Source organism: Varanus komodoensis, unplaced genomic scaffold (genome assembly GCF_004798865.1).
Source record: "Varanus komodoensis strain SLA01 unplaced genomic scaffold, ASM479886v1 scaffold21, whole genome shotgun sequence".
Classification (NCBI taxonomy): Eukaryota; Metazoa; Chordata; class Lepidosauria; order Squamata; family Varanidae; genus Varanus; species Varanus komodoensis.
The window spans coordinates 21,458,156-21,530,244 of NW_025335589.1; positions in this window are offsets into that span (position 1 = coordinate 21,458,156).

The following is a 72,089-nucleotide window of genomic DNA, read 5'->3' on the forward strand; positions in this document are numbered from 1 at the left end:
TGATGAAGACATCAAAAAGCTGTCTAACCCAGAAATGGGCAGAAAGTAGATCTTTAATTGTTTTGGAATGCAGCATCCTGGCGGATGATTCTGGAGTTGAAGTCCAAAACATCTGGAAATCTACTTTCTACCCATTCCTACTCTAAACAAAAAACAAGCAACTTATACAGCTGAAAGTGCTACTCGTTTCAGGGGTCATACTCCAGGGCTATACTTTCACATGTATTAGCAAAGAATTTCACATGCATTATTTACCTGTACCTGTTAAAACAATTTGATAAGTCAATATTAGCATTCCTCTTATTGAAGATAGAAAGATTTGAGGGGGGTAGGGTGGAACAGTGGGTCAATGGCTTGCCTAAGACCACCTACTGATCTTTTAGCTGATGGTCTTCTTGATTCATATTGAGGATATCCTTATTCATGACTCAATAGCTTTAACAACTGTACTACAGATCCACAATTTAAAATACAAGATTATTCAATCAATAGAGAACTGCCTGTTCTATTCATGGTCTTGCCTTTAAATTCATCAAGACTTATTCATAAATGATTGTTATCCTAAATTCGTTATTCATACCAGTACCTCATCTGAACATATCATCAGTACATGCCTTTCTACTAAAATTGCATTGGATTTATACAGTACTGTTTATATACTGTCCTAACTATTTACAGTAGAATTGGTCTTTTCATAATGTTTATTATATGGCTTAGACTTTCCTCTATTTACTTGCAATGTATAATGCCAGCAGAGCAATTGACCACAGCCTTTAGTTGAAGAAAGTCATCAAGCAGTGTTCACCCAAGGGAATACTCCACTGCAAATACTGTATCTCAGATGGGGGAGGGGGGACATGACAGACAGATAGGCAGACCAAGGAACAAAGGTATTTATGTTTTTATGGATGTCTGCAATTTGTTAAAAGTTGATATGCACATATCAGTGCAGTCATTGCTAAATGCAATTTGCAAGTGCCTGAAAGGTTAGAGATTCACCAGTGAATTTTGATAATCCTCTCAATGCCCTCCCACCCCTTGAGATCGGCAGCAGAGGCCCTTCTCCGGGAGCCCTCTGTGAAAGATATTAGGAGGGTGAGTACCCGGAGGAGGGCTTTCTCTGCTGTGGCACTCAACTTATGGAACGCACTCCCCAGAGAGGTCCACCTGGTGCCATAGTTATTTGCTTTTCGACGCCAGGCCAAGACCTTTTTATTTAAACGTTATTTTAATTGTTGATTTTATTTATTGATGTTAACAATTTTTTGCCAGGATGTCTCCAATATTTTATGTAATTGTATAGACTGTATTTATTTATAGTTTGGAAGCTGCCCCGAGGCTTATGCGAATGGGGCAGCATATAAGTTCTCCAAATAAATAAATGAAAAATAAATAAATGCTAGCATTCAAACATGTTGTATTCAAAAAGTGGGGAAATACATTTCTCCCTTCAAGTACTCACACAAGTTGCCTGGGATTCAATGAATTAACATTCATAGTGACATTTATACACTATTTTTTGCCATGTTTAAATTAGGCTAACTACTTTTATTACAAAAGGAGTCATATGTCAGAAGCTGCATTGGTGGTACAAAACATTTTATCACCAGGAAGATTGTACTTACCTGTAGATTACAAGTTCCAAAAGCACGAAGAAGAGAGTTATAATCTCTTTCTTGTGTTCAGCCCCTTGGGGACCACTGCTGTTGCTCAGTAGGTCAAGATTTAAGCAATCAGTGCATCCGTGACCCCTGTTAATGGTGGCTACCACTTACAAGTTAATTTAGCATCATAGCATTGTTTAAGTGGTAGAGGTCCTGGGCATTGTAATGCAAGAAAAATATTTTAGCTAACACAGGGATGGGTATATTAGGCACTCTTTGGGGTTATGCTATGCCTTTTGATTCTGCTAATCTTTGATCTGCTGTTTAAAATAAGAAATGTGCATAAGATCATAATCTCTTTTTGCATCAGAAGTACTCAACAGATATTTGCCTGGAAGCTTCCAACATTACAAATCACATGGGTTTTCTTGCACACACTTTAATCTCCATACCTGCAATGGACATCAGTCCTGACATGTTCTTCCAAGAACGTATTGTGAGTATACACAAGGCAAATTTGTTCCAATCCCGCATGCCTTGATCATGTTTCCTAGCTCCTGTCTTCCTTTTCCTGCTATGCAATTTGCCCTACAAATATTCCTCTTGTAAAAAATTAGTTCATTTGACCTATAGGTCATACATGCATAGCTCTGAGTCGGCTGAACACTCAAGTAGATCTCTGCTTAATGGCCATGTCTTTGATATTCCCACACAACAGACAAAACAAAGATTTGAAAGCTATATTTCTTATTACATTTTATTTCCCCCTATGTTATAGCAAATTGGTTCACCTTAGACTTCAGCTTGCTTTGATCTAGAAGGCAAGGTCAAGAGACTCTGGCAGGGCCAAACCCCCGTAGCCCAAAGAGCCCCCTAAATGGGGCCCACATGGCTAGCACTCGCTCTTGCTCTCTTCTTTCCCTTGCCCTTAGCAAACAGTGACTTGTTTAATGGCTGAAAGAGGTCAGTCATACTACAGAAGAGGCTGCAACTGCAATAGCACAGTTCCTACTGCATCTTGGAGCAAACATCTATTCCTTCAGCTCAGTACAAGGATCCTAAATTCTCTATTGTAGAAGTCTCATTTAAAAAAACTTCCTAGTCAGCAGCAGTGTGCAAGAACTTACTTATTCCCTGAGAACACAAATTCTGTCTCCACAGTTTTAGCTTTGTGTTCCTACTGAACCCGCTCAGTTTCGTTGTGTTGCCAGCACAGATCCGAGTGGCAACACAGATTTTGCATGGAGGAGTCCCTTTTCACACAAAGGAAATTAGCTTCCTCCACAGTAAGCCCAACTCTTTCTAACAATAAGGTAGTTATAAAAGAGGCAGACCATGGTATTGCTGTCTGATGGTAAGGTGAGGAGAATGCACCCCACGGGAAAGAAAAAGTGAATACAGGAAGGAAGAGTATCAGGAGAGAAGAAAGCAGTAGGGGGAGCAGCAAGCAAGAGAGAACTTTATTATTTGAAAACTGCCCTGGAAACTGATGTTGAAATAAGAGTACAATCCTATGCATATTTAGACAGAAAAATGTCCTGCAACTCTCAACATTCCCCATTCACCACGGCTTAGGAATACTGGATGCTTTAGGACTATACAGTTACAAAATTGCACCCTAAATTAGATAGATAAAATAATGATAGATCATCACCACCACCATCTGCATCACCATCTTACATTTATATCCCTCTGTTCTTCCACTTCTAAGGAACCCGGGACAAAGCTAACAAAGTTATCTTTTCCATTGTATGTATTATTTGATAATAGATTATAATATGATAAAATAGATTAGAGCCTCTTTTTAAACTCTTGGTAAGCCCCATTGTAAGAATGTATATTAAGAGGCAGGGTATAAATATATACCATTTAAAATCCCCATCTCACAGCTCTCACCTGAGTCTTCCTATGCAGGGAGTGAGGCATGGGTCATTCATCTAACCCTCTTCTTGACCTAGCCCATGGTTGATGACACTCAAGCATAGACAAGATACTCTGGTCTTTTACATATATGGAAGGTTCAATATTTGTGGCTAGAACCAAAGTTTTATTTTAAATAGTGTGCATGGTTTTCTTTATCCAAAACATATGGTATGCTCTTTTTGCAAAGTATGTTTGACTTAAGGCTTAGGTCATATCAAGATCTATCAGGCACAATTTTCTAGCCTATTATTGCTAAAAGGAATATTATATAATGATTCTTGGATTATGACATATGATGCCCCTAAATATATTATGTTTTAGACAATTGGTTTATGTTCTATGAGAGAATTATTTTGACCATTGTTTTGTTAACAGTATACACAAGGAAGCTGAATTAAGTTTCAGTTCCTAGAACGTGTAAATAACAAAAGTATTTGAAACTTCATCAGCGTGTTCCTCATTTCACCAGAACTAGTTGTATCTTGCCTTTCTAGTTGAGCCTATATTGGAAATAAAAGTTAATCAGATTTTGCCTTCTTTTACAGGAAATATATGAATGCCTAAAAAAATTACTTTTGCACCAATAAAAAACTCCACAAATCAGATTTCCTGCAGGGGCAAACTTTTTCAAAATAGATCCACATTTTCTGCAGAGACCAATCCCACATTTTTAGTCCTTCCTTTGATTGGCTTTTTTCCTGATAACAACATGATGTTCTCTAGAGTAAGAAGAAAAACAGATACTTGTCATTATGGGAATAAAATTCCTGCCAGTAAAAATCAGATTTTGAAAGCAGAAACATTAGTAGTTCAATGTTCAGTGGGGGTTTTTGTCACTGCAATCCACAAGGGGAAAGGGAAAAGGCCAATCTGCCTCTTCTAATAGCTGGTGTTGGTTTTGGATGTAATGTGTTGCTCTTTTGATAGCTCTCACATGCATATAACCTGCTATCAGTCTGTTGTAATTATGATGTATCATCTCCATGATTTGCCTCTTTGCAGCCTAATATATTATGATAGCTAAGGGAGTTGCTCTGTTTATAATTGGATGGCTGCTATTGATATGGGTAATGGATCTCTCCTGTGAAATGCAAACAGCAACTAGATGCTCAGCATGGAGGTTTATTAAGTACCTGTGCTACCTGGGAATCAGCAGGTAGGCCTCATGACTTAGTACAGGGTTGTATTTTTTCTGGAACCTCAGCATATCTCTAATTGCAATTATATTTCATGCTCACCTTGTCAGAGTTCTTAGAGGAAGGCTGTATGTATAAATCTTTAAGTACAAATATAAGCAGGTAAGCATATAGGAGTTTGTTGTTGTTGTTTCATTAAAGATTTAGTTGTAGTTTTATAAAACATAATCCATATAGCATAATACCCTTATTAAGGCAACTTGAAGTTCATGAAAAATGTGCACACCCTTGAGTTCCCCAGATCTGTACAAAAGGCAACGTTTTACAAAAATTGGGTTAGGGGAAAACTAGGAGCATGGGAGGGTGATTGGATGTTGTAATCAGGATGTTTACGTAGTCAGAAGCCTGTTCAATTATCCCAGGGAGGAGGGAGGAGGAACGTACTAGCTTGACTCCCTTTTGTTGTGACATTCATCCTCCTCTATCCATAGATGGTGACTTTGCAAAGACAAAAGTCTCCTGTGTCTGCAGGGATCCTCCACATGATCTGGAACATTAGAAAATCAGTGTTCAAAATCATGTAGACATTCTCCTCTTCAGAAAGTTGTCCTCACATATAGAGAACAACAAATTCGGTGACAGTGAGGGCAGGGCTAGCACAGTTTCCCTCACATGTTTACTGTTGTCACTTAAAAAATACCTGAGTAGGGCAGAGTCTTAAGATGAAATGGAGGAGTAAGGTCAGACTGCGCAGAATAGTTTGATGAAAATGGCTGAATCCACAAAGTAAAACACTGCCAGTGAACATGTGAAATGTATCACCATGCAGAATATTACTTATATAGATCTTGAGGCAGAACTAGTGCTTACATTTCATATACCATGCTAGCATAACTTAAGTCCCATTTATTTCAGAGGGTCTACCTTAAGTTGGACTAACATTGATACAACCCAATAGAAAGCACTCTCTTGCTCTCTAAAGAATTGCATATTATTCAAATATTTTCAAAACTACAAGGTGGTACTGTATAAATGACATCTCCTGCCTCAGATCATGTGAACTTAGCTCTTTGTAATCAATAGTGTTAATACATAGACATAGAATACTGAAAGCAGGTTTTTACACCTCACATTGATTTTTGTTTTCTTTGTGTAAACACTGAAACACAGTAGCAATATGCAAAGCCAGTAAGTTATTGATTCTGCTTCCCTGGTTTTTTTAGTTTATGTAAGGTTCAAGGTTGACAAGGACAATTATCTTCTGTAATTGTTTATCAGTCACCATACTTTTCTAGAGCACTGATTTCCAACAAAATATTTATTGGATTTTGCAGGCATACCTCTGTTTCATTGCCCTGCCCACCCCACCTTTCACAATAAGCAAGAACAAAAATGCCCTTAAGATTGCTTTGAAAGAAAGAAAGAAAGAAAGAAAGAAAGAAAGAAAGAAAGAAAGAAAGTCCTTCCAGCGTATGTTTGCTTATCAGCATAAGCTTTTAAAACATTTTGTTTGGTGTCTTTTAACTAATCCAGTCATGGATATAGACGAGCAACCCATCAAAACCTTTCAGGGCTTATCCCCTCCTTTTTCACTCTAGTTCTTTTAGCCCTCTCTGAAAAGACCTCTCTTTCTGTGAAAACAGGGAATAAAAATCTAAAACCAAACAGTCTTTTCACCCTGTGATGATAACCTTTAGTTTAGTTTGGGTGAGCCAGATCTAGTAACACGATTAGACTGAGTGTCTACAAAATAAAATTGTGCTCAGTATGTGCTTAGATTTTACGAAAGTGTTACTACTGGCAAATAACAAAAGTAAATTGGTAACTGTACAACTGAGCTAAGTTTTATGGTAGCTCTTCTTCTAATATGGGATAAGCTGCAATTTTTACCAGGAAATCTATTGTACTTTGGTACTGAAGGTTATCTTAGTGCTGAACTTTCATTTAGAAATAATCACTTGAAATAACTTGCTATGACGATAGAGAGACACAGTTCACTAATTACAATTAAACCATCTGAACAATATATTTGGTGAGTTTCAAAAGGTATTACATTAAATTAGATTCTCATTTAATTTGGCTTAGGTTGTTTTTTTTTTTTTTTTTCATTTTAGAAAGTTAAAAGCTTTCCACAAGGACACTTTTCCAAGTCTATTTATTTATTTTTAAAAAATTGTACCCAACAAGCCCAAAGTAGGAAACAGCATAAGATAAAACAAATCAAGATGCAATAAGACTGTTGGTTGACTTTCCTTTTTAGGAAGGCGTTTGGCCTGTAAATTGTTGCTCCCTTTTTGAAGTGATTTTAACTGATCTCATTAAATTATGTTTGATGATTGGCTTTTTCTCTGGTATTTTAGTGTTTTATTAATGTAAATTGTAAATCATAATTGTCCAATCTAAACCATTACCATGAAAGGGGGGGTTATTCTAGTATAGAAGACTATTGGAGAAGGTGTAAGAAGGTTCCTTCAGAAGGTCATTTCAGATTGAAGTTCAGTCACTGAAAGGCATTCCCCCTAATCCCCCAGTAGGCGGGATAAACAAAGAGGCTTCTAAAAAGCATAATGAGCACTGTCAAATGGGAGAAGACATCCTTCAAATATCCTGTTCCGAGATCACAGAACCTTATCACCAGTACTTTCATAAACAAACTGGAAACTGGTGTAGTTGTTTCAGTAAAGGAGCCTGTCTGCTGCCTGTATGGTTCCTCTGTTAGCCTGGCTGCAGGTGCTAGACAATGATACTTTCTATGTGGAGTGCATTGCAGTAACTCAGTTAACTGAAGCATGAGTCACCTTGACCAAATGAATATTATCCTGGGCAAATGTATTCCTTGGCATAGTCATGAACTATATTTTTTCAGTTTCAAGACGTGTGTAGGCCCCATAGAAAGAGATGGAAAGTAGAGCTAAAGTTCATCATTATCTGCATATTGATGGCATCAAACTTCACATCCCCCCATCCCACCTACTGTCCTGCTCTGTCTGTGCTAAAAGCTAGGACACATTTCATACACTGAAGTACTATATTTTCCTTTCAGTGGTCAGTGAAAAAGCAGTTAGATCTGGATTAAGGCATGTGTTACTGGGTTGGCAGAATCAGGGTTCCCTGCTACTTCTTCCCTACAAAACCCCCTCCAGTTCCCTTCCCTCTACATATGAGACACAGATAGTAAGAAGGCTCTTCTGAATAGGATGGGCTGTGGTACAAGAGAAAGGGGCAGTTGAAGGAACAGGGGAAGAATCTCTGAAAATTAGATGAAGCCACCTTCCCTGAGTTTCCCTTGCCTGATTTTTGAGGATCGGACTCCTACAGCATAGTCTGCCCCCTTCAGCAGAGTCTATTGGAATTCTGTGTTTCCTTTAAGGAAGCTGGAGGGGCTGCTGTAGGGAGGAGCAGCAGAGAAATTTGATTCAGTCAGGCCAATTGTGCATGCCTAAGTATATATCTAACTCACTGTTATTTGTGAAGGCTGTGGGGCAAGCTTTATATTATGCAGGTGCAACACATAGATAATTCTAATGTAGTGTATTCATTTTCTGAAGCTGCTTAAACATTTTTGTAAGTTTCAGTGATTCTTTTACATTATCATTGTTGTTTTTGAAAAATTTGAAAGCCACCTTGGTGCACTTTGGGTATGAGGTGTTGTTAAATAAATAAATGAATAAATAAGCAAGCTGTAAAATAAATAAATACACTGAAACAGTTCAAATATTTTCAATATTAATTTTAGTTCTGATTTCATTTAATAAATTGCCTAAAGTCATTTTGATCATTTAATAAATTGCCTAAAGGCATTTTGATCATTCAGTTTTGGTGGTAGATTTGCAACATTGCATATCTCTTTACAATATATTCCATATCATTTAAGTATTAGCAAACTATCAAACGATGCAGTACCATCTAGATTTTAAGGGTTGTCACAGTGCTGATTTAAACATACTTTTATCAAGCGACTGCATTGTTAACATAATGTGGTCAGTGCTTTTGTTTTTGCATGTAATAATAGATATTTGGTGAGTGTGTGGGAAGGCATTTATTAATCATATGTTCAAAGATGCATTCATATAGCTTGTCATTTATAGGTGTTTATTTTGCAACTGTGAGTGAGAGAAAACATATGGAAGCACTATGGATGATGATGATGATGATGATGATTATGCAATTTGCACAATTTTGCATGATTTTGTAGAGAAGAGTTGTACCTTTGCGATAGAATAGAAACTTTGACAGGAGAAATTTCCAGGTACAACTGGGAAAGACCCTTGTCTGAAACCTCCCAAGAGTCACTGCCAGTCAGTGTAGGCCAGGTTTTATTTGTGAAATCCCTGTGAAGCTACAGTGTTTATCAGTAGGCCTATAGCCTTATTTTGTTATAGTGCAAGTTGTTGCTTGGCAACTTTCTGAAGAGCAAAAAGAATATCACTTTGAATATTGTTAGATGGGACTGCATTTAAGTCTGATCGATTGAGAAATTACAGTTAAGGTTTGTGTGGGAGCTTGAGAAGGACTAAGAGAAAACTGAGAAGTATAGCTGTTCTTCTTTGTGGAATGAACTTAGGTGACTGGTCAAGATCTGGAGTAGGAAGCAGGCAGCTGTGTTAACACCAATGAGGCTGCCCTAGGATTTTGCCAGAGGACAGTTAAACAGACAGATAAATCATCCAGTCAGCCAGTAATACAACAGAAGCAGCTTGGATTTCAGAGAAGGATTTACCTGAAAGCTGGACCTGTTTATAAGGTGGAAGGTTAAGAAATTTGGCCTGAAGTAAAAAGTCCTTAGGGGCTTTTAACATCAGTTGTGTTTCTTGAGTCCTAAATAATTGTCACTAAGTAATGATTTGAAAGCCACAAAGTATATATTAGTAATCCCATATGTACAGAATATCCCTTTAATTGCTTATTTAATTGATCAACTTGTCTGTAGGGATGGTATGCATCTCACACTCTCAGGCCTCTTATACAAACTGCTAGGAGGTATTAATGTATTCTAACTGAATTGTTGGAAGCAAGAGACAGCTTCTGGAACTATGAATTATACTTCCAGAGAACTCCTCAAGCCTAGAACATAAGCATCTGCTATAAATGAGAAATCCCTTAAGTAGGAGTAGTTCCCCTATTGGTGGTGGCAGTAGCTTCTTTATTATGTTAAAACTGGCCAGCTAGTCTGGTTATTGATACAAAAGATGAGTATAGCAGAAGCCATTAACAAAAGGCGCCAGCAAAGTTAGAATGCCTGCTAGTGATCAAATATGACTTAATACTAAGAAGTTGATTCCAAATGGAATCCTTCTCCTCCCCCTGCATCCCAACCAAAAGGAAATGGTTCTACCCTCAGGGATTTTTTTGTGGGCCAGACAGTGGGAAAGTTGGACACTACTCAATAACTATGGGACTGATCATTTCAGATCTTACTCTTCCAGTTCAGTGGAGTTTACCAAATCAGACATGGTCTGGTTCTTCTCAGCCTCTCTGGTGATCTCTGGTTCTTTTAGCCTTGTAATTTCAGCTGAGAGTTCAACTCCACTTCTTCTAATTCTGATCCAGATTCTGACGTAGCAACATTGGAATGCTGTATTTTGGAAGAAGTGTCCCTAGTCCCTACAAAAGACTTATTAAGAATGCAGGAAAAGTATAGGATGGAGAAAAAATTGGGTCAGGTTCTGAGCACACAACAATAAGCAGTTTAAAGTAGCAAGTCAGCAGCAAAAGGCAAACAAAAAGGGAAAATACAGTCTCACTAGCACAGCCCTACACAAGCTGTCTACTTGGTTCTATATCCGAGATGAAGTTCTTTTGGTGCTTGTGTCAGGTCTTCCCACTTCCCACTGAGGAAAAAACTACACCTGGGTACCTGTGCCAGGAAACTCTTGGAGCAGTATCTCCTGGTGTTGGAAGAAAAAGATCCTCAGCTCCCTTTTACAGTGGAGCATATCTGCTCTGGTCCTTTCTTTTTTTTTTTGTCTGAGTGGAGTTTCCAGAAGAATTTTATGCTTTTCATCTGCTGACTGTCTGGCAATTACTCTGGACTGTATTCTAGGGAATTCTTATTGTTCAGGCACTTGGGCAGTATGGTAATCCATAGTTTTACTGAGTGGTCATGCTTGGTTTACAGATGACCTCAGCCAGGTAATCTACATTGGAATGCCAGAGTCAGGTCATCTGCCTTTTGCTTAAGCAGCGGCCTCCATCTGATTGGCAAAGGAACATTTCTGTCTCTTGGATCTGGGTAAAATGGAATCAGAATTGTCTGGCTGAGTGTGCCTCTCCATGCTGACTGTTACAGCTTCAGTTTTTTACTCACATATCCTTGTGTATATAAACCTGTAAACTCTTTCATACATAAAAATGCGACTGTTTCCACTGCAGATGATTTAACATAGGAGATATTTAAATAACACAGATGTCCTTTCTTGAGCAAGCACAATCTCTTTATATGATCAACAGCACCAAATGTAATGGATCTCTTTTAAATTAAACCAGATAACTTACATACTTTTTAAAAAGTATTAATCTTTTTCATTAGGACAGATTTGGCTCTCTGGTTTAGCATATATTGTGCTTTATTGAAATGCTACTAAAAAGAATAGTAAAGACTTTAGTTTTGTTTCAGATTAATTTAAACAATAAAATGTTTGAGTTCCTATTTAAATTTTCATTTCATCCCCAGGATTTTGTTGTTATATGTTCTTAGCGTAAAGCAGATACTAAATGCTATATAAATGATCTATTTGTGTTTTTCCATTCTTACATCTTGCTTATTTTCTTCTGTTGTACTATTTAGAAACCTGTATTTTACAGTTCAGGATGTAAGTGTAGATACCTACAAGGTAATCATTGGAAGTAGTACACACTGCACAACATTTTGACTTCAATCAATTTAATTAATGCCAAGTTGTGTTGGAAAGGGAAAAGGCACAGAACCTTGATTATCATGTATATATTTTGAACAGGTGCCCATAGATTATATCACAGGGAGGACAGTTCTTTAATGTTACCCTGTCATATGATACCAATTATTTTAAGTGTGTATGACAGATCGTTGACACACTGTAAATGGGAGGTTGCATCTCAGCAGGTTTTATCCCTAATCCTGCTGAACTAAAGAAAAAAAAACCCCGTATAACAAAGAACAATATGCCATGAAAATATAATCATTCAGTAAGGATATAGCCTATTAAAATCAGTGGAAGAGCTGCCATTAACTGCAGTGGAATATGAATTACATCCATCCTTAGAGTTTAATCTTATACATGTTTACTTAGATGAAAGTGCCTGTATATTTAATGTGCCTTATTCTTGGTAAATGTGCATAGGATTGCAGCCTTAAGATAAAAAGCACATCATTTTTATATGAAACCATATTTGCTGGTTAAAATGTTTGAGTTTTCCATAATCTGTTTTAATACCACTACTTACTGACATTTGTTAGTTCTTGGCTGCTTTAGTGGACGTGTCCTGTTCTTAATTTTTTTTAAAAGAGGAAAGAATATGCTTCAAATGGGGTTCACTGAAATACTGTACACACTTAAACAGGAACTGCAATAAAGTAAAAATAAGAACACCTGTCCAAAGTAATTATAAATCAGCTACAGGTTAGTTCCCGTATTTGATATTCCAACAATGTCTCATTAAATAATGCAGTAGATCAGGATCCCCTCTGATGGAGGTTAATCTCCTGTCCCTTCCACTCAGTTTGCAAACCAAACCAGTTATTTGCCTTGTATGTTTTTTCAATGTGAAGATTAAGTAACCTGGTACATAACATTTATATTGGGAAAATGGCATTAGGGAAGGGATTGTGGCCCTACTCCAATTTTATTTTATTTTTTAAAGGAGATCATTAGAAAGGTTGGAAAATGTAATCCCTGGTGCCTTGCTTTGGTTCTTGGTTTGCAGTTAGTACAAGGTTCTAGTATAGAATATAGAGGACTGGGCCAGATGTATCTTGGTTCCTGAAGCAAATCAGAAGGCATGCTTTATCCATAGCATGTACAGATGCCAACTGATGGTTTGTAAAGTCTTCCTTCACACTGGTCATGGGGCAGCATCTCTATTACAGGTGTAGACAACATGCTTATCTGTGTGCACCATCATGGTATCCCTGTATGGACCATCCTTTCTTGATGTCCACCAAAATATCTCACCCCCATTTAAAAAAGAAAACAGTCTTACCAGTAGCAGGGATTGCTGTGCAATGAGGCTCAACTGGTACTGAAAACTGTGAGTCCAAGGGAGTTACGTTACAGAGCTCATATCCCATTTTAGTCTTTGGGTAGGTTACTTATCCTTTTCTGCACTTCCCATGGCAGCCAGTTTATGGTAGTGTCCATGACAGCTTTTCATTTGGTACATGTGCCCACCTTCCAACCTACTTCTGCTTTGTTATTACACCTGGATGCAGCAGATTATCTTAGGGGCACAGGATAGACTGTATGGCACACATGGCTCTGTCCTCCAGCATCATTACCATTCCTAGCCCCAGTGTCTGCTACCTAAGGCAGGCGTTTACTGTGTGGTGTAGTGGTTAAGAGCATGGGACTGGGACTCAGACGATCTGGTTTCGAGTCCCCGCTCAGCCATGGAGCCAACTGGGTGGCTTTGGGCCAGTCACAGACTCTCAGCCCAACCTACCTCACAGGGTTGTTGTTGTGAGAATAAGATGGAGGAGATGTAAGCTGCCTTGAGCCCTTTGTAGGAAAAAGACAGGATATAAATAGAAAAATAAATAAATAAATAAATAAATAAAGAAAGAAAGAAAGAAAGAAAGAAAGAAAGAAAGGTAAGGCCAGTCCTGATAAGAGAGAAAAGAGTATGACTGGCTTAAGGATGTGTGAGAATCTATCCAGGGATAGGAATCCATTGGATTTCCTGGGCTTGGCTCCCAAGATTGAAGTCTGCTTTCAGCAGCCCAAATTCTGGGTTCCTGGTGAGTGAACCCTCCTTTTGTAAGGCACTTTCCAGCAATCAAGCCCCATGCACTGTGCAAACAGCATCCTTCTCATGCACCAAGTATGGCAAGAATTTGAATGGTTGCAACTGACATTGAAGAAGGCTGGTTGCAAGAGGTTCACCAGGAAAGGAGCCCACCATGATCTCTGCTGCACCTGATATGGAAGAAGGTTGCCGATTGTGCATCTGGGGTTTACAAGCATTCATGGTCTTTTTCTTGACTTGACTTGCTTTGGAAGACCAGGCCGAGCAAAGAGGAAGCCTACAAATGTGTGAAGAGATTTCATTAGGGCCATCCCAATCCTAAACTGATTTTACATGACACGTTAAACCACAGTGGCTTAGTTAGGTGAATCTGGCACGATGCCTGTGTGGCTTATAAAGATACCCAATGAGCCATGGTTTGTTCTGTGGTTTGCTTGACTCTATATGGCTATTGCTGTGTTGTTTGAACCCAGACAGTGCAAAAACTATGTTCAAGCAAAACATCCAACAGCCAGGTGGCTAGAGTATCAAAAGGTTGATAGTTCTGGTTAAGCAGCTAATGGACAACTACAATTGTCACCCACCACAGAAGTGCCATAATGACAGCTGGCAGAGTTTTTCTCATTCCTTGTCACAATTGCAAGCCTTTATGAGTCCACTGCAGCATGTCATGGAGAAAAAAGGTCGGGATTGAGAAACCAGGCTGTAAACCAATACCAGTGTTAGCATCCTCAAGGTGCCTTTTGCAGGAATTCCAGCAGTATCAAGGGTGCAACTAGAGACAGCAAATCTTTCTGAAGAAACAAGCGATCACACTGTAAAGAGGATAGAAAGGGTGGGTCCAGTTTAGCAAGGAGTTGCCTAGTCTTGAGCTGAGGTCCCTGTATAATGGGAGGAGGGAATTACTCACCTGCAAGCTGTGCTAGGCACTAGAGAGGATAAGAGATGCTGTTTCTGGTCAACAGCCCTCACTCTGACCAGCATGTATTCCATGGTCCTCTGATCTTCATTCTACTTGCCCCATTGTTGAAATTGTTCATAGTTCAGGAGAAACTAGCTAGCTAGCTTGAAGGATGAATAAAGCACAACTTTTTGTTCACCGAGTCTGAATAATAGAGGGGGAGACCACAACAAGACCATCCAAGGTACTCTTGGGGATCCTTAGCGTGGCACCTTGTGAAATCACAAAAGTGGTTTGATAGGCTGCTTTTGGATCTTCAAAAAAAAAAAAAAAGCAGATTTTTTTTTTTTTTAAGTCAAGCTGTGGCAAGGCAAAATTAGCTGATGATAATGGCATGGAAGGGTTACAGGATGGGGAATACGTGGCTCAATAGAACTGAAAAATAAAAAGATATTGGAGTAGTTGTGGATAATAACTAAACATGAGCCAACAATGTGATGCAGCTGCCAAAAGGGAAAATGCTATTTTGGGATGCATTAACAGAAGTATTACTTGCAAATCATGAGAAATAATAGTTCCTCTATGCTCCTCATTTGTCAGACCTCACCTGGACTACTGTGTCCAGTTCTGTGCACCAAGATGTAAGAAAGATGCAGGTAAATTAGAAAGGGTCCAGCGGAGGGCAACAAAAATCTCCTATAAGGAGAGACTGAGAGAACTGGGCATGTTCAGCCTTGAGAAGAGAAGACTGAGAGGGGACATGATATCCCTCTATAAGTATCTCAAAGGCTCTCACAAAGTGAAAGGTCAAGATCTCTTCTTGCTGATACCAGAGTGTAGGACACGGAATAATCAATACAAGTTGTGACAACCCAGATTCAGGCTGGACATTAGGAAAAGCTTCCTCACTGTCAGAACAATACAACACTGGAACTAGCCAACTAGAGGTGGTGGGCTCTCCCACACTAGAGACATTCAAAAAGAAACTGGACAGCCATCTTAGTGGGATGGTATAACGTGGTGTCCTGCACCAGCAGAGGGTTGGACCCAATGGCCTTCATGGCCCCTTCCAAACCTACTATTCTATGATTCTATTTTTTTTTTTTTTAGAAGACATAGTCGTGTATAGCATTACATTAGCAGGAATTACAGAATATTTCTTTGATATGTGTCAAAATAAATATCAGTTGAATTTCCAACAATCCTTGTTAACATCCTGTTTTATAATATGTATTTACAGATTTCAAGATCATTTATGCCTACTGGACCAACTTTTGTCATAAGCAGAAAACAAAGTGCTTGTAAGGGGAAACGGTAAGACACTATATTAATAATGATACATTCTTTCAAGTCCCAGAATTTTCAGTGACTGTGAACAAATTATAAAGATTTGAAACCTCAGTTCATTTCTGCTTTTTACCCTTTATGATGTAAAGTAATAAATACTTTATTAGCATTTGATCTTGATCTTGATTTTGATAATAACAGACTATCATTTGTGGAATCTCTTTCGTCAAATTATTTTAAAGAAAGGTTGAATGAACTGTTATGAGTGCTTCCAGACTTTTATTTTGTAATTGCCCTGCACAATTCTTGGATATTTATGGGGTTCCAGACATTGTTATGTTCCATTTGTAACCCTCCAATTCCCCCACTATTTGTACCAGAAACAAATCTGTTAAGGAAAAGGAACAGTCCTTTTTAGTCCTAAGGGTTCCCCACATCAAAGAACCTCTGCCTTAGAGATAAATGGCTTGTTGAGATGTAACACTAGATCACAGTCTGGCCCTAACAAATAAGTTCTGTGCTAACCACTAGTCCCTCTTCTCCTTTTCACCTCTAATAGTATAGCACACCATACTTCCAAATTGGTAAACTATGGCTTGCACAAATCATAGTTTGCCCATTTGGATAAAACAGCAAATTATAAGTCAAAAATGGGTACACCTGGATGAAATTCAAGAGCGTGAATTCAATAGCACTTTGGAGACCAGCTAAGGAGAAACTAAAAGAGGTAGAAATAAAAATATTGTGAACCAATTGTACTACAGACCACCCTACCAAAGACAGAATATGAATTGTGTTGTCCTGAAACCAATTATAGGTGTTTCACAGAATCAAGAATTAGTGGTAGTGAGAGATTATTTTCAACTAACTAATTAACCAGATAACTACTGGGAAACAAACTCCAGTAAGCATGGCATCTCCAATAAATTCCTACGTTCTTTCAGTACATCCTTTTCTTTCAGAGGGTAGGGGAACATATACTTGGCTTCATAACTTTCCACTTTTTGTTTACTATTAAAAATCAGTTATGGAAGTAATAACTGCACAATACCTTTTGAATGGTAGTGCTAGGGGTCGTCTATCTGAGATTCAGAAAGTTGTAATTAGTCACAATTAGTCAGCTACCTGAAAATGGTAAATTAGGGACTAAATCCTTTCTTCTGTTATCAATATAATATTCTCCTGGGGTAAATTGCCTATGGTGTGCAGAAGAATTAGGTGAAGAATTTGGACCATCCTGTGCTAGGAAAATAATAATCAATATGGACTTTCTGCTATAAAAATGTAACTCCATATGGGATACAAAAGCAGTACTCTCTTCCACTGAGGTGCATTGTTGATAATATTCTTTCAATTCCCTAACATTTGGTCTGCTCTCTATTTGTTTCTTCAGAAAAATAGCAAGCTGTGTGAATACCACTATAATAAAGCATGTCACCCTTTAAGTATCCTCTGTTCAAACTTGCCTCTTGTCAGTTATTTGAAAATTGTTCTTCTCTTACAGTGAATTTTTCCAGGGTTGGCATTTAGACTTTAATGGCTAATGTATAGACTTGAATGCTTTAATACACCTATGAGAGGCACATTGAAAGATAAGTATTCATAACTGTCTACCTTTTGGGAAAGAGAGGAGGTAACTTGGATATGCTGTTTCCTAACAAAGCTAATACAATCATTTCTTTTTATAAACTGAGGCGTAGAAAGTTAGCTTAGGTCTACCAGGCATAAAGGCATAGTATTTTCCTTTGTTACTGTTGTGTGTTGTATGCTTTCTTACATATGCTCGCACACATTCACTTTTTCCTGTTCCAATGTCGGCTATTGTTCATGCATGGCTAGTGAGCTAGGTCACAATTACTGTACTGGATTTCTTCTTGGAAACAATAAGAATAAGTCTTAGTTTGGTGATAAAGGTATTTAGCCAAAAAGGCTTTGTGGTAGTGTCCTTAAACTTATAATGTACAAAATATTTCCTATGAAGAAAAAATTAGGTGGCTCTAATCTTTGGTTTCATAGGCTTGACACAGTGGGCACCCTTGACAGTACTATAGTCACACTAGTTTGGGAAACATTGTTTACTTGTCATTCATATGTCAAGTATTGAAGTATTCTTTTTCTGTAATTATTTGTTCATGGAAACAAGAAGGAAATTGTTAACAGGCCCATAGCTAGACAAACTCAAATAACGATGTAGAAGATGTTCCAGCTATTCTACTAGGGGAGGGGGCAGAAATTTAAATTGTTTGAAACGCTTAAATGTCTCGAAGTTAGGACAATTACAGAATGGTATCCCCCCCCCACTTGCACCCCCTGTTAGGCAAAATACTTTCCCCCTAACCCTTTTAAAAACTTAAATTTAATTCAGATAGTCAGTTCATAGTTTGCAAAACAATACTTGATAGCTGGGAATAAAACTAGGGATGGGACTAGTTTAATTCATCATTAAGATGTGTCTAATTGTGTAATATCTTACTAAAACATAATCACAAAGCATACATTTTGTAATTTATTGACTTGCTTAGTTACTGTACAGCTGTTTCCGTAGATAATGGGATCGATTCAGAATAAGCTGCATTCAGTAGGCTGGCAAAAGCAGGCTTTTATGTCCTTCCTACCCAGAGCAGCACTTGCAACCCTCTGCAAGTATACAGATAGGGGACTGCTGAAAAGGGTGAACTTTGATGTGAGAGATGGCAGGGAATTTCCCAAAACTGGGCAGAGGTGTATTTCATGAGCAGAGCTCTCCAGTCAATGTAATGCATACCCTGGATTTAAAATAAGTTGCCTGGGCAGCACACAAAAATATTAAAATGCAGTAATAAGGATAAAATGATAAAACCATTAGAAAATATAACACAAATAAAATATGATTGTATCAACTTGTACCTTGGTATCTCCTTACTATGTTACTTTGTGTCTGCACTATCACTTCTAAAAGGTTTCTTTAATTTATTCATATTTATTCAGAAGTAAGTTATATGAATTTCAGTAAGATTTGCATCAACACTAGTATGTTAATTCTAGTGTAAGATGTATTCTCTGTATTACTATTATTTCTTTTTATTCTATGTATGTGACTAAAAGCAGTTTTGTGAAAATATAACAATGAAGCAATACCTTTCTGGTTTGTCAAATAGATGTAGACCTTGTGTAGGGTGAAAAAGTTTGCCTTTGATGGATCCAGGAGAGAAATTTATCAAGAAAAGCTTTTCTACTACAGAAATGAAATGGAAAGCTTTGCCTGATATGTCTTCTGTTGGAGGTGTAGGATGGCAGAGAAAAGGTGGCAACAATAGAGGCTGATGTTTCAGAAGTGTCTTGAGAAAACATTCAGTAAAAGAGATACTTTTTCAACTGCCAGTCAGTAGAATTTGAAATTGCTAAATCTCTGTCAAAATCAACCTTGACTCTGTTATGAGAACAAGAAATCTACAGTCAGGGTGGGCCTTAGCCTATTTGCCATCTGAATTAAAATGTGCAAGGCCAAAACCAGATGATGTGAAATGCATGATTGCCTCTCCCTCCCTCCTTCTCACTCTCTCTCATTCTTTCGGGAAGAAATTTAATCCCCATCTTGACAACAGTTGTAGAACTTCCAAAGCTCTATTTACCCAGATATATGACTTCTTGTGACTATTTCTGAAGGTACCTTTTTAAACTACTTGATTTTAGGTCACTAATATCCTTCAAAATGATCTTCTAAAACTCAGATATGCCTAAATGTTATAATGAAAGCCTAGATTTATTGCTGAAATGAAACATTTGAACAAAAAAGGAAATACCTTGTGTTGAAAGCAGATGACTAGATAAGTATAAAGGGAAATTTGTTTCATTTTTTAAAAAGATGGTGTGGCATATAAAGCATTACAGATACCTGGGCCAGCTCAAGCTTTTTGCAGGGAAGGGACTCAACTTGAGCAGATTGCCTCTCTATGTTGATGGCCCTCCTCATGTTTTCCTGGCACTTTTGTGCCAGCAGCATTTCAGGTATGTCTGGGAACTGCTGTCCCACACAGCTCCAGAGTATCCAACATAGCGTCATTTTGAGGTATTGTGGGAAATTAAAACAAGTTCAAAGTTCTACCTACTCAATATGGTGGTGCAGGAACTGATATCAAGCATGAGAAATACAGTTGAATCAGCTAAAATGTGGATATATGCACTAAATGAGTTTTCATTCAAGCTCTCCTCAAATGCCCATCTAAATATTTGCAGCACAGCACCTCTCTCTCTATCTCTGTTGTGAGCTAGGTGTCCTCCCTTTGCACATTCAAAGCCATAGACCTTTCTTTGCAAAAATTTATTTATTTACCAAAGTATTTTCCAGGAGCACAATCACGCAGAATGAATCTCTGAGCATGCACAGAGCAGTTGGTTGAACCCACTCAGGTATTTACTTCTAGGAACTTTCCTTTTGCATATGTTTGGGACCCAACCTTTTGAGACGGGCCTTTTGGAAACAAGCCCACCTAACTGACTAGTCCTCCTCTTCCAAAGCCATTTCACAGGGTCAGGAGCCATATCCATTTCATTTGTATGAGAAACTTGCCTGTTCCAAGTCACCTCCCAATAGCTGTACATCTTGGTTATTCTCAGAGGCCACTGGAGCACCTAGGGTGTCTGGCCTTGAGATAAATGCTGTTTGGCATTGGCCCACATGCTGAGCCCCACCCCCACCCACCACTCCTTCTCTAAGTCCAGATAAGCATGCTTTGGAAATGCACACCAAGAGCAACTTCCTTTCTCAGTCCCAAGAGTGTGGTGTGTAATACAAAGAATATAAAGAAAGCCATCCTTTTTCTTCCAGCATGGTAGCAATATTTCTTTTGTAAAAGAAATATTTCTTTTCTTTTCTTTTGCCTAGTTAATGCTTTTGACAATTAGATTATTTTAAAATACATTTCTAAAGATAAATTCCAGCTTTCTAATCTGCAGTGTTTGCTCGAGTGCTATTTACATGAAGGCAAGTAGTGTCACACTTTCAAGAATAATTTGCCAACTATTTTGGGTTATGAATTTTAAAATTTGTTTTCATTAGTTCTTTTAACCTTCAGAGCCTCAGGAAAGTAAGTGAAGCCACAGAGAAATGAAGAGATCGTGCAAGTTGGTGTTCATCCTCAAGTTACATTATGAATATTAATACTGCAAGCATAGATGATGGGGCATTTTTTGTGCGTTCTGTGATTTTTTTTTAAATAGTGCACTGATCAAAGTTGTTTTGTTAAAATGCCAAGCTGTGGTACATTTGAACTTACTGTAGTGCCTTTTTATATTGGGGTGGAGTCCATGAGAAAGGGTGGCTAAGTTGAAAGACTGAGGCAGTTCTTCCTCTATGCTAGTGCGGTTTAGAACAGGCTTAAAATATTTATCTTCTAGTTAATGAAAGGTATTTTAAGTCATTTTCTGAATTGTGACTGATAGCAAGCTGTTATCATGTTGAGTCATCATCCATTCCTTACTCCAGTATTAAAATTTGAACCAGAAATGCTGGTGCATTTTCTTGGCATTCTGGGGTTAGTGTGCAAGGCACATGATTATAACATTATTTCTAGACTAAGAAATAGGACCATAGAAAGCACAAAGCTGGAAGCCAGTGGACAAGGTAGTCACTTGCTGGTCTGATTGCTTCTAAATTGAAATTTAAGAATAGGAATATAACACCCAACAGATGAAGGCAGGTAGAAAATTACAAGTCTTTTACAACTAGGTATCATTAGGGTTCAGTGATGCACCAACAAAAGTGTAGCAAAATAATATATTCAGAATGAACATTTCGAATTAAACAACAGATTTCCTGATTTGGTTAATGTCAAAGGAAGAGATTGTACAATGGAAGTTGGGATAATGAAAACAGACTTCTAGTGCCTTTTTATAAGCTTAGAGACCTTTACTGGAGCAAATTCTTAATTTGTTCAGTTGTTTTTCAGGAGCTTAGATTGCTTTCCTATTTGCTGAGGTCCCAGCAAGATCTCACTGGGTTTGGGTAATGTTCCAAAACTGCACCACTGCTGGATCCTAAGCTTTGTATGTGAGAGCCCTTTAATGTATGAAACTGATTGCAAAATGTTAGCTGTACTATATGCAACTTGATTCCAATTTGTTTTTAAATGAAGCATTTGACATGTTGCATTATGTCATATCCCAGTTTAATATAAAGTGACTTCCTGTGTCCAATAAGAAACACATTTTAAGGGGAAAGCCAAGTAATCTGTTATTTTCTTTTCTACTAAACTGAAGGTAAATGGAACTTTTTCTGTCTTGTAAAAATTATTTGCCAATAATAGTTCGTTAGCTCTGCTGGTTAAACAGGCATATTCTAGAATGTCTTTTTAGCTGTCTTGCACATGGCATTGTAATTAAATAACTGAACTTGATGTAAACAAACGTGTAAGTACATCTCTCAGGAAGACATAAGGTATAAATGCTATGAAATATGTGCAGTTTCTCAAGGAAGAGATATTTCATTGTATATCTAGATTTTGCTAACTGTTTTTGCACAGGTAATTCTTCACTATGTCATTATAATATCAAACCTTAATCAGTCAGCTGGCAGTAAATGAAGGGGAAAAACCAGAAATCCACAGACAAGATTAGTAATATCTAAAAGTGGTTTAGAGCTCCTAGTGGGATTCCTCCCTCTTTCAATAACAAAGTGCACAGGGAAGAATATGCACAGCTTACTTTGTTTTCCTATTTCTTTTGATCTGAAAGAACAATCAGATAAGGGTGATTTCTGAAGAGAGTTCAGAATGAACAGATTTCAGTTGCCCCCAGTGATAACCATCATTGTCAACAGGAGGCATTCCAGGTACTGTCACTAGAGCCTTCCGCGTTCAGAGTCTGAGTATTTTATCTTTTTATTTCTAAAAACTACTGCTGGGAACTCTCTTTATTGCATGCATTCAATGATGAGTATTTAGTGGGAGAATGAACCTTGAAGGGGAATAAAGCCTGAGCTTCAGAGACTATCAAAGGGAAAGAAAAATTTAAGGCTAAGTTGGGAAATCTCATACACAGACAAAATGGCAAAGCCTGTGTCAAGTAACAGAATAAATAATCTGGTGTTATGCAGGACACAAAATATCTTATTCAGGGTTTGCTTGGCATTTTTTAAAACCCATGTTTGACATTCTTTAAACCTCTTACATCAAATGTGAAAAAGATGAGTACTCATTGATAGGTGTTTATTCACATCATACCAAATGTAGGTTGTCAAGGGTCAGTATAAAGCAGAGCTGAGAAAACTGAATAGAGATATCTGTTGCCCTTAGATGAGAACACTATAATTTATGTTGTAGATTTTTCTCATGATATTTAAACTTTAAAATATTGGGTACATAAAAAGGTCTTAACCTTGCGCCAAAAAGCATATAATGTTGGTGCCAGGCGAACCTCTCTAGGGAGTACATTCCACAGCTGGGACGCCACTGCAGAGAAAGCCATCCTCTGAGTGTTCTCTCACCTAACCTCCTTCAAGGAAGGTTCCCGGAGCAGGGCCTTTGCTGCAGATCTTAAGGGGCAGGAGGGCATATAGGGAAAATGATATTCCTTCAGGTATCTTGGTCCCAAGCTGTTTAGGGCTTTATAGGTCAATACCAGTACTTTAAATTGGGCCCAGACTTCAATGGGGAGCCAGTGTAGCTGATAGAGGACTGGTATTATATGAGAATAGCAACCAGTTCCCAACAGCAATCTGGAAGGTCTGTTTTGAACTAATTGAGTATCCAGACCTTCTTTAAGGGCAGCCCCATGTAGAGCACATTGCAGTAGTCCAACCAAGAGGTTCCCAGAGCATGTGTCACTGTTGCTAGGCAGTGCTTGCCCAGGTAAGGATGCAGCTGATAGATCATGAAAGTGCTCCTCACCACTGCCACCACCTGAGCCTCCAGGGACAGCTCTGGGTCGAGGAGCACTCCGAAGCTGTGGACCCTGTCCTTTAGAGGGAGTGCAGTCCTGTCCACGACAAGGCCAAAATCATGTACCTGAAAACCTGAACCACCTTCCAAAAGGACCTCCATCTAATCTGGATTGAGTTTCAGTTTATTGGCCCTCATCCATTCCCTTACCTCGGCCAAGCACCGGTTCAGCACAGCCACTGCCTCACCTGGATTAGTGGAGAACGAGAGGTAAAGCTGGGTATCATCAGCATATTGATGATTCCACAGCCCACACCTCCTGATGACCTCTCCCAGCAGTTTCATATAGATGTTAAATAGCAGAGGGGATAGAATGGAGCCCTGTGGTACCCCATGGCATAGCTGCCATGACGTAGAGACATGGTCCCCCAGCACTACCTTCTGGAATCAACCGTCGAGATAGGAGCGGAACCACTGCAAAGCAGTGCCTCCAACCCCCAATCCCGCAAGTCTATCCAGAAGGATACCATGGTCGATGGTATCGAAAGCCGCCGAGAGATCCAGAAGAACCAACAGGGATGTACTCCCCCTGTCCTTCTCCCTGCACAGGTCGTCGTACAGGGCGACCAAGGCAGATTCAGTACTGTACCCGGGTCTGAAGCCAGACTGAAAAGGATCCAGATAATCAGTTTCATCCAAGAGTGCTTGGAGTTGTCCCGCCACCACTCGCTCCAACACCTTGCCCAGAAACGGGATGTTGGCCACAGGTCTATAATTAGTGGCCATCTCTGGATCCAGTGACGCTTTCTTCAGGACCAGTCATATTACCGCCTCCTTTAAAGGGGCAGGCACTCGACCCTCCCTCAGAGAAGCGTTAACCACTTCCAAGATCCAGGTCCCAATCCCGTGCTTGGAGTTATTTATTAACCAAGACGGGCAAGGGTCCAATAGGCAAGTGGTGGGACGTACTCTTCCAAGCACCTTGTCCACATCATTGGGCCGCAATAATTGAAATTCCTCCAATAATTTTGGACCAGATGGTGGCATTGGCGACTCCTCAGAGACCTCTGATTCATTAGTGGAGTCCAGCTCGTGACGAATCTGAGCGATTTTCTCCCTGAAATGCCCGGCAAAGTCGTCACAGCGGGCCTTTGAGGGTGGCATCGGATCTTCCTTAGGACCCGGGCGAACCAGGCCTTGCACCACTCGAAAAAGCTCCGCTTTATTATGTTCTTCCAGATGCTTCTGATGAAGATCTGAACATGCTACTGTAGAATACCTGTTATGCAACATAAAATAGAGCATGGTTCAAAAATAATTTTAGAGGATGAGATTTATCTTAATCATCTCCCCTGGAGACTAATAATCATTAAAAATTGGATTAGTTCATGAACAAATATGTATTTCTGTTGACTGATCAGTAGTACTGATACAACTTTTTAATGTTGCTTGCCCACAGGTATTTAGTCTGGAACTTATTAAAACATCTCACTGTAGCTCACTGAATCATAGCTCATTATAGCAGTCTGTAACTCCCTGCTGTTCAGTATATTAGGTGTTGAAAGTGAAGGAAGTGTCCAGAGTTGTAGAAAAGAGCTGTGGCTCAGAGAGGTGTATAGATGTTTTCAGAACTACCAGAGTCACTCTTTCCACTTATCTCTTGCTACCAGCACCACTCCTAAGTTGACAAATGTAAGTGCAGTAAAGGCAGGTTTTGTTATACTTGTGAGACCTAATGATTTTGCTCCACTGAAAAAGCTAGGACAATGTGTAGAGAGAGAAAACAATTTAAAGATATACACATGCACTTCAGTGTTATTTTTAAAAGAGAGGGCCCACTGTCCCACATATACAATTGTATATGTATGATGCGTATATATTTATATTTATATTTACACAAATGAAAAACACACATGTCCTTCAATTGTTGGGGTAATATGGTCAAAACCATATTGATAACTTTTTCAAAAAAACAATGTTCAAGCCATATTGCACTAGTTAGCCCTGTATTTTAACCTCTTCTTGAAATGGCAAGTATTTATAAGTGTATGAGTATTGCTTCTCATTCCCACCCAGTTCTTCTAGCCAAGCTGTCTGTCCATCATCTAATCCATCTCTTGCTCTACCTGGAACATGACAGAACACACATGGTTACCTGTGGCTATGCCATGCAGTTTTTGTTAAAGGTGTAGAATAATGTTATTTCTTGTGAGGATGAGAATTGTGATGCCTCATGGGAACATGCAGGTGTTGGATTGTGTGTACTATATACAGTCTGTTGTCAACACCCAGCAATATCCCACATTTAATTGCTTATACTTCTCATATATCACACCTCTGCTCTCAGCTTCATTTATAAATCATTGCAATGCTCTCTGAAGGGGTTTCATGTGAGTGTGTGTGTATGTTTTCTGATTTGCCAGTTCAGAGCCTGCTGTGACATAATATCTTTGTGTGAATTTCTTATACTGGTGTCAGATGCAGTCTAGAAACATTGTATTACATAAACAGATACCTGAAACAGGAACAACAATGAACATGCATACTACTCAGAATCATTTGAGAAGTCTGCATGTATTTATGTGCTTCTTTACCAAAAAGTGCTAATAAGAAAAAGGATTTTCCTTAGGAAAACAGCAGGGTAGTCCTCATAATTATCAGCCTCACTGCCAGCTGATGCTATTTGTATTTGTTTGTGGGGGTGGGGAGAGGGAGGAGAAGCACAATCACATTTACAGTGCAATCTGTACATGTCTACTCAGAAAGTTCTTTTGAATTCAGAGGGATTTACTTTCTGGTGAGAGAGTATAGGATTGTAAATTACACTATAGTCCTATACATACTTGGGAGGAAATCCCATTGAACTCAGTGAAACTTATATCTGAGCAGAAATTCAGATTTCATTTCTAAAGTCACACCTAGTTTGGACATGATCTACACACCAAGCTACAGCTCAGAATTAGCATCTGAACCATGACAGTTTCTTCGGTGTTGTAGTGTAAACTGCATATTTAGAATTAAATTAATGGATGGAAAACTTTTGCCAGAAACACAGACACATACTTTTTTTCATTGAAAACCTTTCCTTGTATTCTGCTTTTCTTTTCTGCAAGACCAAAAGTTTGCAACAGTTGGAATAGGTGGTAAAGTACAAAAGGGTTCCCTATCCATAATTTTAATATGGATGGAGGACAGGAGTGGAAAAATGACTAGAGCTCTCTTCTATTATTACCTCCTTCCAACCAGTGTAAAACTTCCAACCACTGTTTTCTAGAGATAGGATTGGACCAAATGTTTGATACAAAAACAAAAGGAAACACTTCTGTTAACTCATCTTGCTTTTTAAATGAACCTAACGTTCGTTATTTCTGGGGTAGTTTGGTATCCCAGACACAAAACTGCCTCTGGCAATGCTTGATCTTCCTATGAAAGGCCATTGTGTGACTGAATGCTTCCCCTAAGCGGTTACAAGCAGTTTAAGAATGGATTCAGGTTTCAGTTACAGCAAGTAATCTAAGACTTAATTTTGCTTGCCTCACGGCACAATCTGTCTTTGGCCTGTTGACTCCCATTCAACATAACTAACTCCAAGGATGTAGGATGAGGGTATAAGTACAATGTATAACAGTTTAGAATTGTTCAAATTGGCTTTATATTAGTGAGGACAAAGAAAGTATATGCTGAGGACACTTAAGGACAAAATGGACAGGTGCTACTATGCTCTGCCTGGATTCTGAGACTTGTGATCCATTTCTTAGTTGGCCTGCTACCTCAGGGAATAGGGCTTCCTTGATCTTTTGCAGCTTGATACCTTTAACACTTGTACAATTTATCTTTAATAACTGTTTTGTAATGTTGGTCCTACTGTTACTAGGTTTTTCTTGTATGTTTCCTGAAGGTGTTCTAATCTGATAGAAACTGATAATTGGATTTTCCTGCTTATTTAGAAACAGCACATGCAAGGAATGGACATCATATTCCTGATATTATTAATCATATTACGTGTCAAGTGCTTAGTCATCAAGTAAATTAAGGGGTATGTCAGAAACAATACCTTCGGGTCCAAGGGTGTCCTTGGACTGGTACAACGGCATTCACAAAGAACACCAAAGGATCAGAGCCTGGTAATTCATAAGGAGAATTCCAGGAGTGAATTATCATCTGCTCTGAAATAAATAAATAAGTAGAATAGAGTATTCTGAGCACTTAATAGTTCTGACAAGATTTACCTACATTTGACAAATATACAGTGTTACGGTGTATACTGCTGCTGTGAGATATGTGTCAGATGCCTTAAGACAGTAAATGTGCACTTGTAAAGGAGGAGAGTGCCCTTCCATTTAAGGTGCAGAGAACAAAATCCTGCCATACACTTGAGATATTAGCCTCAGGTACTTTCCATCTGTTTTCCAATGCTAAATGTGTGTCAGTGCACTGATCAAAACCCCCTTCTTGTTGATATCTTTCATGATGACTGAAATACCTATGCATAGTATTACTTCTGTATGTAAAGTTATACTGTGTTGACAGATTCTATAGCTCTTCTGTGACATGGCACTAAGAAAAACCTTTCTTTTCATAACTACCAAAGAAATAACTGGGGTTAAATGACAGTACTACAACAGCTATTTCTTTGTCACACAGAACTGTAAATTGCAGCCTGTCTCTAGGATGGTGTTTAGGCACATTCTGAGATTAATGGTTTTGCATAGATACTTTGGGCTCTAAGAGATTTTCAGATGAGATCCATCAAGAAGACCCATCCAATTGGAACTGAACCAAAGGGATTGGGGGGGGGGGTTGCATTATTGACCCTAGTTTGAGTACCAGTGTATGAGTATAGACCACCCAGTATTTGCTATGAAAATAGAGCAATGAGATGATTTTCTCCTCATTCCCATCTCAAAACTCCTCACCAATCACCCTAAATCAGTATTGTTACCAATTTCTTAGTAATTCATATGTGATCACTCATAGTCATAACTAAAATATGGAGGGAAAACAAATAGCCTAGTACAGACAATGAAATCTAATCTTAATAAGCTGAGACACATTTATTTGTTAGTTACATCTGTATCCTGATTTTTATTTCAAAGAGTCCAAGGTAGCATGAATAGAGATCTTCCTTTCTTCTTAGTGCACTATAGTAAACCAGGAAACCATCAATTAACTATAGCTTCCTGTAAATGGTTCAGAACAGGCTAGGATTCTAAACAATGATTCGAAGTTGGTTTAAGATCCTGTCTTTTTCTGGTAATCATGGTTTCCGAGTTTCAACATAACAGGAAACTTTGCGTAAATAAAAATTTCTGGGGCTTATTCTGGTGCTCCAGGAAGGGAAGAGAGAAATAACCTCCGAGATAAGGTATTGTGAGGGATTGGTAGGCTTGCAAACTCTTATTGAGCAGCCATGATATTGCTGGTTTTCTCTGCATGCAGATAGACTCCCAGTCGGCCAGCCCTCATTGCTTGCAGTTTGCTTTGTCAGCCAAAATGACATCACCTGAGGTGTAGTGGTAGTGAAGGGAAGCAAGGGAAAATGGAGATAGATAAAAGGAAGGTGAGAAAAAAGAAGGTGATGGCAGAGGGAGGAGAGAGGACACCTAGGGGAAAAAAAGATAATGAAGGAAGAAAGTGGAGAGACACAGGGAGAAAAAGCAAGAAAGAAAATAGAGGAGGAAAGAACTTCAAAAATACCTATAATAGCTATACTTCCAGGTGAAATCCAGATTCCACCTGATTGTATTGAAGAGTCAAGTTAAAGTCTATTTGGAAGATGCTTGCTGGAGACCCTGCTTCTGTATGAGACAGAAATACATTTGCTCATTAACCCTAACTTGGCAGAACTGACTGAGCAACCTAATGGTTAAACTCTTGCAAGCAGGGGGAAGGTAGAGGCATGGAGAGAATTGCATATTAGAGGTAAAGTAACACATGGAACTATCTTCAGATACTGCTGTGAACAAGACCTGTTTCCCAGGAAGGATAACGTCTATTTCTTGAATGTCAGAAATTATTATATTACAGTTCGTGGAGAGCTAAGCCCTTTTGTATTTTGGTCTAAATGGACTTCCAGTAAATATAACTAGGATTGTGCACCTCAAAAAAAGAAAAAGAAAAAAAGCTATTTTAAAGTACTTGTTGGTTGTGGCAAAGCTGATTGAAGCAGTGGATAAAGAGAGTTTTGATGTGCCCCCTTTTAAAAAACCACTAACATTTATACTCCCCTAAGAAAATATATGATGATTCAAACCAGGCCATTGTCCCCAGTGCACATCAGTGAGTATAAGGTGGCAGGGTTGAAGTCTGTAAACTCCACTATAGATTGCCATCCGAGTGTGGGTATTTCCACTTGCCCTGTGGCACCCTTGCTGCTAGAAACATCCAGAAGGATGGTGCTGCTATTCTGATATATATGAAGAAGTTGTTGTTTTTGTGGCTTATTAAGTCTTGCCTCTTTCAATGTTCTGTTGTCAAGAGTCAGCCAGAACAGGAGTTGCTATGGGAATGAGGATTTCCTTTCTTGGCATACAACATGGGACCATGAGGACAGGAGGCTCTCTTTCTTACCCCCTTTTTTGCTGTGAGTTTCCCCTGGATGAGATTCACCCTTGAATAAATTAGATTAATGTCAGTATAATGTTGATATTACTGGTACTGGATATTGTTAACTGGCCTATTGATATTCTTTGTGGCCATTTAAATTTAGCATGTTTTAAATGACCTGTAATTGAGTTAATGTGGTATTGTAATGTATTTTAATTATGGCTAGTTTTTGTGAACAGAATGTATTGTGAGAAAAGCCGTGTATAAATAAATTAGTCATGACTGCGACTACTGCTTAAGAATATTTACTTTCCTGGACCTATAAAGCGATATTAAACTTGTAGATTCACCTTACATAAATAATATCCTAAAAATCCTAACTCTTCACTTAACACCTAGCTTAAAACTACCTCTACTTCTGTATATATCTGTCTAAAAGTTTTAATTATACTCTACTTTGAACTTTGTGTAATGGCTTCTGTTTACTTGAAATGTAACATAGATAAGGACCCTAAGGTTGAAACAGAAACCAAACATGATTTACAATGTGATTTTGATATAAAGGCATTCATTTTTTCATTCAGGCATAATCTGTTGTCCAATTCAGCTACATCAGAATTATTTCTTACAGCTAGCTTATAAAATTCTGCTGCTGTGTAGCTGATTTCCTGCCATACTGTACATGTTTTCTCCAAGACAGAAGCCCATTCTTAAATGTATTCTAATGGTCACATGGATCTGTACATGATAAAGAAGTTCCCATTCAGTTCAAAGAATGGTGCTTCTTGTATGGATCAGTGTTCCAGAGCTTTAGAATAAGTCCTTTACTAGTCATTCTGCTTTTGCATACTTACAGCTTCTTTGGGTGGATTACAAACAGGAACTTGTGTAACTTGTTCCAACTGGCCCATTTTCAGTATCAGTGCTTTGAGGGGCACCAATTCTTCCAATACTTTTTATGCAGTACATATTTGCCAAAAGGCTTTTGGTAGATGTTTTCACAAATGATGTTATCTAATTCATAGCAAATTTGCAGTTTTTGTTGCACCCAAAATACTGCTATAACAAATGACCACTACAGAAGAAATCCAGTGCATAAAGATTTTTCACATAAAGTGTCGAAACTGAATGGTCAAGAGGAAAACATCTTTTAACAGTTCTTTACCTGTGGATTGGTAACTTGCAGAATTGAGTTTTACTGTTGTAATGTACTTTATGTTGGACTACTGTTGATGATGACGACGATGACGATAGTGAGGACTTGAAACCCAGTTGTACAAAATGCTGTAACCTTTCTTCTATTAATTGTCAGAAGCCAGGTGTAGGTGGAGCCTTTCTTCAATGAGCTTCCAATGAACCTTTTAGAGGTTCTAGCTTTAGCCTATTTAACCTACACAGTTTCACACCTGCTTACCTAAAAGACCATTTCTGCTCTTATCAACCTTTCCTTCATTATCATTTGTCAAACCAAGCCCTACTTCAGCTTAGTGTAATACCAAGATCTTCTGCTAAAAGAAGAACCTTTATTGTTCTTGCCCCAGTGATATCGAATTACCTTACCTTGTATATAAGGAGTTAGAGATCATTGCTTACATTCAAGATAGACTGTAAAATAATTCTTTTTTGAAGGACCTTTGGGAAATATCAGTAGAACATGGGTGCACAACTTGGATCCCTTCAGAAATTTTGGCCTACGCTCATTCTGCTGGTTCAAGCTGATGAGAGTTCTCAGTCAAATCTAGAAGGCCACAAGCTTTCTGGAAAAAGTTGCATGTATTTCTGTTATAGTTATAATTTTTATACAACCCAGTAACCAAGGCTTTCTAGGCAGTATATTAATTATTTTATTTTATACAGTTTTTATTATGGTATTCTTTTTATTTTAAGCCATGATAGAATATTGTAATATATACTAGAATAGCAGCACATAAATATTTAAAGTAACTAAATTTATTCTTCTATTTTGACTTTCAGTGGTCCAATTTTCCAGTGTGATCTTGAAAGTTCATCCACCAGTATAGTGAATAAACATCTTTGTTCAAATTGAAGATCTTTTTTCAAATCAGATTATCTATATTTAATTACTTATTGAACATTATGTGCTTCTCCTATAAGAGTGTCTAAAAATATAAAAATCACCTTCGGGGCTAAAGTTCAGCTGAACTAAGGAGCATGGAAAGATCTTAAGGATAAAACTGGGGAACATTGTCCAACTTTGTTAAACCATCCTTTGCTATAAAACTTCACTTTTATCTCTTTATGTGTGCTGTGAGGAGAAAAAAATCCTCAAGCTCCTCAAAATGAAGACTCTGTGCCCAGATAAAATCTTGGCTAGATGCATGACTTACATCCTTTTTCAGGAACTACTGGCATATATACATGTGCATCATTCCAGTCATCCTTTTCATCTTCTTCTCTTCATTTTTGTAAGCAATCACCTTTGAGAATTTACAAATGTAAAAGTGCTCAGAAAATAAATGTTTGCAGTGTATTATTGAAACTGAATGAGAGATAAAATTAAATGATTGCATGGTTTATTTTAATACTAAAGACTACAAATGAATTACCTTCCTATTGTAAGTTTGTGTTGCAAACTTAATGGGATAAACTCAGAGCTCTTAATTTTGATTTAATTATTTTGAGAGAGTAAGCAATTTAAGAGAAGCATTTTTGTGGAGTATAGGTTAGCTCTTTAAAACGTACAAAGAATAACAAGCTATGTAAACAAATAGATGAATGCAGTGATTATAGAGTCTCATTTTACTAGAATTCCAGTACATTTTTCCTATCCAATATCCAGGCCACTCAAGGGATTTGCCTTTATTTGCTATAAAAGGTACTCATAACATAGGGTAAAACAGAATACATAATTGTAATGAACGTTTCAGGAAATAAAACAGCCAAAGTAAATTGTGTATGTATAGAATTGTTAATTTGACTTCAGTGGCATATAGAGCAGTAGTTCAAAAAATAAATAAGTGCACAGAAGAAAAGAATACATAGAAAATAGGCAGCAGAAGTTCACTAAAGGTAGGCTGTATTAGCTTAGTCTTTCTATTTTTTACTGATTTTTACTGATAAGCAAAGAACAAAAAGTGCTTTTTTGATAGCAGTTTTTTGGGGTTGGAAAGAAATAATTGGGGAAAATCCCTGAGGATCGCCTTTCTTTTCAATATTTTCAATTGTTCACTTCTGGAGAACTCTAATTTTGAAATTCATTATAACTGGTATGCAAATGTTTATTGTTAAAGGCATTAGCATGCTTACCTGTGGCCTCATAAATTGGTATAATAGGGAATTACATTCAACAGCTTAAGTTGTAAAATGAGATTGATAAATTGTGGTGGTGTTGCTGGTGGTGGTGGTGCTGCTGCTGATGAAATAGATTAGTATGGACTGCAAAGGGAACATGTATGCTTTATAAAGCCTGATGTCCTCAAAATAGGTAGGTATATAGGAAAATGTTCTGTTGGAGAGGCTTCATCTTACTCGTATATTGTTCAGAAAGGCAGTGATCAAGTGCAAAGGAGAGCTACAAGATGCTGGACATCCAGAATAGCATCTGAAAACAGGATTTATATAGTAAAACTGGGATTCTGAAAGGATAAGATTGTACTGTAGAAATTAATAAGAATCATTAGAAAAAAGGAGACTGAGCTTAACAACATTAAGAAGGCTGCAACAAAGCTGAGTTGAACGGAGGTACAGTTACAAGTTGCAATGAAATAGCTGCATCAGGCTTACCTAATATGAAGTTCTGCAGATGTGTTAGACTACAGCTCCTATCTTCCTCAGACAACATGACCTAAAGTCTAGTGTATATATGCTAGAAGATACAGGCCCTAGAGTAAAGTTATCTACCCAGTTATGACGGTTATGATCATACATATCAAATTAAGTTCTAGTTTACTGCATTTGTCAATTATGCTACCCCCCACCCCATCAGCCAAAAAGGAAAAAAAATCATTCTTCATCTGTTGACATCTTCATAATATAGAGACAGTTATGTTTAGACGCTCAAAGGTTGCATATCTTTATCACTTTCTGAATGGTCTAGGAATCAGGTCATACAAATTTGCTTTTGCATATTGATAAATGTGTATACTTTGTAGAGTGCATGATATTTGTAATTATCACAATTGCCCTATCTTAGGTAATTTGAGATGGCCTACTTCATGTTGCAGATATTTGAAATAAAAGTTTCAGACATGAGAGTGATATTATAAAAATGGCTGAAATGTAACATTGATCCTCAAAAACAAGAATACTTTCATTGAGTTAGATAATAATTAACATAATTTAGAGAAGTTTTACAATAAAGTAAACATGGAACTCCAGAATTTTGGATTCTGTGATTTACCATTTAAGATTTGAACTGAGATGTGTTGAAATTAGATTTGCAGCCAAACCACTTGAGTCACTATTGCCTTTGAACTCAACTGGAATATAATACAGCTGTTGCTTTTGTAGTTCTGCACAGTAGGTTTCCAATGCTGACAAGCTGAACAACTTGTTTTCAGTCAGTGTTCAGACACTCTAGTAACTTCAGTAGTATAACAATTAAAGGTGAATGTAGTGCCATTTAAGTTGTGATACTACCAGCACACATTATCACTACAATTCTCAAAAAAGTAGAAGTGTGACTTTGCCTGTGCACCTATTATGGTTTTTCACTGCAGGCCTTATTAAGACTGGTTTTGTGTTGATAGTATGTGATAGAAAGGTTTTTCTCAAATGTGTATAATAGTCTAGAGCTGATCCCTTTTCAGATGTCAGATAGCTACTTTATTATAGCAAGAAAATGACAGTCAATTTCAAACAAAATTTATTGAGAACATTAAGAGCTGGAAGGACTTTGGCTAATCATGATAATGTCCCCAACAAATGGTAAATGAAAGTATAAGGAAATTGAGTTAACACAAGTTAAAAGTTCACATTCTTACTGAATTATATAAGAGGACCCACGACATAATTGAATTATCTGAAACTGCTGGTTTCACTTCTATTATAACAGTACATTTGTATCATAGTTTCCTGATATATGCAAAGTAGGTGGCAGGCTTGCTAGGGTTATATAGAAATTTCAAGTTCAAGTTATCAATTACTTAGTTGTCCTCTGAATATTTGTATTAATTATTAAACACACACAATTAGATAGTAATTTTGGTAGCTTAAAGGAAAAAAACCTTAGACCATTGTTCCTTTAAAATCACTAAGTTGCAGAGATTGTGGATCCATCCCTCATCATCAGCAGTCCCTCATCATCCATAAAAATCCATTTTCCATACCTGCGGTTGTCACTACTCTCTGCTTCTAGTAAGATAAACTCTCTTATTTAAGTAGATCTACTCATTTGTCCCCCTGCCCTCATACTGTGATGCTTCCTTGCTTCTTAGCCCATCCTTTCCTCCCACAGCATAAAAGATGTGCGTTTTGGTCCTTGCTCATCCTAAACTGTAGAAGCAATGGACGCTGTCTTACAATGATTAAAGGAATGTTCTAAAATTGTCCAGTGTATTTATGCCTCTGAAGTTAAGCACATCCAGCCCTAACCAGTACCTTTGTGAGAGACTACCTGTTCTGTGATCACTGATGGAAGGGTGGGATACCAGTCTAAGACAGAGGAAGAGTTGTGCGGCTTCAGAAAAAGGGCACACACTCGCAAAGTGCTATTATTATGGTAGTATTTCTCTGTTTACACAGTAAAAGTGTGTGGAGAAATTGGATTGACAAGTTTCAATCATTTCTGTTGTCATTTGATCAGAAGTAGAGAAAGAAGAAAATAAATAGTCTGAACAACTACTATTAAGATTCTTTGAAAATAACAACCAATGTAGTATTAATTTAAATTTGGTCTGATTCTGGAAGATCCCTTTCATATATCTGTAATCCGAAAGTGTCATGTCCATTTACAATAGTATGTCTTGCATTTCTGTGTCTTATTTATAGAGTTGTCTTTCAGTCCCTCCCCTACAGTTGCACTTCGAAAATAGTGATGTTACTCCAGAGTGACTTATAAAATAATCTGGTCTAAATGCTGAGCTTTAACTTCAATTTCTTTATAATGTATAAGTAAATGTTACCTTACAGTACAGCAAAAGCATGTGAAATTTTGCCTCTGTGTGATCACTGGCATAACAATTCTTTAACTAGCTGTGAACCACTATGACTCCAAATAACACAACTGAATTCTACTTCATCCAAAGGTGAATTATATGTTTTACTTCCTGAGAAAAAACTGAGTAAGCAGCAATGTCATCTCCTTCATCTAACATTTTAAAGTGAAGTTATTTTAGAAACCAGCAGCAAATGACCTTATTCGGTTCTAGAAAGCATTCTGGGATATAAATTTGTAATATCTTCGCCACTTTTTCCCATGCTGAAAACTGGATGTATTCCGCATGACCCTTTATCTTAAGAATGCTTTCTTATGACTACCCCTAATTTTGATCTCTATAAAGTTCATAATGGCCTCCCACAAACTTGTTTGTAGCAGCTTGTTGCAAAAAACAAAAAACCTTTTTGTAGCTGTTGGTAGAGAATTAATTATCATATGAGATGAAATGCTCTGTCCAATCTTATTTCACAGTAGCTTTGACTGTGTGACTGTACCAAAAAGGAAGGACATTATTTGATTGTTCATTGTTGCCAGCAGAAGGCTAGCAATTGTCTTTAAATAATAATCATCCCCAAGCTTGTATAGAGCAGTTTCCATATGGCTTTGATCAAATGTGTAGTGTGTAACCTCTACAATAGTCACTCTTGCCTCTCAATCCTGTGCATGTTTATAAAGAAAGCCCCATGAAGAATCTCACCCTTGTTCTGTACTGCTCTAGTCACATCCAAGGAATGTTTCTAAATGACCAGACAGCAGGCAATGCAATTGCTTAGATTCGTACTCTGATACACATGGCAGTAAATCATGCTGAAGCCTGAAGTGAAGTGTCAACAAGTAACCTATTCTCATACTCTATGATTTACTTTATATTTAAAATGAATCTGGTGCATCATAGAATTTTTACATAATTTTGCCAAATGCCTCAGTTTACTTTTTAGCAACTTAATTTTTCAACTCCTACATTTTTTTTCTTCTGTATTCCAAAAATAAAGAATATCTAAATCTAAATCTAAAATAAAGAAGAAAATAAAATCTTTGAAAGTAGCTTTCTGGCAGCATGTGAAATATAGTAACGGCTTTACTTGTTACAGTCGTAAGGTTTTCATGTAAACTCATGAAACACATATGCATTTTTCCACTGAAGGCAGATAAAATCCCATAACTTCTTTAGTCAAAACTAAGTAGAAGATAAAGGTCTCTGGAAACAAAAAAATAGCTCTGAAAGCCTATCAACAGCCTTAATATGATGATAAAACCTAGAGCAACTTACAAATCACCAATGCAATATAATGGAGTAGGAATTATCTCGGAGAATATTAATTTCCAAGGTTTTAAAAATCTTGAGTAAAATGATTAAAATTCATTTGGGTGAGAGGTGAAGGAGGAAAGAAATATATATTGTATGTGGACTCTGCAATGCTTTGTGACATTCTGATGCTGTAAAGCAGTTGTTTTGATTAAACAGTATATTCTGTCTCTTCAGTCTCAAGGCTTGGTTCAGCTCAGAGCTATTCACATTATAATTGTTGCAATTCTATTGAAATTAAGGATGTTACACTGGGATTTTTTTTTAAAAAAGGGAAATATAGCATGGTAGTTCAGATCTTAAAATAAAAATGTCTAGCTAAAAACTTCCAGTGCTAAAAATATTTTGAAGAACTTAATTTTGATATTGTTCATATGTTTCTTTGCCTATAAAGGCTTTCTCTACAGCAAGTCCAGCAAAGGTCAAATTACCTTTGATCCTTTTCTTTCCCAAGGCCATAGTCACACATCCTGTAAGTTGATGGGCATTTGCCACATTATTATACATGCTGTTTCTAGGATTAGAGGTAAGGTAACTGTAACATAGACACTGTAACATGGAAACATCATGATATGTAGCTTATATTAAAACAATGGGAAACGATATGTCAGGTTTCTCATTAGTAAATTGTACTAATGGCTTACATAAAAATGAGGCAGCCTATTCATATTTTCCTTGGATTCACATTTAAAAGAAAAATATTGCAATGCTTGTAAGTATTCTTACGATATATCCAAAGAAATTCATTATGTTAAAATGATCTGGCATGCCTAAACTAGCCTGAGCTATATGAAATTTTAAAGATATTGCAGAATACCCATTCTTTAATTTTAGTAAAATAATGAAAAGCATATTTTACTTTAGCTTGCAAAATGTGTACACGCTAATTGATAGAAAACATCTATTTTATACATATCTTTTGCAACATCTTTTGTGGTATTAAAAACCATTCCTCTTTCTATATATTTAACTTACTTTACAAAAGCAATTTAAACGTTCCAGCCATTCATTCATGTTCCTATCACCTGCTTGGTAAAGTTAGGGTTAGTCAGATTACAGCATATTTAACCTGAATAAAATAGGCATGTTGTCTTTTATTTCACTTTAATAACAAATGGAGATGATCAGGTAAATATTAGCATAACAAAATATATTGGAAAAAAGAAATATGTAGGGGATCTAGGCAAATCCACATTTTTACTAAGATAAAATACTTGCTTGATGATGATAGTAATGGAATACTTTATTCTTCAGCATCCTCCAAGACAAAGTGGAACCATAAGCATGACTGAAATTCAAGAGGCAGCCACTCAGTGCATTTGACATAGTTCTTCACTTCATTTGTAGGTGCTTTCTTCCCATCTGTCTGATTTCTTTTCTTACTCAAAAGCAATTACATTCACAGCACTAATGTATCTTGTACTTATGTCTCTCGTTTCTCACTGATCTAACACATGCTTTCTATATTCATCTATTTTCATTTCTTAAAATCAATTAATATATAATAAGCAGTAGCAGTTGGAGACAATTTTGTAATGGGTATGACTTTAAAGAACTTTGAAGTACTTTTGAGGTGGATGACATTTCATTTAAATCACTGCCCACAATTCAATTAAGTGCTTTCCCTTTTTTTGCCATTTTTAATGCTGCATTCATTATTTAATATTGTATACTCTCCACATAGGTTTCATTGCAAATTGTGCACTGCTGTTTTGGTGGCTACACACAAAAATATTATTTGTTCACTTTATGTTATTTTTAGCCCAGTGGTCCCCCCCCCCCAAATATGTGTCAGTGTGCTCCATGGGATTTACTCTCAACCTAGATGTGCATAGTATTATGCACACCTTACAGAATAGTTATTATGTACAAATTTTCTAAAAAGAAGAAATGGGCATAATATTCTGACTTCTCATTTTCTCCACTCAAAGAGTACTGTAGATCACTCTGTATGTAGGCTCTAATATACAAAGTTGCGTGCCATACAATTCAATGTGTTGTCATTTCTGCAAGATAGCATTCCAGCCATATCTCTAGTTGCATTCTGCAGAATTCTGTGTACCATTCTTTTGTTACATATGGCCGCATGATTGAAAATTACCTATTCAGGAACCAGAAACTGAGCTTTGCATATATTTCTAATATTCATCTTCACAGCTGCCTAAAGCAAAGTGTCTCTATATTGGTATGTTTGGTTTTTTCTTAAGCAAGCCCACATGCCAATAGAGTGAAACCACTTTGTCCCATAATGACTTCTTAGCTTGTTCAGTACCAATATGCTATGACTGAAACCATATTAATATTAATGAAAAATGGAAGTCTGAGATTTAGTGACTCTTGTTCCCTCCCTCACCTCCTTTATGTTAAATCCATTAGCAGAGATGAATGCACATTAATAAATAAAAAAAGAACAAAATGGCTCTCCATTCAGAAAGAGATTACCCTGACCTTTGATACACTCTGCCTTCATGTGACCACTGTGATATTTGAAGTTGACCTACATGTCGATGTTATCTCAAATGTAACCACTGAAGGCCCTTATTTTCATATGAAATGTTTGTGATCTAAATTGCTTTGCTTTTAATGGGCAGAATATTATAAATATATTTTTTAAAATCCCTTATAGGTGTGTCAAGTTTTTTGTGAATATAATGAGTACTAATAGGACTCAATACAGGGCTTCCAAGTGTAAATCTTTACAAAATTATTTGGCAGCGTCATTAAAAAAATTATCCTGTTTATTGCTCTGTCTTTAAAATTACTACTTTGTAACTGCTGTACAATTAATAAAGGCAGTATTGAAGTAGAACTCAACTAGTTCCTAGATAACTACAGGAAAGAATAATTCTAGCAGATTTAACTATATATAGAATTATTAATCTTGTGAGCAAGAATGTACCAGGATTGTTGAGCCTTGAGGTTAAATACTATAAACTGCTGGTGCTTTATAGATATCCTTGGAGTATTTTATTCCTGTATTTGAAATGCCACTTTTCTAGATCAACAAATATTCAAAGGGAAGCACCTAACATAGGCGTCTAGCAGTTATTACTGGAGTGGGTGGAAAGCACCGTGCATATAAAACCTATAGTTGTTGTAATGGTATGTATGCACAAAAGTACTTCAAGTTAACATCATGGATAATTCCAAAGTTCTCTCTCTCTCTCTCTCTCTCTCTCTCTCTCTCTCTCTCTCTCTCTCTTTCTCTCTCCCTTCCTTCCTTCCTTCCTTCCTTCCTTCCTTCCTTCCTTCCTTCCTTCCTTCTAATGGATTTTTCTACCCAATTATTTATGTGTGCTGTATATGTCTTCAGATTAGTGCTTTGTATCATAAGTTATGGCATTTTAAAAAATATAACCAGACTCAACAAAGGGAACTCTCAGGTTTTGACTGCCATGGTCCTGCCTCTCCACAAATTCTTAAATTCTGCTAAGATCTAGATGTAACTAAGGCACAGGGTTAAGTATTTCTGGTTTTGGTAACTTTGGAGTTTCCTTAAAAATGTCAGTATGGATTAAATAGCACTTCATGTGTTTCTTCAGACAAGTTTAGGTTGAAAGTGGTTAGACGGAAGTTGATGTTTTTCTACCACTTGCTGAGAGCCAAACTGAATGCTACATGGAAATGTATGTGATATTGTTCTGATTTAAAACAAGAGCAACCCAGAAGGCTGAGATTTTCAGCAGAGGAGGAGAAAGGGAGAATGGGTACTTAATTCTTTTTCTCTTGCCTTATTCCTAAAGCATATGTTCCCACCAAACTTTTTTTTCCTCTGAGGGGTTTGGAAAAGCAGCTTATGGAGGATTTTAGCTGGAAAATGCCATGAAGAGAAAGATGAAGTAACCCATTCATGTTTATCTATCATGGATAGCTGCTACTAATATAACTATATAAACTCAATTTACTGGTAGTAAGTCCCACTGGACACAGAAGGGCATACTCTTGAATAAACATACATAACATTCAGCTGAATTATTTGTCAAGTCTTTGTAGGTCTCATTCTAGTTTATTTGCTATTTTAAAGTAACAAAAAATTCCAAAAAAGATTATCCATAGAGATAAACTCTGTACACACACAGCAAGAGAGTATGTTGGATATTATGGAACATATTTAAATTTTGTGGAACATATTTCTATACAGCTACCTAGGAATAAGTCCCATTGAACTCAATGGAGTTTTGTGTCTACATAGGTCTGTATAAGCTTACACAACAAGCTGCTTACTATCTTTCTCTTCCTTGTTTGACAGCGTGCCCGTAAATGTTCTTGATGAAATACAGCCACCAAGATGTACGATCTTATGCAAATACTATTTTCTGTACATTTCCACTAGTAATGTGTAAGGCATATGTATGCAAACAGCTGTCCCCTATATCCCGAACAGAATCACTACACAAAGCATATGTAGAGCATGTGAGCTCAAAATATGTGGACACCTAAAGAAAGAATTAGTGAAAGTATTTCTTTCTGAACTCAGCACTTTGGGTTAAGCAATCACAAAGAATAAATGCAGCTGAAATCTGTTTGCTTCTAATCCTACACAGGAGCATAATTTCCAGAGACAGATGAATGATAATCCCTACCACTTGGCTGTGCATCTTTTTGCTTAATTCAGTGCTTCTGTTAATAAGAAACCCCAGTTAATTTTTTTTAAATATAATTATAAATGAAAGAACAGAGAATTGTTATTATACATGTTAATCAGTGAGAACAGAACTCTTGACTCTCTTACTTTGAACAGAGATCTCCCACTGTTTATGCAGAGCCTCCTGTCTCCACTTGAAGAAAGCCTTTGCCTTGGAGAAAGTGACTGTTGCTCCCTATGCCTGCAGCAGTCCCTTCTGTCTTCTGTCAGTAACACCAAGGGAGAGAGGCCCCTTCATACATCTGGGAAGTGGGGGGGCACTCTCTTGAAGCTTATTCCTTGCTGTTAAGGACTCATTAGGCATTATGCTACAATTAGGACAATACTTATGTGAGCATATAATGGTAATTGACTAAGTAATAATCTGTATTAATGGAAATAGAAAAAATGCCTCCTTCAATGGCTAAGTGGTTTCTGCTAATCCAGAATATTTATTGCAATTTACAACATTTTCTTTTCCCTTCATCCTCTTCTTATCTTTAATGTTCAGGGTGTTTTCTGATGTTGGCTTCTTGTAGCAAATTGTGCCATATAGTATTAATTTCCTTTAATGGAGTAATATGGCTCCTTAGAACACAATACATAATTAAGCTATGTCGCAAGCATATCCACAAAGATAAATCATCACCTTCATAAACAGGAATGTCTTCTTCCTGCAAGGATTTTCTTTTTTTCTAAACCCACTTCCTTACTAACCTGTCCAAGTTGCACTTTCACCTATTTAAGTAAATAGGCAGGGTTGCAGGACATGACTAGCAGGATGATCTGTTGTGTTGTCTGAACCCTGTCATGCTATTTCAGCATGGTATGTTTGTTTGTTTCTTTTCCTAAAATCACAATTGAAACCATGATAAGAAGCATGCTTCACCATGTTTTTTCTTGTTTTCCAAACCTGGCATCATGGGTTCCACACTCCCGGTATGCAGTTACCACAGAGTCCTCTTGTCATAAAGATGCGATCCCAGCCAGTGCGCTATCTTGTCTTGCTGTGCCCAAAGTGCTAATTGGGTAACTGTTCCAGGAAAATCAACCGGACAATATGCAGAGACAGTGCTGGGTTTTAATTTGGTCACAACCTAATTGGATACAGCTTAGTTTGACTTGACATATGGTTAGATCTCTGATGCAGAACCTGGGCAGTTCATCTGATGTACACCCTAGCCCACCTGTTGAATGGCTCTTTAGAGGAATTTTTGTTGGAGCATTGGTTGGTCTTGTCATGGTATGTACCATTTGTGTGATTCCCTGCTCCCCTAAGACTGGTGCTGGCATACAGCCACCAAGCTGGGTTATAGCCCCATGGCCACACCCTCAGCAAGCACCCCATCCTTGTAAGAGAATGGACGTGTACCCCTTTTTCTTTCGATTTAGATCCATCTTAATGCCATCCACCTTTTTCTTGCCAAAGTCAGAAAGCCAGCCCTGTGCTGTGGGTGACTTTTTTCCTGAATGCTACATTGTACTCTGTGGGATCAAGCTTTGGTGATTAACTAGGTGCCACACCCACTCGGTATGTTGATAAAATCTTCTCCAGGCATGTACAGTAGTCTGCTATTAAATGCTTTTCTTAGCCACCTTTTGTTCCCTTGCTTCTTCCTGCCCACCCCTCTCTTCTTTTGCTTGAAAATATTAGAAAATCTCAACATAGTACCCATCTAGAATCCTTTCCCTGGTTTTGCATGGGAAATGTATGTCAGGATGGGGTGGGGTTTTTCCTTGTCTATATGGAAGCTACAGCTCTTATCTTTATACCTGATTGGCTGGAGCTAAAACTTCTACCAGGCCAGAACTGGAGGAAATGGGTGATACAGGGAGGTCTTGTCTGAGTCTCTCCCACTGTCTGAGTTCTTGCTTGCCCTCTTTGACAATCGTATGATGCACCTTCTCCCCTTGACTGGGATAGTCTCTTAATTCACTTCTATTGCTTGTGGAAGCGGTGCAAACTACCTGATGAGCCACCCATGCTTTGGCTGCCCATTCGTTTTGCCCTGATTGATCGTCACGTGTTAACTCCATTATGTGGCCCTTGCTGGGCCTGAGACGTATTAACTCCATTATGTGTGCCATGAGCTCTGCTACCAATGCAGGGGTGTCTGAAATGACCTCCAGCAGTGTGTGCTACTTCTTCAGGGTTTTGGTGCTCCCAATGTCATGCCTGGCCTGGGTGCTTTCTTGTTTGCTGCCCTCTGCCTTGCTGGTGATACTGTCCAGGATCTTCTAGGCCATCCATCCTGCCCTAAGAGGGTAGGCAAGAAGTCACTGGCCACTGTGCTTCTTCTCTTACTCCTTTTCTTGGGTGGCATGTCTTCCCGAGCCTGCAAGATTTGCTAGTCTGCTGTGTTTGCCAGCCCCATGCCTCTTGCTATGAATTCACCCTAGGTTTGCCTGCATGTTCAGCATGTTTTGCTGAAAATGGGATGACAAGGAAAGGAGAGAAGAATGGGCACGATGATTTCCTCCATTTCCATACCCCCACCTCCTTTCAGATGAGCTTTTGTAGTGCTCAGCTTTCCAAGTGAGTGAAGCCACATGCTCATGGTCCATGCATGAAGCCCCTCCTGCTGTTTGTTGCTGCTCCAGGTCTTTAGTGGAAGACTAAAGGTCTTGGAAGGTAAGCTTTTGAGTCTGCAGGGGTTAGTGCAGGGAGAGAGGCCAAGCCAGGGCTGAGGCTCCCTTTAAATAACTGCAGAATGGACTGGAAGTAAAGTCTCTCAGCCCTTTCACCATCAGCCAACTGCACTGAGGATTGGGCCAGGAAAGTGCACCATTCTGAAAACTGCATGAGCACAGCCAGACTACCTCTACCTTCCTTCCAAGGCTACCCACATCTCAACCCAAATAGAGCTCCAGGGCAGCTGGGAGCTCAAGCTTCCAGTAACAGATATTTTCACTCATGTCCTTATTGTAAAGCTTTATTAAAGGAAACTACAATACATATTATACTGACTTCCCCGTTTTATCTGTGCACATCAATGAACATATAATCTTTATCTTTTATCTGTGGTGAACATCAATCTCTGATTGATCAAAAACATCTGATGACAACCTTCCAGGTTAGATAAGTTCACTTGGCTTTTTCTTCTTGATGCCTAATTCTTCTGATATGGCAGTATTAAGCATGGTTTTTCAAATGGTACCTTGTTTGAACATTTTAAACTCTAATGAAACTTCTCCAAAGTTTTCTAAGGGTACTTGCTTTCCCTTACTTGGGCAAGATTCAGCCATAAGTAAACACGTTAAAAGTCATCAATGGGCAAGTTAAGTATAGGTTTACATTTCTGACATTGGAAATAGCTGGGACTTTAGCATGGCTGACTTTGGTGGATTGCATGTGCCAGTTAGGGGCATATAAAAGCTTATTGTTTCTACAAGGCAAATAATTCTACCCACATATATTGCAAACCATCTAGAGATTTTTCTATGGAAATATAGACAGTATAGAAAAAGTAAATAATTAAATAACAGTAAATTAGACACATAGTAGTTGCTTCTGCAACTCCGGAGTTTCTACTAAAAGCCCTTTCATGCTGCACTCTTTTATTTGAAAGCCCTTTTCATATTAGATTCAAGTTGGATGAAAATCACTTTAAAATTAGATTGAAATAAACTTAATACACACAAATTTTACCGATATGGGTGGCACAGTGATTTAAACTGCTGAGTTGCTGGGCTGATTGATCAAAAGGTGGACAGTTTGAATCCGCAGGACAGGGTGAGCTCCCGTGCTTTGTCCCAGCTCCTGCCAACCTTCCTTCCTTCCTTCCTTCCTTCCTTCCTTCCTTCCTTCCTTCCTTCCTTTCTTTCTTTAAGATATTTGTATGCCGTCCTTTGCGAAAGCCTCAGGACGGCTTACACAAATAAAATTCCAAAACACATAACAACCTTGCAGTTCGAAAGCATATAAATGCAAGTAGATAAGTAGGTACCACTTCAGTGGGAAGGTAACAGTGTTCTGTGCACTTTTGTGTTAAGTCATGCTGGCCACATAACCACAGAAACTGTCTGTGGACAAACTCTGGCTCCTTCGGCTAGGAAACGGAGATGAGCACCGCCCGCAAGAGTCAGACATGACTGGACTTTAATGTCATGGGGAAACCTTTACCTTTTTATACACATTTTAGGCAGTAAAGGTAAATAGCAATAAAGATAATTATTATTTTAGTCATGGATACTTGGAGAAGTATTTAATAGTGACCCTCCACAAAGTCAGATAATGCTGGCAGAGCTCCACCAAATCTCTGTTGGACAAGTAATTACCCACTACACTTACGTAACCAGTTGTGAAAGCATAATATATAACTGGTTATACATTGGGTTTCACAAGTGAAGGACAGACTGATTGTGCAAGTGTAATCTTAGTTCAGTGAGAATTATTCACTATAATGGCTGGATACTGCGCTTGATTTTACAAAATTGCCTTCTGAATTTGGGAAGACATTCCTTTCTTGTTGAATTATAAGCATTTGTGACTGTAACTTTCTTTTTATTAGTGCTTTGAACACAGACATGTGGAGACAACACATGGTTGCTCAGTTTGTGTTGGAGGGGAACTGAAAGAGTCACTTGAGGATGTATGAGCAGGCCCTGAGAAGCTATGGGTTGGTCAGTTTTGCAGCACTTGCTAGCCCCCATGTGAATGAATACTTTTCCTGATATACCTGAATAGTCAAGCGTTTGAGGTAATTGGTCATCCCTGGTGTTGTTCTTCACTGTACATTTTTTTCTGTTCTTCTTCTTCTTCTTCTTCTTCTTCTTCTTCTTCTTCTTCTTCTTCTTTTGGTTGAAAAGTTTGCCTTTTGATAAGATTTATGGCATTTGGGTCATTTTATTGTGAATTTTTTATGAGTTGCAAACTGCCTAGAGAACTTTCACTATTGGATAGCATAGAAATGAGCTGAATCATCATAACAAAGATTTGTGTGTGTGGGTCTAGGAAAGGGGCAACAATGGCATAACTATGCCAGAGAGTCTTAGGTGACCCCCCTGCTACCTGTATGCTGTTTACTTGAGTATTCCATTTTATTTTAAAGCCAACTTATTTTAAAAGCAACTTCCTCTGCTTTGTTCATTAATAAATATAACTAAATTGGAATGCTGAGATAAGTTAATCTTTTGAATAGCATGGTGTTGGCGTTGCCTATGCCCAAGACTGTTTGGAAAACACATTAACCTAGGTTTTAAGGAGTTTAAAGAAAGCTCTGGGCCAGAAGTCTATCCTTCCACTTTGATAAAAGGCATAAGCCTAGATTCCCATGCATCCAGGGTACATGCTCTTAAGTGTTTTCAATTAGATGTATTAATAGGTGGCTAGCCTATATCTAAGGAATATTCTAAAAGGGTGTCTTGCAATTTTCACAGGGTTCGAACTGCACACATAACAATATTTTACAGTATTACATATTATTTTATACATATCCTTTAATCCAATTAAACTTATTTTCCCTTTCTACTATAGCCTTCCATGAAGAATTCTGCCAAATTCTTAATCGCCTCTTCTGTTGATCCTGTTGCAAACTTTGCCTTTCTAAATAAATAATCTGTTTCCTGGTAGCTAATTTAGCATTAGATCTCTTTGGCTGAAACTGACCAACACGCCCTCCATAATAACCCCCTCCCAGAAAAAGGTCTGTGATTTGTCACCCTTGAGGCTCTGTGCTATCAATATTTTTTCACACACACACACACACACACACACACACACACTGCTATTTTTAAAACCAGCATGCTGCAAAAGAAAATGCTGGCTTCCAGCCCCATCCAGTGGTAAATGTTAAAGGGCAGATGCTCATAAACCACCCAAAACAGCACTATAGAAATGAAAATAATATTAAATTGAGTCCCCACAACCTTGCCCCATGCAGAATCTAAAAATGAGTCAGCTGTGTTGACCCACCTCTACAAGGTAGTTCTAACAGTTTTCATTTCTACAATGCAGTATATTCAGTTGTAATTGCTCGTTCAGGATGAGGCCAATTTAAAGCATGTTTCATTACAGCAGAGGTTGCTCATAGCTATATGTTGCTTAAAAAAACAATTCCACGTATCCCCAGCTACTCAAAGGATTTCAGCTAAGCTTAGAAGGAACAGGAAATTCTTAGGAGGTTGGCAGATGGCATCAGCATCTCTGCTAATTAAAAAGGACCAACACTATGTCTCTTCAGGTCTTGATTCCACTACACCTTTGGCTCCAATTTTATTTCCAAGAATCTCTCTAGTCTCCACATGCCTCCCAGAAATACTCTTAGAAAAATTAAAATATTGGGTAGCTGCAACCTAGCCTGCCCAGCCATGCAGTATAAAGAAAAGGTAAATAGGGAGAGGGAGATTGTTTTCTGGGGTGTTTGAGGAGATGGGCAGAGAGGACCTCCAGCTGCCTTTATTACCTAGTATACCTCTGATATAAGTAATACACACACATATGACAATAGATTAAAAAACACATTTCGGACAACAAATTTTCAGGTACAATATGAAGAGCTGTGTGTGGGGCTATTATTTTTCAAAAGAGAGTGGGGCTGCAATACTATGGATACTTACTTGAAGTCCCATTGAATTTAATGGGATTTACTTCTGACATAGAATAGTCAGCAACACCTTCAAATTAAACATTGGAACCATTGGAATTAAAGCACAAATCATGTGACCTTAAATAAAAGCTTACAAAGGTTATACATTACATCAGGTATCAACAATACATTAGAAAGATTGTATCACTAAGAATAGGATTTCATTCCCCTTTGCTCTTGGACATTCCTGGTCTATTCAGAATCATCATTATATCCCCCAAAGCAAATATTTTTCCCTGGAAAACAATTACAACAATGGATGCATGAAGGGTTAATATCTTTAGTGGAGGAATTTAAGGGCAGATAAGAAATATAGCATCCCACATATTCTTCCATAATTGTACAGTCCTCCAGAGATAATGGATATCATTATCAACGGCGCCTGTCCTAGGAAACTTGGCAAGGTTATGATTGTTTGTTACAGCTTTGGTTATATTAACATACACATTAATATTTATAAATATTTGATGTCATGTTAATTTTTCATATAAGATGATTTATGTAATGTTGCTGTGCTCTGTTAGAGGGCATTTACTGTAGGCTTCAAAAGGGAACTGGATTGATGCATGTTCTTTAAGGGGACTTGACCATATATTACTGTATGTACACACAATGAATCATTCTAGAGAAAAGTGATTCAAAAATAAATTATTTGAATTGTGGAAAAGCTCCATTAACATTTTAAATAAAACATAATGGAAAAAGACCACACTAAATTATTTCATATGTCTTATTAAATAGCAGGCATTTCTTGTCAAATAGAGCAGAATTTACTGAAAGTTTGTGGCTAAATAATGTATTCCAAGTATTTTTTGCCCATTATTCCTGTGGTGCATATCCTAAATTAAATCATGACAGAATGTGGATAATTCCTATTATGGCATGGTGCATAAGTACAAAGAACACATTGTCTATTGTTAGAAGTGAATTACTTTTCTCTTTGTCTTCTTTGAGCAGAATAGTTGAAATCCTAGCAACATTAAAAAGAATGTTCTACTTTGTATGTTTCCATGAACTTCAGAGTGACGTATTGTGCAGCAATTGGATTAATATGAACATGTTTTCCAATCAGTTTCCCCTTATATATTGTTGTTTCGTACATTTTAATTAATATTTTTGTGCTGTTAGCCTGCTCCCATGTAAATTGATTAATGTAAATTGATTTCAATGGGATTACATTTAAGTAGAACTGTCTAGAATTAAATATTGTGCATGCTTTGTTTATAATGCTTGAAAATAAATCCTGAGAGCAGCTACCTCACTTGTAACCAACTTCCTTATTTTATACTTTAGCATTTGTTACCTCACAATGGTCTCTGAAGGGTTCTCTAGGCCTTCTGTCATAAACTAGGCAATATACTAGGGATGTCACAGCTGTTTTGTAATCTACGGAAGACTGACACCCCCCACCCACCCAATTCCTCTTAGCACTTCCAGAATTAAGAAATAGTTGTTTGACTTTTGGTTTTGGTAAATTTCCATTTGATTAGGAAGCAGGATAACAGTCTGACACTCCTGCACCAAATAAGACTTCTTATTAACATGTCTGAAATTGCAGGAGTAGTTATGGCTGCTTCTTAGATTTCCATCTTTCACATTCACACGTTAAATTGTCTGTGTTTGCTTTCAGAGTTGTTATTTGACTACTTTAATGCTTCCAGTTCTAGATTTCAAGATAACTTCTTAAATTTGCTAGGTCTAAATCAACCATTTAATTTCAGAGCCACCTAGAGTACTGTCTGAAGAAGTTCCTTGAGCACAAAGACTGGGTTCACATGACATGGCAAACCATTGAACCCCCCCGCCCCATATTAGTTTTTGACAGCTGTGAAAAGGTGAGCTGTCAAGAAAAAGCAAATGCCTGGAGAAAAAAAACAAAGGGAACTTTAAGGATTCTGTGGGAGGGAGGGAGAACTGAAAGTCCTTTTGCAGCAAACTCCTCAACCTCCCTTTTTTTGCTTATAATTTAAAAAAATAAGTTGGACAGCCATGCGTGTTCCTCCAAGGTACCATTAAGGAATTTTAAAAGTACTGTGCTTAGCAGTCAAAATGGGGATCAGGAAAACAAGCTCCAAATAAGTGGTGGTGTCAGGGGAAGAGCTGCAGCAAGACTCATTTCTCCCAAGAAGTATATACCTAGTGTATTCATCAGAGAACCGACAGCCCAAGGTGTGAAAAGGCGCTCAATAAATATATACAAAGTATACTCAGAATAATTCTTTCTCATGCATTCACTGTGTGAAAAGAAAGAGGTGGCATTTTATATGGGATTGATCTCCCCAAATGAGGTGCTTAACAGGCATGTGTACAATGTACCACATTCAGGACTGCCTTCATCAATCATCTATCCTTTATTCAGTCACTGACCAGCCAATATCAGGACTGCCTTATCTTGGCCTGCATCAGTATCTGTGCACTGAGCATCTTTATGAGCATCAGTATCTGTGCATCTGAGTATAGAACAGTAGCTTAAACTGTCCATCAGTAAGATGTCCAGGTGTGTCATAGCATCTCTGCTGTCCCACACCTGGGAAGGAGCAGCATCAGGTTATGATATCTACTCGCTGCCTATCCTGGAGGCAGACTGGCCCTTGTCTCTAGCTCACTTTCCTTCTGCTTTGGGCAGAGTTCAAAAAGCCTTGTACCATGTTTCCTTCTGCCAATCTGTTCCCTGTTATGGTGGATATTTTGTGAAATACCTGCAAGGTGGATCACTGGAGAAGTTGCTGTTCCCTTGCTACCCTGTCACTTTCCATCTGAACCACCTTCACCATGATGATGTGTACAAGTTCCCATTATGGCAAGAACTGAAAGGGGTGTTAGAAAGAAGTGAAGTAGCATAGGTTTAGAGGGAACTTTATTGCAGCTTACTATCTCAGTTCACAATGAGCTACTGCTAAGCAATGTCTACATTCAAGTTACCTACCTGGAGACTGAGCATGCTGAGGCAGGTAATTTGGAGATAACTGGTTAAAGCTTATGTTAAAGAGTGATAATTTCCTTCTCATTGATCCAGTTAAGCACTGGTGTAAGCACACTTCATAGTGCCTCTACTGAGTTGGGCATCAGACAAGCTGCAGGCAGTTACAGGTGATGGCTCACTGTGAGCCATTAGAGAAGGCAGTTTAAATCTCTTCCTGCCTGACCATGCTGGATGTTCTGAGAAGCCAAATAACAGAAGTTCTGAACAGTCTGTCTTATTTATTTTATTATTGATTATTTGTCCTCTGACCAAAAGGTATCTGAGTGTTCTTATTTCTCCACCATTTTTGTATAGTACTGCTGATCTTAATGGTCAGTAATACAATCAATGATTGTGTGAAGGACAGAATGTGATGAATTGCACTATTATGTTGTTAACTCTGCATCGGGTGACGATCGTGCGCACGCCTGCCTTCCCTGCACTGACACGATCGCGGTCGTGCTGGGGGGGGGGGGAGATGGCCACGATTGTGCCCACGTTCCCTGCCCGAGCGTACCCATGCCCGCCTCCCCCTCACGCACCCACACGATCACTGGGGGGGGGGGAGATGGCCACGATCTTTGTTGTTCTTTGTCACTTTGCTTAAAATTTTTGTGAGTTAAAAAAAATACAGAACGGATTAACCTTATCTACATTGAACCTTATGGGGAAATTTGACTTGGCTCATGACCAATTTGGCTCACAACCAGAATCCTGATACAGATTAAGTTCATGAGCCAAGGTACCACTGTAGAATTATCAAGGGGTTAGAAGGAGATGAAGGAGATGGCTGTCATAGGTATGTGCTACCTCTGGTATTTGAAGCAGTATGCCTATGTACACTTGTTGCTGGACAGCCTGAGTATGAGGGAGCTGTTGTGCTCATCTTGCTGATTGAATCCCGTGGGTAATTGGTTTGCCGGCATATGAATGGAAACCTGGACAAGATGGACTACTGGTCTGAGTCAGCATTGGTTTTCTTATGTTCTGGAAGAGTGACCTGGACAGACAGGCTGATTTTTTACTTTAGATCAGCTAGTAGGTCCTGGTGGCAATTTCCTGCCATTCTGCTTTGTATGCTATTTATGAATTTCCAGCTACAGTTGATTGGCAATATATGTAATTACAATCTAGATTTAGCCCTGATGCTTTTGCAGCTTCAGAGCCACCTGTATTATTGAGATCCTGACTTGAGGCTGAACAGCTACATTTGCGTACAATCTGTGTATGTAAATATTAATTAGGAAAGAATGGAATAATGAATTGGAGCAGTCAACTTTGCCTAATCATGGTGTTCTTCATTGTGATCCATTGTGGAGGAGCTAACAGATTGTAGGCTATGTCTAATTCAGCAAAAATTGATTTTGCCAGTGTATCTGACTCGGCAACATCCACTTGATAATGGCTTAATTAAATTAGCTGATTGTTGGAGGTGCCATGCAGCCAATGCCTCTCTTATTTATTTGTTTGTGCAAATGATCAATGACTCCTTTTGGGAGGAGGTAATATCTTGCATAAATGTTGTGATGGAATATCCTTAATTTTCAAGCTTACACATGTTCTGCTATATGGGGCTTTTGGAATTTGATACAAGGTCAACGCAAATGGATTTTCTTCACCTTTTTGGCAGCTAAAAGACTAATACTATAGCATCAATGGTACCTTGGCTCACGAATGCCTTGGTTCACGACCAAATCGGTTGCGAACAAAAATTGCATGAAAATTTTGACTTGGGTCACTAACTCCACATTGGGTGGCAACCAAGATCGCAGGTATTTCCCCACCCTAAGTGGGGAGATAGCCATGATTGCAGTTGCGTTCATGCAGGGAAGATGTGCATGATCACAGGCGCGCTCCTGTGCTGTGGTGCGCCCATCTTTCCTGCCATAGCACGCCCATGATCAGATTTTTCACCAAAATTGGCCCTGCAGCTAAGAGACAAAGAAGAGAGGAAACCCCTGAAAGAGATCTCTTATGTCCTTATGCAGAGGGACTCTTTCTCAAAACAATAACCTCCTCCCCCCATCTAAGTTAGTGTTCTCCACTGTACTGTACAGTACTTTGTTACTTTGTTGTTCTTTGTCACTTCGTTTCAAATTTTTCTGATTAAAAAAATAGTTACAGAACAGATTAACCTTATTTACATTGAACCTTATGGGAAATTTGACTTGGGTCACAACCAATTTGGGTCACAACCAGAGTCGTGGAACGGATCAAGTTTGTGAGCCAAGGTCCCACTGTATTAGGGAAAATCCAGAGGGTGGCTCTGTAATAACAACAATTGTTGCATCTTGTAAATTTTTATTTTATTTATTTTACTACTCCTGCATGAGGACCATTCATATGAGAGAGGACAAAAAAAATTAAAAAGCCGTGTTTGCTTTGTGTTTCTTCATATAATGGTGTTTGCATGAGAAGAGATAGCAAAAGCTGTATTCTCCTTGCTTGTAAGAAAATTGGCCCTGTATCAATGAGATTGCCTTGTCAGGTTATTATTTTCAATAAATAAATAAATAAATGGTGCTCAAGCAGTTGCTATTAGCACAATAAAATATTTAGGATAAATTAAGCATAATGAAGGCCTTTTGGATGAGATTAGATTTTAAGAAAAGAAAATCCCTGAACTCTACTTATGCTCATTAATTTGAATTGTAATTGTTATGTACAGTCATTTGGGAAAAATTTACTTTATTAAAAGTAATATTTAAGCATTCAAGTCATCTTCTGCTAAGTGACCACCTTTGTTGCCAGTGTTTATGTGCAGTGATTCTTTCACATTTTTCTCACCTAAAACGTTATATGTACAGTTTTCAGGAAGAATTATTACTCATTCATATAGGATAAAAATGGCTTATAATTATAAATGTCAGTTTGCCTGCTAGGCTTGGATAATTATTTTCTGTCTAGAGTGCTGTGATAAACATTTCCAAAACATCCAAGTTCATGTCAACACTAGCATTCCATAGTAAAATGGAAAAACCTACCTTACACTTACAATCTATTACATGATTTAATATTTTAATACTGAAATCAGTGTATGTTCCTAGCAACTCCCTTCCCCACTTAGTCTTGTCAAAGCCCCAATTTTACAAGAAAGCCGTTTTTTAAACTGCTGTGCTTCTGTAAATTAAGGTGCTTTGATTAAGTGTGTGTTTGTGTAAACAGATTTATTAAAATCTGAATAGCCAATATAGGGGTGGAGCGTCTTAAAACACTGCAACACGTAACGTACACAACAACAAGGGTAGATAAGGGAACAGGGAATTGGATAGCAGCAATTTCACTGGACTCACACTGGCTCCCTGCCCCAAGACCCCCAGGCCAGTTGAATAGCTTGGACCATGGGTCCTTAAACTACGACCCGCAGGCCAAATCTGGCCTGCCATGCCTATCTATCCGGCCCACCTGAGGTTTTGGACTTGCCTTGCCCCCCGCCACCACCACCTTGCTGTGCATGTGGGCGCCACTGCACCCGCCACTGCTTCACCACGCACACACATTAGAGTGATACTGTGTGTGTATCTCAGCATGTTGATATTTCTTCTGGATGAATTCCTACTTGTGATCATCTAGCCCAGCCTTTCACATGATGTGCTCTGCATATAAGTTAAATAGGCAGGTTGACAATATACATACAGCGTTGCTGTTCTCCTTTCCCAATTTTGAACCAATCAGTAGTTCCATGTCCAGTTCTCACCATTGCTTCTTGACCCACATACAGGTATCTGAGGAGACAAATAAGATGGTCTCTTTAAGAACTTGCCACAATTTGTTGTGATCCACACAATCAAAGGCTTTAGCATAGCCAATGAAGCAGAAATAGATGTTTTTCTGGAACTTCCTAGCTTTTTCCATGATCCTGCATATGTTGGCAATTTGATCTCTAGTTCCTCTGCCTCTTTGAAACCCTGCCTGTACTTCTGGTAGTCCTCGGTCCACATACTGCTGGAGCCTAGCTTGTAGGTTTTTGAGCATAACTTGGTTAGTGTGTGAAATGAGCACACTTGCACAGTAGTTTGAACAATCTTTGGCATTGCCCTTCTTCAGGATTGGAATGTAAACTGACCTTTTCCAAACCTGTGACCCCTGCCAAGTTTTCCAAATTTGCTGGCATATTGAGTGCAACACTGAATTGTATCATCTTTTATGATTTCGATTAGCTCAGCAGGAATACTGTCACCTCCACTAGTTTTGTTGTTGCTAAGAATGCCTAAGGTCCATTTGACTTCACACTCCAGGATGTCTAGCTTGAGGTCAGCAGCCACACCATCCTGGTTATTAGGAACATTAAGATCTTTTTTGTACAGTTCTTCCATGTACTCTTGCCACCTCTTCTTAATCTCTTCTGCATCTGTTAAGTCCCTGCGATTTTTGTCCTTTATCATGCCTATCTTTGCATGACACATTTCCTCCATATCTCCAATTTTCTTGAAGAGATCGCCAGTCTTTCCCATTTGATTGTTTTCCTTTATTTCTTTTCACTTCATTTAAGAAGGCATTCTTATCTCTTCTAGCTATTCTCTGGAATCCTGCATTCAATTGGGTGTATCTCTCCTTTCTCCCTTGCCTTTCACTTCCCTTCTTTCCTCAGCTATTTGTAAAGCCTCATCAGAGAGCCATTTTGCTTTCTGACATTTCTCTTTCTTTGGGATGGTTTTAGTTGCTACCTCCTGTACAATGGTGTGAACCTCTGTCCATAGTTCTTCAGGTATTCTGTCTATCAGATCTAATTCCTTAAATCTATTTGTCATCTCCATTGTATAATCATAAGGATTATGATTTAGGTCATACCTGAGAGGCCTAGTGGTTTTCCCTACTTTCTTCAATTTAAGCCTGAATTGCAACAAGAAGCTCATGATCTGAGCCACAGTTAGCTCCTGGTCTAGTTTTTACTGACTGTATAGAGCTTCTCCATCTTTGCCTGCACAGCACATAGTCAATCTGATTTCTGTGTTGACCATCTGGTGATGTCCATGTGTAGAGTCATGTATTGGCTTGTTGGAAAAGAGTGTTTGCTATGACCAGCGTGTTCTCTTGACAAAATTCTGCTAGCCTTTGCCCTGCTTCATTTTGTACTCCAAGGCCAAACTTGCCTGTTATTCCAGTTATCTTTTGGTTTCCTACTTTAGCATTCCAATCCCCCATGATGATAAGGACTTCATTTTTTGGAGTTAATTCTAGAAGGTGTTGTAGGCCGTCATAGAACTGGTCAACTTCAGCCTCTTCGGCATCAGTTTTTGGGGCATAGACTTGGACTACTGTGATGTTGAATGGTTTGCCTTGGATTTGAACTGAGATTATTCTGTCATTTTGGAGATTGTACCCCAGTACCGCTTTTCCTACTCTTTTATTGACCATGATAACTACTCCATTTCTTTTGCGGGACTCTTATCTGCAATAGTATATATGATGGTCATCTGAATTAAATCCACTCATTCCTGTCCATTTTAGTTCACTGATTCCCAAGATGTCGAGGTTCAGTCTTTTCATCTCATGTTTGACCACATCCAGCTAACCTTGATTCATAGATGTTACATTCCAGTATTCTTTGCAGCATTGGACTTTCCTTTCACCACCAGATACATCAGTAACTGAGCGTCCTCTCAGCTTTGACCCTGTTGCTTTGTTCTTTCTGGCACTACCAGTACTAGCCCTCCACTCTTTTCCAGTAGCACACTGGACACATTCTGACCTGAGGGGCTCATCTTCTGACATCATATCTTTTTGCCTGTTGATACTGTCCATGGAGTTTTCATGGCAAGGATACTGGAGTGGGCTGTCATTTCCTTCTTCAATGGATCACCTTTTGTCAGAGCTCTCTGCTATGGTCTGTCCATCTTGGGTGCCCCTGCACAGCATATCTCATTGCTTCATTGTGCTATGCAAGCCCTTTCAGCACAGCAAGGCAGTGATCCATGGAGGAGGATTGAAGCCTCGATAGATAGAATCAAACACAATTATGCAGTGGAATTTCCCTTCAAGTGTTAAGTTTTTCTGCAACTATATTTGTGTAACATGCAAAGGCATAAAAGAGGAACCTGAAAGATGCCTGGACAAAAAAAAAACTCTCAGGATTGATTAATCTGATGACACTATGGATTTGTTCCAAATGCAAATTGTCCCTCTGCTGTACTGCTGTACTGCTATATCAAAAACAGAATAACAGAGGCAGCAAGAAAGAGATCTTAACTGGCTTTGGAATTTCATGCCTTGTGCATTGATCCTGTTAGTTCCTGATCTCCTGATTGGGCTTTCAGGGATTAGAAAGGTGTTGGACATAGTCCTGTGAGGCTTGCTAGTAGCAAAAAATAACCATATTTGTATCAACTGGTGGGTGCCATCTCATGATACCCTCCCAGTGCAAAATTTGAATTCACCATGGAGAAAAAGTGACTGTGTTGACTTCTGATACTTCAATGTGAGGACATTTTATTATGCCAGAAAGATTCCTGACTGTCAAATGTTGTCAGCTTTCCATTTTCAATGTTATATTAGTAATGAAAATAGTTTAACTAACAGATTTTGGAACACTAGTTATTTCTTTGAGCAGCTTTCTTGTAGTTATTATCTGTATGTAGTAAGCATAGACTGAGCATTCTATGTCATTTGTATTTGAATTATCTCAGTCAACTGTATCATTTATCCTCTGACATATTAAAGCAGATTTCTCCAACTTGGTGCACACCAGATGTTTTGGACTTCAACTCCCATCAGCCCCAAGTAATACAACTAGTAATCACAAATCCTGGAAATTTTAGTGTAAAACATCTAGGCACCAGGTTGGCTGTAATAATTATTTGAAATATATATATATATATATATATATATATATATATATATAAAGCATAAGACATATGTTCACATGTTTTATCATAGCTATAGAATTATAAGCATCAAATAAATTATTATTAGTTATGAACTGCCTAGACAGGTTCAGCTGTTAGGTGGCATGGAAAATTAATAGATAAATAGTTTTGAAAAATCAAACTAACAATATGAAGAGATATATGGCAAGTTAACATTATTTTCTCAGTGCTGACCTTCAAATATTCAGAAAGTATTAGCTTATATGGCACTATAGTGTTTATATAGTAGGTTGTGCTTACACAGATAATACTATGGGCTCAGTACTACTTTTTTATTTTAGTAGTCTTTGATTACTTCTTTATAGCAGTAAATTCCACATAACATAACATAATGACCATGTAACACCAGTCCTTTATCATCTTCACTGGTTACCAGTTGAAGTCTGGGCCCGATTTAAGGTATTAACATTGACATAGAAAGCCCTAAATGGTTTAGGATCTAGATATCTGAAGGAACATGTCCTTCCATAATACATATCCTCCCTTTGAGATCTTCCACTGAGGTCCTTCTTTGGGAACCCTCTTTGAAAGAGGCTAGAAAAATGACTATCTGGGGAAGGGGCTTTTCTGCAGAAGCACCCCAGCTCTGGAACCTGCTCCCCAGAGGGGTGTGCCTGCTACTGATACTTTATTCATTTCAGTGCCAGGCCAGAACCTTCTTATTCACCTGGTATTTTAATGGTTGAATGGCTTTAATGTATATTTTTATATATTGAAGATTATGTTTTATTTAAGTGCATTTATGGCCTTTGTCTTTTGTAAGCTGTCTAAAGTTCCATCTTGGATAGAAGAAGGGATAAAAATAGGTTAAATCAATTGATGAATAAATAAATTCAGTTCTACCAAAAATCACATGTTTTGACCTGCTTAACACTGACCTTTTCAAGCTCCCAGGCTATCTGAGATCCAGTTCAATGTGCTTTCAAAGATCTAGCCTTTCTTTTGCCACTAGATACTAACACAGTTTATCTACATCAATATAATCTGGGCTTTCCTTAATATCATCCAACATAATAGGGAATATTTTTAGCCATTATCAGTAACTAACAATAGGTCTGATTAACAGAGGCAAATGTATCAATATGGGTTTATATGTATAAATTGTGACTATTAAGCAATATCAGGTTGTATGAATTACTCATCACAAATTAGCTGTTATGGGTCTATATCAATCAATACTTTATCACCAGATAGTTAGCACTTCAGCTGAACCAACACACTAATACTCTCTTAAGAAATTTCCCCCACTATTTTGGGGAGAAAAGCTAGTTTACTGCCAAGAACCTGACATGCATTCACCTTCACTCTATAGAGCTTTGATTTTACAGAATTTCAGCACTATCGTATGCTGGCTGGGGAGTCTGATACTACTTGGAAAAACTAAAACATACTGGGATAATGTTTCTGCCATCCTCCTACTTCTTTGCCCTTCCTATCATCAACTAAATCTGCTCCACATTTCTTTAAGCACAGAAATATGTGTCAGGTCCTAAATCTTTAACACCATGATGAGAACCACATATCAGTATATTAATGTGAACATAATAGGTCACCCACTGGGGAATTAGTAATACCATTATGTTGACAGGAAGAATTTGGTCTGATTGCCCCAGTCTATCAGTATATTTTCTGCAAAACAAATGATGTCATTCGGGTAAGAAGCTGTCTTACATTAGAATAAAACACACTGCAATCTTCAGTCTACTATTCAAATGAGGAATAGTACTTAGAGACTTGAGTCCAAGTTCTGCTGATCACATTCACATGAGTTTCCCTTCTATACAAATAGGGCTGCATGAGGAGGTTTTCCAGTTTAAAAAATCAGAAATGAAACTTCTGTGAGATAAATGAGTATATGTATCAAGACAGAAGAACAGATTGATTAAATTTTATAGGGATGAAGAAAAAGTAGAAAGGTATTTTGGATTAAATAGAGGATTAAAAAAGTGTATCTTTATATAATAAATGTACAATGCACTTTTGAGTATCTTACCTGTGCTATTCCCATTAATTTAGTCTATCAGAGTTGCAAACCTCTGAGCAACATCAAAGGGCTTCCACTTTAAAAATATATTAAACCCTTATCTGAAAAAGATTCTTGTGTTAAACTTTAGATGCAGAAAAAATAACTTACCCTATATCCCCTAGAGCATTGCTTCTCACTTTTGAAAACGGAACCTATCTCCACAAGTGGCAAATCACATGCCACTAAAAAAAAAATCATGTATACACTGCTGTGTAGGGCTGTCATTCACACATGAACACATGCAGGCACAACCACTCCCTGTTGCAGTTTTTGTGTAACTTCTTCAAAGAGCCATGCAACAACATACCAATGCACCTTGTCTTCAGTGGGGTGATAAGCCTATCTGTGTGGCCTTGCACTTGCTTAACTGACTCAGGTTTACCACAGGTATTCAAGATTTTAATCTGTGCCAGGAATCACCAAGATCTCACCCTCAGCTTATGAGTATAAAATAAATATACATGAAAATTCCTAAACAAATCAAAGTGCCTTTTCTTGAATGAGTAATTACTGTGTGTTCCCATTCAACAGATATAATGGGAAAATGAATATGAGGTCTAAAATCTCTCCCCACCCATAAATGAAGCACTGCTAGTGGTCTACTTTGAATGAACCTGAAGGGTCAGAAATTCCTGATCCCTTCCCTTTTAAAGTTATGTGGATGACTAAGATAAAGGAGCTTCAGTGACATTTCTTGTTATGGGACTCTAACCAGGAAAAAATGTTATATAAGTAGGTTTCAGATTGTATGTTCACAGTGGAATTCTCAGCCTATGCTTAAAAATGTGCATAGAGGCTTTAAGACTGAGATAGTGGCCTTGAGCTGCAGATTCACTTTGCTTTCTTGCTTTCAACTTTAAATGCCACAGTATTGACAATGAACTCTGTGAAGAAAACCACTAGTTGAAGAAAATCAGTAGTTAGACTCAAGTAGAAATATGAAAACGTTAAACTTTGAAGGTAAAAAACCTTGAAATAAGATATGTGGGGTCTTCCAGATGGAGGGCTCTAAGAGCTACAAATCTGGAGGTATCTTTTCCATAATGATTATTTCATGACATCAGAAAAGAACAGAGAAAACAGTGAGAAAATATTAGAGCTATGAACTGCAAACATCATGTCTGGTCCCCACTGTCCCAGTTAAAACAAGTGAATAAAGCATAGTGATTGCACCATAAATGCATCATCTAGAAAACCCCTGGAAAACAAATAGGGACCCACCCAGTAATTCCTTTATGCTTTCTATTCCTTATGTCATATTGCTAAGTAATTTAGCTGACTCAAGAATGAATGGGCAATATTTAGTAAAGGTCTTTTAGTCCTGAAGGAGATTAACATACATTATGTCATGAGATTGCATAAATCTTGTATCCTTGAATGTCGGACAATTCATGGCTTTCTAATGTAGCAGAATGCTTTCTTTCTAGTTTCATAATTTCTCAAGAACTGTTATGAATCTGCCACTTTCTTTTTGTTATTGACCTGGTCAACTCTAGTAAGGTGAATAATAATTGGTGATATAAAAAATCATTTTAACAGAATTTGAATATTTCTGGAAGTTGGTTAATTTCCATTCCACAGACCTGAAAAAAATCAAACAGATTCTTCATGCAAGATTCATAGCAAGAATGCACAGGAGATATATTCACAGTCATTTTGTGTAGCGAACAGCAGTTGTCTTCTCATAAGCAGAACAGAATCTGCTGGCAGAATGGGGTATCTCTCACCTTGCAGTTCCTTGTTTGTGCTTCTCAAATTGGTTCTAGAGGAACCCGAGAAGCAAATTTGAGAGTACATATGAAGAATGGGGAGGAAAGCAAGGGAAAGTTTTACTGCACAAAATCTACTAATGTGGCATTAAATAAAGCTCTTAACTACAACCCTAAACAAATTTCATTGAATTGTATTCAAACTATGTTAGTTATGATGAACTTTTCACTTTGACTGTGATAGGAATAAGGATGGAAAACATGGTCTGAATTCAGCCCACTGGAAATCAAGGTGTTTTTCTCTCTTTCAAATACCTTTAGCACTGTAGCAGTTATGCAAGACATTGGCCCTACAAAGGTGGTTGTTAAAATGCTGGTGCTGTGTGCAGAACAGGTACATACTAAAAGTCTTCCTGCTACCACCATTGTTTTTGGGAATGGCAGCTAGGGTTCCCAGCACATGTATCAGATATTGTACAAGGAGCGAATAAGAAATTAACCCCTATATAATCACATGCTTAGTAGGTTTGTTGCCTAAAGCCAAGCAGCACATATCTATTAAATCATGGAAATGTTTGTATTAAACAACAACTCTTTATGCCACATGTCCACCTCTTTATGCCACATGTAAACATCTATTGGGCATGTTCATGTCATTGGGAGTTCTTAAAGGGGTTCTTTGAAACCAATCCATTGATCTGGTTTGCATGACCAACAGTGTCTTCTCTGGCTTATTTGAGCAACAAGAAGCTGTAGTGTCCATAGGTACTAGGTTGCCTATTCATGCTCCAACTGCAGCTTATGTTTTCAAAATCTAGCCAGCAGGACTTATCAAACAATCCTCTGATAACCCATGATCTGTTGTAGAGTTATTTGAGAACTGTTTCAGTATCTAACAATCCCTGCCGCCCAGATTCAACAGCTCATGAGATGCCACCACTGAGTGTTGATTATTCACAAAGGCCACCAGCATACATCACAATTTAGTATAGCTTAAATAAATGTGAATTAGTGATTGTATGTTTAATAAGACTTGCTAGTAAATTTGCTTCAGATTAAAGCTCTAATCTACTGACCTGTTATATGGTTTTTCTGCTTATAATCAAGTCTTCCCACTCAAACATACAACGATGTTCTATCCCATTGTTTTTGTATGCATCCTTGGAAATGCACGGTGTGACATTAAAGATGCAAGGATACTCTAATAACTATATTTTATAGCTCCATAGTATATATTTTAAAATCTTTTGAAAATCCATACCAGCAGATGAAAAAGTATAACAAATCAATTGGATTGATAGGTAATATTGTTCAAGCTCTTATGTAGGGTTTATGTTTTGGTTTGGCTTTTAGATGTCATTTAAATTTAGGTTTGTGTCATAGGTCATATATGATTTTGTTATCTTTATGCAAGTGAAAGCAGAGCTGAAAGAAACAGTATCACGGCTAAGATTCTTACTGCTGATTTTCTGCATGCCTTATACTTTTGTCACTCAAGCTCCATAGATATATTCCAATAATTAATAGTAAGTGAGGTGGAGGGAATTTTTAATGGATCCTTTTTTGAGATCTTGGGTTAAAAATGGAAAAGTTCCCATGAGTGAAGTATAAGTTAGCTTTTTTTTTTTTTTAAGAAAAAGAAAAGGAATGAATTACATTTTTCTTCTTGTCCTTTAAATGAATAGCATAGTTTGGGTGAAATTATCAGGCAATTGCATGCCTTTTATGCAGATAATGCTATTTGATGAAAGCGGTGTTTTGATCTGCTAAGGATAATACAGATCCAGGGTTGGATTCATTGGTAAGAGTAAAGCTGTCTTCTGTGATAACTTCATCTCAGCATGAGGTCAGACGGGGAAAACTGGGATGGGGGATTAAAAAATGACACAGTCGGAGCAGTATTCAGTTCCCTGCTGTGCTCCTGGCTGCACACTATAGCTTATGTTTCTGATCTGTTATGGTATTGTCTGCTTTTCTCTCCCAGAGCAGAAAGAGATTGCTTAAAACTTTTCTTTTTTCAGCTAGAGGGATTAGTTCAGTGCAGCTTTTTTAATTAAAGAAACTGTATCTTTTTCAAGGCAATTTAAGGCTGCAGTAGAAGACCATCAGCATTCATAACTTAGTACTATTAACTATAACAAAGAGTTGCCATACCTTTTAAAATAGGAGCCAATGTGTAGAATTGTAGGTTTCATAATTGCTCTTTACCCAAAATAAGTAGCACTGAATGAATGATTGTCTAGGACTAACAGCTTCAAATATGGTGCATTCCATTTAGCTAAGCCTCCCTTATTCAATCCCCATAATAATAGTGGAGTTCTTTAATTATATAAATATGTAAAAAGAGTTCCTGATACTTTTCAAAACTTTTAAGGAATATTTCTCACTTTTTTAAAAAATTTGCATGTATATAAAACATTTGGGAAATACAAATTTGAGATGAATTTGCTGTTTAGTTTAAACACAGTGAAAAGAGGTAATGCTTAAATATTTCAGATAAGACCCATACGGTGATCACTTTACAAAGCATACAGGGATGGTCCTTGGGTCGCAACATATACATCTCCTAGTAAATTCCATGTCAGATCAATTAGAAACAGTTTTCCAGGACAGACAAGAACAGCATATATTGCTATTAGACTGACAAGGTATAGCCATGAAAGCAGCAAAGTCCTACCTATTTTAAATTACATATTTTTAAATTAGAAAACAAAATGCTATTAACATTTCATTATACAGGGAGAGTTGTTCACTTGACAGAAATTTTCCAACTTTTCCATTCAGGGTATGTTTTGTAATGACTGTTGGTGACGATTATATTTTTTTAAAGCATGCTGTGGTCGCAAAGATTGTGCTTAAATGCCACTTACCACGGAGTAAGCCCCATTGGAATCAGTGGTGCTTCTCTGAAATAGTACTACTTTCTTGCAATAATAAGCATTGTAAGAAGCATTATATAAGAGTTTTAACTAGTCTACTTTCAAGCCAAAAGTGTCTTTCATGTCATTTTTCTTAGTAGAAAGGTGAGATCAAATCAATTAATAAATACTCCAATAGGTTAAAATGACGAGATCATAAATAGCTTGCATTCATTAGCTGTACACTAAACTAAGTTGATACTGCAACTGTATTTTATGAACAGTCACAACATATTAGACCTGTATACTATTAACAACCTTAATGCAAAACTTTTATTTTGTAAAATATCACACCATTTTAAATCTTAACAAAATGTGTGTGACTGTTGTTACTGTTTCTTAGATAGGGAACTAAATCAGCCAGAAAATTTTCACTACCCAAATTTGCTACAGAAAATCTCTGGCTGAAAATTATCTTTGTCTAGCCTACTTTGGAGTCATGGGCAGTTATGTGGTTGTACAATATATGATGTAGGCTCTAGAAAAACAATTTTATCTCATGTATTACATTGAACAAGATAGTGTAAGTGTAAGGACCTCAGTACAGAACTGAATCCAAATTTAGGCACATTGGGCTGGTAGAAGCAGACTTCCCTGCCTCCTCCTTGCTCATCCAAAATCCTAGACTGTAGTGGGTCAGAGAATCCTGCTGAATAGGCTGGACTATGATAGAGGGAGAGCGTGAGATACTTGAACATGCAGAAGAGGCACCTTTTGTGAACAGAGTGCAGCTGATGGAGGGAGCCCCTATACAAGTCTCAGGGATCAGGCCTTTCTCCTGTGCACAGCCTACTCTCCAACCAGCAGGATCCACCATGCACCATTTTCAGGCTTAGTGCCATGGAGGACAGGAATAAGAAAATCCACTTCCACCAGCCCAGTTGCACATGCCTAAATTGAGATCCAACAGCCAGAGTATAGTGATTTTCACAATGATCATATGATTTCATAATCATATTTAGATGCAGTGCAAAAATAAGTGTATCACTTCATATGAGAAGAGTGCACATGCCTGTTTCATCATGGGTGCCTTTGTTGGAACCTGCTGCAATTATGGTTCCAAATAAAACCATGAGAAGAAACAGTCACAGTTTTCTCACATAAGATGCACAAAAGGCTGTGTTCTTAATGGCCATTCCTATCGTCCACTTCTATAAGAAAAATGTGAAATGTAAAATGTCAATTTGTTTTTTATTAAAGCAGCTAAGGCTGTAATCCTGTAACACATATGTTCTATTGAATACAATTGGGTTATTTATTTATTTAAATAATGTCTTTACTGCTCTTCATCCAATCAGGTTCCAGGACACTGTACAATGATACAGATAATACATTATACAAAAGGTAACACAACACACCTCACTCCAATATTAAAAACCATGATAAAAGACAGGATGTAAAAATTACAAGTAAGACTGAAATTATACAAAGTATAATGCTTGGGAAAATAAAAATAGCTTTTCCTGGCCTCCAAAGCATTGTAAAGTAGGTCTATACAATTCTTCTTTAGAGATTGCATTCCAGAACCTCAGCACTACCACTGAGAAAACCTTCTTCAATGTGATAAAAGGAAGATATTTGGAATGCAGTCTTAGCAGATAATCTTATATCTTCTTGGTAATCTTGCATGGAGTTATACTATAAACTGTTTTTAGGATGCAACCGTGTACATGCTTATCTGACTGTAAGTCCTGTTGAGCTCAGTGGTACATACTTCTGAGTAGACATTCATAGGATTGTGCTGCTAGGGACTTTACAGTGTGCCATACTTGGAGCTGATGTTTGGAAGCTACATCTGAGATTGAGTTGTACTGTCATCTTATTGACAGATGTGGGCTGATGAGAAAACTTTACTTCTGTGTTGTTTCTGAGCACATTTTAGTTTTGATATCTACATGCTTAGATATTTTAGACCCTGGGTATGAAATATTTTAAACTTCCTTGAGCTTTAAAATTGCCAGTGAGGCACTCCTACAGGTTGTCTGTAGGAAAGCAAGGTGGATTTCCACTTTCCAAGACTGGAGCATGTATTTTTCCATGATGGCTTCAGCGCTAAAAAGTCTTTGTATATTGTTCCTTAGTCTCTTTTTGGAGGAAGGCAAAAATGTGTGCCTTCTGCCAGGCATTTGGGAACCCACTGGAGATTTGTCTCTCTTGCTTTTCATAGTTTCAGATTGTTTTATATTACTCAAATTGTATTTACATCATATTTTGATTTGTCATTTTTGGAATCTGCCTTGTGAAATGTTTTGTTATAAGGTGATCTAGAAATATGTAACTGTTAAATACATAAATAGCTAGGAAGCTTAGAAATTATGAATGCAGTATAAAGAAAAGGCTATGTGGTTCTTTGAAAAATCTAATGAGCTTTCTCAGTTGATAGTACAGGAATACACATGCACAAGAGGATAAGGAACATTTGGATTATTTCCCTGCTCCAAGCTATATGTGGACTGTCAAGTTGGTTCTTTTATGCGTCCACAGTAAAGAGGGTCAATGGTTGGGTGAAACTAAAGTACCTTGCTTTCACCAGAGGTCAGCCTCTTATAGAGCACTGTTTTATGCAATGGAACACAAACTAATGTAGCAGAAAAGCATGACCCCCATTTAAAGGTTGATTTGTATGATAATCAGTATATTCAGTGGTTCTAGAATGGATGCATGTAGGACTCTAGTTTCCTTTAATTAAGGTAATTAAGACATATTTCTCACTGCAGACAGCCATTTAATTTTTATGGTTTTTTCACTGATCAGATTAGAATATTTGCTGTACAATATTACTGCAATTTAACTGCCAAGCAAACCAGTTTCCTTAAAGTATCTCGGGGTGCTTACTATTAGTTCCATGAAAGGTTACTTATTATTTAAAACTGTTATGATTCTTTCCTAATAATGCAGGAAGGTGGACATCCCAGTATACTGAAACTCGAAGGTGTAATTCTGGTCTACCTGACCTGAACTGTAAAATACCAATTTACTAATGTGTCTAATTTATTAATGAGTTACTAACAGGCCTATGCAGAATCCAGCTTATCTGAAGTGTTTGGACTTAAATGGATTTATCAATTTAATTGGCTCAAAAGTACTTTCATGATGAGTTCGCTCTGTTAGTTGTTGGGTAATCAGTTGGGCTTTATGTTGTCTACACATTTCTTTCCATTAAACTTCAAGTTTCCCTGCCAGTGCCAGATAAAGATGTAATTAGCTTTATTTTTCTGACTATTTTCCTAGGATTTTGTAGTCAATCCTAGGTTGACTACATCCTTAAGTTGATGAAAACTTAAGAGTCAACATCAAGTACAGGTAAATTGTGATATATTCAGTGCAGGCTGAATCATTTTTCAGCTACTAGGAATGTTTCTGTCATTAGGCATAAATGAATATCAAACTGCCTCCTATCTCTCTCAACAGTAAAGTACAAGTATCCAGGGAGTAATTCCTATTGAATAATTTGAATAGGACTTACTTCCTAGTAGACATGCTTAGAATTATGTTGTTAGTAAGTAGAGTGGGGTTATCTTTAGAAAGCCTTTGAGAAATCTGATACCATACAAATCTGCTGGAATGCGTTCAGAAAGGCATGGCAAACATGCCCCCAAAGGCAGAGGCTAAAAGGGGGGCAGAAAAACAACCCAACTCTACTGTATTTCCAAAGGAAATCCTAAATAGCTGTTCAGCCTGTGTAGGAATAAAAACGTGAAGCTAATTGTACCAGGAACAAATGAGAATTGTAACTGCCACATTATGGTCAGCCACTAAGATTGATAGAGCAACTGAAACACACACACACACACACACACACACAAACAGAGTCTCTGTGTTCATACACACATACAGCTTTATCTTATCCATAGTAATGCACAGAGCTTGCTCTTTAGCTCCCACCCAGGCAATCTCTTATCTAACTCTCCTCAACCACATCTTGATGCATACCCCCAAAGCAAACTTAGTGGTTAGAAACAATTTCCTCCTGTACGAGTTGTATTTCAATGCTATTTGACAAGCATGGTTTCTTTGCAAGCACTTGAGTACCTTAAAAAAACCCACAGAGAAAAAAGCAGCAAGGACTGAGCCACTTTCAAGCACATAGAAGAAATATATTAATATGCACATTAAACCTCCCTCTCCTCCGCACAGAAAGACAGAAAAAACGTCAGGGCAACTTTACAAGTCTGGAGATCACATGTCAATGCCTGGGATTTTTCCTTACCTCCCCATTTTATTGGTAGCTTCCAGCAAGCAGGAGTCAAAATGTCTTGTGTTGGGGTCCAATCCTGCTATTTGCTTTCAGTTATATCTTGAAGCCAAAAGTACTGGTAAGCTCTCATTGCAATTTTGAGGGCTGTACATGTGCAAGGTTCTTTTCATTTGGCACTGCAAAATAAAAGTTTATTAACAGCCAGGACAGTTACGGTGGAGTAGGAAGAGGAACAAGGCTATCAAATTGATATATAGGCTAGACTGTAGTCTATATACATACACTTCGGTCACGTCCAGTGACAGACTTGGAAAGATATTAGGATATTAGCCAGATAAGAAATGAAAGAAACGTGACTTAACGCACTTCAAATTAGCTTAAAGGCTAAAGCGCAATTAAACTCCAGTAAGCTTCATCCTCTAGCATTAAACTTCGCCTACGATCCTAAACGCATTACTTCAAAGTATGCTCCATATATTGCAGGAAGACGTTCGGGGTGAATTGTTCCGCGCTGTTTTAATAAGTAGTGTTTCTGTTGACAGTTACTTATTCTGGACTTAGAACAAGAGGGAATGGTTTTCATGATCGTTCTCTACATACCATGCTATAACCGGAACCTTTTAATACACGGAGGAAGAGATGATAGAAAGAGCAGAAGGGAGATATGCTGAAGTGATGAGAAATCTCAGTTTCCCTTGGAACTTTGCAGACCCTGTTTTTTGCAGTTGTAACAGTCAGTTTCTTTCTTTTTACAGCGAGAAACTAATGGGCAGGGCGTGGGGGAGGGGGGAGAAACACCTACGCTTTTGTTTCCAAAAGTTTACTTTCCCTTCCTTCACATTTAAACTATACGTTCCTGTTTTCCCAAACCTCGGTACAGCCTTCTCAAATTCCAGCAAGGAATGCAGCCTAGTGAACACTTCCTCGTTTCGATTACTTTTCTTATTAGGGCTTCGACGGTTTTAGGCGACGACTGCCAAAAATCCACTACAAGAAATTGGGCTGCTTGGTCGGTCCTTTGTTTAATGAGCTCTGGATGAGCATGAAAGTGTTCTTTGATAAACCTTGGAAGTTTCTTTACCTGCAACTTGTGTTTTCTTCTTTTGATCCCCTTTCCCTTATACCTTTCCCCACTTCATCACATCACTGAAGATGCCATCATTCTCAGCCCCACATCGCCACACCCTCCTAAAATCCTCATTTAGTGCGCTTTCTAATGAACCTATTAGCCATCTTGCAACTTTACTGGGCTGCTTAGATTATTAAAGAGCTGTGCCTTACGGCGTATCATGGAAGAGGGCATTACAGCAGTGGTGTGGTCTTGCAGTGTGCTAACGGTGTTTGTGTGTGCAAGTTTCAAGCGCTGGACTGTCTTGTGCGATCCATTCTCGGAAGAGAACTTAACGTGGTCAAAGTGGCGTTTTCCTCACCTACAGAACCGGTAAGGTGAGCGCTTTATTGGATACTGGAAAGGCAGCCTGCAGTCGCAAGTAGTAGCCAGAATAGCACAGCAGCTAAAGTGTTTAAAAGTGTTTATTGTGTGGGCACCAATGAAGTTGTTCTCTACAAAGAGTTTCTCTCGGAAAAGACTGCAGCACGTTGCAGAGTAAGTTCGGCTTCTTTTTTTCAACAACGCCCTCTATTCACACTCCGTGCCTTCCCCCTTGTTTTAATTTGTCTGAGAAAGAGTTCTGTGAAACTGGAAAGTTAGCTCCCCACTTCGTGTTGTTGATTTGGTCCTAACTAAAGTATTACACAGTTACTGTTTGCACGTTGTTTTATCTCTAGCGAGTTCAGTGTACTTCCCAAAGAACAACCTTTCGAAGGCAAGAGATGCGCGCGCGCACACACGCACAGGGGGAGCGGGAGGGAGGATGTTGCGATTTCAGGCAGACTATTTGCTCCTGTAAAGGCACAACAGTGGCATGCAGGATAACCCTAAGGCATAGTTCCTCAGAAGAAACAAGCCATTGAAGACTAACACGTTTATTGTGGAATAAACTTTCGTAGACCGCTTTATCAGATGCAGGTGGGCTATAGTCCACGAAAGTTTACGCCAGAATACATAGGCTTTTTACCACAAGCCTTCTTGCTGCGATGGCCCAATATAGCTACCAATCTGGAAATGGCTACTCAGAAGAAAGGCCGTGTTCACAACTAAGTTGGGTAAGGTAGCATTATAGATTCAGTGACAGAACTGTATTATTGTTCCAATAATAGCGTAATGAGAACTATAGCCGCTGTAGCTGCTTTTCCTAGGAGGCAAAACACGGCGGGTGCACGCGTTTTTTCGGTCAGTTGAGCAAATCTACGGAAGCTTTGCTTGAAAAACGTTGCCAATCTACATCACAGGCGGGGTTGCATAAAGGATCAGGGTTGCAAGCTGGACACTGAGACGAGAACCTCCTTGTTTTGTGAAAGTCTTCCTTAATAAGGAGAGGGCAGTACGTTGAGTCCCAATATGACCCAGCACAGGCCACGTAGGCAATGCGGGGGGCAAGATTGAAAGAGAAGAGCGTCAGTAGTTTCCTTTGCTAAATAGGATTTCTCCGAAAGTGCCCTAGTTTCGGGCAGAAAGCTGA